We start from the raw sequence: 72,089 nt of genomic DNA, 5'->3' as shown, positions 1-72,089 counted from the left end.
GCGAGATTCACTTGACGATCCGGTTAAAGAAGAGGTACGAACGAACTCAGACAACGATGAATCGTCGCCCGGTAACCGCTGCTGACAAGGCGCTGGAGGTAGGCAATGTTACGACCGGATGATCGAAATCCCCACGGAGAGCCGCCCCATAAATAAACAAACGAAGAAATGCTTCAAGTGTTTGGGCTTTGGACATTTGGCAGGTGTTTGCAATGACCCGAAGAACCAGGATCTGCTAGAAATGCGAGGAAACCGGTCATCTTACGAGAGACTACACGCAGAGGCCAAAAGGTATGCTTTGCACCCCAGAGAACGGAAACGATCATCAAATGGGTGGCTTCCATTGTTCTGTCTACACGAAGACGACTGAAGCTCAACGCTAACAGAGATAACCCAGATAAACCTGAATCACTATGACACAGTACAGCAACGGCAGTCTACGACAGAAACTATCTGTGACGTCGCTTTGATTGCAGAGCCGTATCAAGTCCTCCCAATATCGGTAACTGGGTGGCGGATAGATCTATAATGGAAACAATACTAGTTATGGACAGATTCTCCCTTCAAGAATTAGTAGAACGATCATTCGAAGACATCGTGATCACCGAAATCAGCGGCGTCTTCGTGAGCAATTGTTACGCGCCTTCAAAGTGAACAGTAGAGCAGCTCAGCTTAATGAGTAATTAACCGGGCAACTGATTGGCCGAAAGCCGGTAGTCATTGGTGGTGACTTCAACACCTGGGCTGTGGAGTGGGGCAGTAGAGTAACCAACCCAAGATGGTGTAGCCTGCAGGAAACTCTAGCGAAGTTAGACGTATTATTGTGCAATTAAGGTTCCGTTAGCACATTTCGGATAGACAGGAGGGAGTCTATCCTCGAAGTTCCTTTCTGTATTCCTTCACTGACGACGAACATGGACTGGAGATTATGTGAGAAGTTTTACCATAGCGGTCACCATGTGATTCGCTATTGTATCGGCCAAAGAAACGCTACTGCAGCCAGGAGAACAATGAAAGGCGAACGAAAGTGGAAGACGAAAGCTTTCTACAAAGACCTCTTCGTTGAGGCACTTCGGCTGAACGGCGGAACCGAGAAAGTCCGAAAGTAATGGCATCAGTTTGGACATGCTTCGTTACCCCTTTGCTCTGGGTGTGTGAACCTACAAGAGACACCGGAATATGTGATCTTCGAATGCCCTAGGTTCGAAGAAGTTCGTAGGGATATGCCTTGTGTAACAGTGGACAATATCGTTGAAGAGATGTGCCACGACGAGCATGCCTGGGAGTTTCGTGGTTACGAGTACACTCTCCGAGCGGCAGAGGAAGTGGCGAAAGGCCCAACAAAGTAGCGTCATTAGCTAAAAAGTCGCCGTGAAACCACAAATCGGGATTCGAGAGAAATTCCGTCCCCGGGGAGCTCTCCGTCGGTGTAGACTAAGCCCACCGCCGGGAACAGTTGAGTAGTATGCGACGTAGCACCGGGTTCGGGTCGTTGGGGCACCAGTGAACCGTCAACTACGCTCCACCCGGAATCGCGAACCGGAACCACCGGACTGACCTCGACACTACCGGGTAGCTTGTGAGTAGGCTAGATCCACCGCCGGGGATTAGACCAAGTAAACTGCGTCGAATAGCTAGCAGAATCGCAAACCGGACGCCTTGCTTCACCGGAATCGCCGAACTGACCTCGACACCTGGCTGGTTGGATCGGTTTCGGGAGAACCTCTCGGCGGGGAATTCTCTGTCGGAGTAGGCTAAGTCTACCGTCGGGGACCAGACCGAGTAGTTCACGAACAAGTCCGAGCTGAATGGTACAAGGTGCGATGCTGAATGGCAGAAGGAATATCGGACGGGCTCAGTAAATTAGACAATCTGGAGTTTGCCGTCCAGATTATCCTCGTCGCACGAATTCTCTGAACACAGTTTGCTTTCCTACTGCTATACAGAAATTGTCACTTTGCATGGATGGTCGAAAACTGGTAATGTGTCGAGGAGTGGTGATGTAACCCTGTTGAAGGAACTAACTACTAAGTAGTTGGATTGGAGTGGGTGCTACGCACATAAAAAACCCCCTAAGGTAGTGCCGGGGAGGAATCAGGTTCCGATCGAGAATAGTTGTTTTAGCGGGTCCGGTGACTGACCAAACCCGTTCCCTGAGTTGTTGGTTTTTGAACATTTTTTTTCATGCACAGGCTGCTCATTTTTTGCTCTCTAAAAAATAGACTGGTAAAGTTGTATCATTGTCTCACTAGAGGCCCCGGAAGCGGTCATTCACCTTTGATAAAGAACACCTATTCCTACCGCCCCGTGGTACCAGTTGGGATACGAGCAACCTTAGTGAAGATCGGGTGGGATCGTATGCTGACAGAGATAGGGAACTCGCGTGGGTGCCGCTCCGCGCATCAAGTGGCAGCTTACCACTACAATCCAACAATGCAGTTACGAATAAAAAGAATTTTGACCATGCGGTCGCTTGCTAAGGGCACCCCAACTACTGCTGGTCTTGATATGGGACTTAAGCTTCCTACCTTCGTCCAATAGAGGCGCTGTAACCTCTATCGCTTCTCATTTGTATGGGGGAAGGAAAGAGATATCAGTCTTCTTAATGTATAGTCTTCAGTCAAACTCAGGCCCCTGCTAGGCAGCCATTTTGTCCTAGCCAGCATCTACCTTTGTTAAAATCAAAACAATGCTATTGCAAGGGGGACATGGCCCTAAAAGCGGATAAGCCCGTCATATGTTGACTACTGGCAAAGTCTGTATATCTCCATAGCGGATGACAGGAGTGACACCCCCCTGGTCAAACTGTTACCGATAGGTAATGTATTGCTGGCATCGCTGCTCCGCTCGCTCTGTTGTGACGGTTGTAACTGCTGTGAGATATTTTCATTCTGTTTTTCCACTTCGTTGTTGTTATCTGTTTCATTTTGCTGAATTGATGACTCGATATTGCCATTATCGTCAGCCTTGCGACGACGTAAATGGAAAGAATTTCAACTCTTAAAGCACTTCTACTGGCCATCACAGATGGGATTTCGAAACTTTCTCTAGAGATCCAGGGGGCTCTAGCCAAGTTCACTCAGCCACGGATATGAATGGAAACTGCTCTAACGAAACGACTACTCCAGCAAAGCAACCGCTACGCGATTCTATGGATGAGACATGCGGCAACGAACCCTCCAGGTCGTCCAGCATAACTAGTATCTCTGACGAAAAGGAAAGCAGACGTAAACTAGCCATCCAATAGAACACGAACGGACTAAGTTGCCAATGGAACGACTTACAGCTACTAATCACATAAAACGTGTATCAAACTATCGCGCTAGCGTGTATATAAGTCCCTTCAGGAAGGATATCAGACTTCGGGCAACTTCTCAAAGATTTCTTCAGTAAACTCGAGCGGCCATTCCTGATAATGGGGGATTTCAATTCTCATCACAACGCCTGGGGATCAGCTAACAGCGGGTCACGTGGAAATACCATTCTCGAAGCAGTTATAGACGCAAATGCCATAATTCTCAATGACGGATCTACAACATTCACACGTGGACTACATAGAACATGCATCGACATAACAATAGTTTCAGCCGAAATCACAAATAAACTTCGATGGAAGATGGAGAGCGACCATTTTGCAATCACCATCACAGAAAATGATGAACCACCTATAACAACCAGGAGACGGAGGTGGAAATACGGCGAAGTAGACTGGCAAGCATATACTGATTACGTTGAAAAGAACATATATCTAGAAAAAAAACCCTATCATTGAAATAATTACGTGACATTATGGTGGCGGCAGCAATGGCATGTATACCAAAAACTTCGATGAAACCAGGTAAAAAAGCCGTTCACTGGAGGTATAGCATGGTTGGCAACTCCGTCAAAAAGAGAAGAAGGGCCCTGAGAGAACTCAAATAAACCAGCGAACGACCCCCCACATAGAAGAACGGGCACAAAAGTTCCGTGATGCCCGTAACGAATGTCGCCAAATCATCCGTGAAGCTAAACGAACTAGCTGGGAGAAGTTCCTTGACGGGATAGATAGTAGAACATCAGTACCAGAAATGTGGACGAGGGTCGAAGCACTGGCTGTCAAAAGACGCCACAACGGTTTTACTCTACAACATAACAACGGAGTAAGAACCGGCGATCCTTTCGAAACAGCAAATATCCTCGGCGAATACTTCGCGCAATTATCGGACACGAGAGGCTACACGAATCACTTCAAACGGATCAAAGCAATCGATGAAAATTAACCTATTCAGTTCAATGACGAACCCCTAAACCAACTAGCGGACTACAACATGGACTTCTCAATCAGCCTAACCAGCTGTTTGGGAAAAATTGTCGAAAAAATGGTTAATCGAAGGCTCACCACAAATGGAAGAAAATGACTTACTTGATCAGAGGCAATTCGCCTCCAGAAAGCACGAGGAACCGACTCCTACCTAACGGCCCTGGGGGATATCAACGACCGTGCTCTAGAAGCAGGAAAACATATAGACCTAGCAGTAATGGACATTTCCAAGGCATTCAATAGAGTTTGGCGGTATAACATCATAAGGCAGTTGCAAATGTGGGGAATCCCATCCCATTGGGGATTGACTGGAAAAGTTTGTAAATTTGTTGAAGGCCTTCTAAACGAAAGATCGTTCCAAGTGGCAGGCGGAGGGTCACTTTTGTCAATCCATAAAGAAGAAAACGGAGTACCCCAAAGGTCAGTACTTGCAGTCATACTTTTCCTCATCGGTATCAACGATGAATTCCGACAGCTTCCAAAAGGAATATACATTCTGTTGGCCACAGTCTCGAACGCCCGCAGGACCAAAATAAAATTACAAACAGCAATTATGAGGGTAACGGTATGGGCCGACAAAATCGGCTTTAGTATGACTCCAGAGAAAAAGAATTACAACCCATATATGCAAACATCGACACCTACCATGGCGACAAAAATTACCATAGAGGGCGTGGATGTACCGTTCAAAAAGACGGCATAAATCATCGGTGTTGCCATCGACCGTGAACTCTCTTTCCGACCTCACTTTGAAAAAGTGAAAGCTGAGATGCAATCCAGAAGCCGTTTTATCAAAGTTATCACTAGCAGGCACACAAACGGAAACGAACACTCACTTCTACAAATAGGCAACAGCGTGGTGAGCAGTAAGCTTCTACAAACTACCCAGTATCTGTTCCATTTTTCAGCTTAAGCAGCTATCCACACGGCTATAACGCAACAAACGATAAACCCGAACAAACCGACAGTGATCTTCACTGACTCCGTCAGTGTGCTCTCTGCCTTGGAAAGAGTATCCTCAAAACACCTAAGGATCCAGGCGATAGAAAACGCTCAGCCGCAAATCAAGGTTTTATCACGTCTCAGAACCAGGCACACGATGCTGACTCACAAAGGGTTATATCAGGGAGGTAACCGGACCGACTGTCAAACCTGCAATGACCCGATCAGAAGGGCATAATTGATTTATAGCAACTGGAGTTATTTATTTCAAAAATATTTTAAAACAGAACCTGATATAAACCGGCTGGTTAGTTGTTAAAATAACAAAAAATGAAACAAAAAACTGGCAAATGACAGCAAAATTGTAACAAAATTTGATATGATTTTATCAAAGTTATAACTAAATGAGACATAATTTTTTTACAAAAGATTAGATAGAAACTACATTAGATATAATTATCTATGGCAGTGATCTGCTAAAAATGATCAATTCATAAATTGGTCGTTTCATAACAGATTATGTTATAATATTGATAGTATAGAAAACTGCCGGCAATTCACTTTCAATTGCGTTATCTGAATATAGCCCCAGCTGTTATAAACATCAACCTTAGCTATAATAATGTTATTGTTTTGTTATGCTCTTCTGATCGGGGACCCGCTCACAGTAGAACACATCATTACCAGATGCCCCGACTACAACGACTTAAGAAAGGTATACCAAATCGGTGGATCAATTCAAGATGCACTGAGCAACGACCCCGTGAATGTAGAGCAGCTAGTATGCTTCCTGAAGAACGCAGAAATGTACAAACAAATTTGATAAAAATAAGTAACAAAATCAAAATCATCAAAAAAAAAAATGAATTCACTACTTAAAAAACCAAACAATCAATCAATAATTTACTATTAACTAATCAACTTCAAAAATGACATTATTGGGCTGATCCATCTTGCAACCCATATTGAGAACTCTGATGAGGAAGCCCTCGCTCGCCAAAGGACAAATTCAGTTCTTCCACGAAGTATGAAATCTCAATTTCCAATTATATTTCCAGTAATTCCCTACCATAAAGAGGTTACAATGTTGAAAAATTTTTGTTCATAAAAGAGAAAAATTTTACAGCTAACATAAGACTACAAAAAAGATTCTATATACAAGAGAGGGGGCAAAAGATTTTTTTTATGAAAAATTTTAAAATAAGGAATTCAATAGTAATAGTTTTTTAGGAAATATTTACAGTTTTCTTAAAACTAACAATATAGTTTGGTACACAAAATGGGAACAAATATTTAAGAGAAATTTCACAGATATCTTAAAACTAGGGATACAATTCTATTTACAAGATAATAATTTTAACAAAGAGTAGAAATTACAACTATCTTAAAACTAGGAATACGGAATACGAATTTGATTTTTTATCAGAGACTTATGCTTGGACATTTCCAAAATCGGTGTAGAAGTAGTTGTATCAAGGACAGGGGAGAGAAGGCGTAGATGGTGACCGGTAGAGAAGAGCAAAACTTGCAACTTTCGGACAAACGGGAGATCAGCGAAACAAATTAGCGCCTCAGTCTAGTAGCTCGGATTGGCGGATGGTATTCTTCGGACCCGCGGAGAATCCTTCAAAAGTCATCGGACCTTGAGTCGCTCTCGCTTCAGTTTCCTTCCATGCAGGCGTAGTGGTAAGGGCGACGGCGGTTACATAGTGGCACTCTGGAGCTGATCGGTTCCACAAGGCAGGAGGAAACTCTAAAAACGAGAAATAAAAGAGAGGGGTAAATTGGGATATTTATCGTTTTTATGAAGGTATAAATAAGGGACATATAGGGGAAATCACGATTTGCCAGCATATCTCGGACTGGGACATTGGACGGTCTACCTCGGGCCCGAAGGGAATCCTTTAACTGAGGCCTGGCGTCACAATACCCGGCGCATACCCAGACAACGTGCTCGATGTCGTGATAGCCCTCGTCACAAGCGCACAGACTACTCTCCGCAAGCCCAATACGCCGCAAATGCGCATCTAAGGTGTAGTGGTTGGACATAAGTCGGGACATTACGCGAATAAAATCCCGACCCACATACATCCCCCTGAACCAAGGCTTCGTTGATACCTTTGGGATAATGGAATGTATCCATCGTCCAAGTTCACCATTGCTCCACGAGGTTTGCCAACTGTTGAGCATCCTCTGACGACAAATACTAAAAAATTCGTTGAAGCAGATTGGTCTTTCATAGATGTCACCTTCTAATGCGCCCACCTTTGCTAATGAGTCGGCCTTTTCATTTCCCGGGATAGAGCAATGAGAGGGGACCCAAACAAAGGTAATCTGATAAGATTTTTCAGATATCGTACACAAGGACTCCCGTATCTTCCCCAGGAAATGTGGGAATTACTTTTTGGGCTTCATCGAACGAAGAGCCTCGATAGAGCTGAGGCTGTCCGAAATGATGAAGTAGTGATCTGTGGGCAGAGTGTCGATGATCCCAAGGGTGTACTGAATTGCAGCTAACTCTGCGACGTAAATTGAAGCGGGATCATTGAGCTTGAATGAAGCGGTGATAGTATTGTCGAAGATACCGAAGCCAGTGGACCCAACGAGATTTGATCCGTCAGTGTAAAACATTTTGTCACAGTCGACTTCTCGGAATTTATTATAAAATATATTGGGGATCACTTGCGGGCGTATGTGGTCCGGGATTCCACGAATCTCTTCCTTCATGGATGTGTCGAAGAATACAGTAGAATCAGAAGTATCTAGGAAACGGACACGGAAGGATTAATGCTCTGTGCCATGTAGTCGAAGTACAAGGACATAAATCGGGTTTGAGAATTAAGCTCGACGAGCCTCTCGAAGTTTTCAATCACAAACGGGTTCAGAATTTCGCATCGGATGAGCAATCGATGTGAGAGTTCCCAAAATCGATTTTTTAGCGGAAGAACGCCCGCCAGCACTTCGAGACTCATCGTATGGGTCGAGTGCATGCAACCCAAGGCAATGCGCAAGCAACGATACTGGATTCTCTCTAGTTTGATGAAGTGTATGTTCGCAGCGGAGCGGAAACAGAAACACCCGTACCCCATCACCGACAATATCGTTGTTTGGTATAACCTGATCAGGTCTCCTGGGTGGGCACCCCACCATGTTCCAGTTATTGTTCGGAGAAAATTGATCCTTTGTTGGTATTTCTATTTCAGATACCTAATGTGACATTCCCAGGTACCTTTAGAGTCGAACCAGATCCCGAGATATTTAAATGTGAAGACCTGATTGATCGTTGCACCAATTAATCGAAGCTGGAGTTGCGCCGGCTCACGGTTCCTAGAAAAAACAACCAACTCAGTTTTCTCCGTGGAGAACTCGATACCCAGCTGAAGAGCCCAAGCAGACAAATTGTCCAAGGTATTTTGTAATGGTCCTCGCAAGTCGGCAGCTTTGGGCCCTGTAACAGAGACCACCCCGTCGTCCGCAAGTTGCCTTAGCGTGCATGAATTGGCCAGACAATCGTCAATGTCATTCACGTAAAAATTGTAGAGTAGGGGACTTAGACATGCGCCCTGGGGAAGACCCATGTAGCTAAATCGTGTTAAAGTGTATGTGCTTTTCAGACAACAGGTTTAGCAAAATGTTATTTAAAAATGGTGAAAGACCATGCTGGTCCAGCTTCTCTGACAAAATGTTGCTAGAAACTGAGTCAAAAGCCCCCATAATATCCAAGAAGACTGATGCCATCTGCTCTTTATTAGCATATGCCATTTGAATTTCTGTTGAGAGCAACGCAAGTCCCTTTGCCTGTGCGGAAGCCAAATTGTGTATCTGACAGCAAGCCATTTGCTTCAACCCAATTGTCGAGGCGAAACAAGATCATTTTCTCGAACAACTTCCAAATACAGGACAGCATTGCAATCGGTCGATACGAGTTGTGGTCGGAGGCTGGTTTTTCTGGTTTTTGGATGGCGATGACCTTCACTTGCCTCCAGTCATGAGGAACAATGTTACCCTCAAGAAACTTGTTAAAAAAATGCAACAAGCGCTTTTTTGCAGTATCAAGCAGATTCTTCAGCAAGTTGAATTTGATTCTGTCTAACCCTGGTGCGTTATTGTTGCATAACAAGAGAGCAAGTGAGAACTACACCATCGAAAATGGTGTTTTGTTCGCGGTATCGTGAGGAGACGCGGCGCGGTACGTTTGCTGTACCGGGACAGAGTCCTGACAGATCTTCTTGGCGAAAGCGAATATCCAACGGTTTGAATATTCCACGTTCTCGTTGGTACTGTTTCGGTTACGCATACGTCGAGCCGCACCCCAAAGAGTGCTCATCGCTTTTTCTCTCGTTAACCCGTCGACGAACCGGCGCCTATAACTGCGTTTTTTGACTTTCATTAGACTCTTCATTCGCCTTTCTAACGATGCGTACTGTTGATAGCTAGCGGGCAACCCGTCTTCCCGGAAGACCTTATATGCAGTGGACTTCTCCGCGTACAGCTCTGAGCACTCTTTGTCCCACCACGGTGTGGGAGATTGTCCATGGGTATTCGCGCTGGGTACTGGTTTAGTCTGCGCTTGATTCGCACTGTCGAGAATCAAGCCAGCCAAAAACCTGAACTCTTCCTCCGGAGGAAGCTCTTGACTGGATTCGATTTTAATGGATATCGTGGTCGCATAAGAGACATTGATAGTTTCTGATGGTCTTGAACCGTTAGCAATTGAAATAACGATAGGCAAATGATCGCTACCGTGGGGATCAGGGTAAGATGGTCTTGTTGAAATTGTCGCAAAGATCTTGGATTAATGTTGATCTGTTATCATCGTGAAGACAATACCGTTCCATGCGAGTTAAATACTCCTAGAACTAGCCGCGGTGCCGGTAAGAATTCCGTGATACTACAAAGCGTTCGGTGCCCTACCGAGGCTCTAGGAGCATCACATAATGCGAAAGCATCACATTTTAAACTATTTAGTAAAAATTTGAAGGAATCGATTTTCGGGAGGATACTTCTGCAATTCCACTGTATGACAATGATCGAATCGGTGACCTCGTTCGATGACTTAGCCATCAAAGGATACGATCGCTGCAAGGAGGGGCCATTTAGTAATCAACTGCTTCAAAAATGTTTGCACTATAGGGAGAAAACGTATCAGAATGCTTTTAAGAGGATCAGTAACATTGAAAGTTGTGAAAATTAAGTCCACTATGTCAGAAAATTTCATTAGTCCGTTACTGGACTGAGTGTCTGTTAGAAAAAAGGAGACACTTGGGGTTTTTGGTGTCCCTGGAAGTGGTGGGTACTCCTTGTTAGAATTAATATTTCCAAGTCCTGGAGCAAATTGCTTCGGCTTTAGTGCATCACTTCCGTTGGATTTATTGATTGTAGTTGGCGCACTCTGAGGGGACAACACCTTGGCACCCTTACGAGGCAATCTAGGGGAGGCTAGATTTCTCCTCTTCCTGGATTCCCCTGGGTTAACCAAATATGTTCCCTCTCGTGGGTCGTCAGATTCTTGCTCAACGTTAGCCAAACCATCATAGGGATTTTCGGACAGGACAGATGGCGAAGCATTCTTTATCATTTCTGCATAAGAACGCCTCGAGCGTTCCTTAAGGGAGCGCTTAATTTTATCCCCGCGCTGCTTGTACGCGGGGCATGATTTAAGATCATGCAGAAGGCCCCGCAGTAAATATACTTTTCAGTTTCTCTACCGCAAGCGTCATCCTCATGCTCTCGCATTTGCCGCACCTTTTCTTATTGCCACAATAGGTGGCTGTGTGGTCCAGCTGCTTGCAATTGCTGCAGTTCATTACCCGCGGTACAAACAGGTAGACGAACCTTATCCAGGAGGACATAGTTGGGGAGGGAAGACCCGGAGAAAGTCACCCGAAGCGAGTCTGACAATGAATAAGTTGTCGTATTATTCTCAGTTTTCGCTGAATACAATTGCTTGCATTCCAGAATCACATATTCACATTCATTCACATATTGAAGTGAGGGGTCCTTAAAGCAACCAACTCCGTACTTAAACACGTCTTCGCACTTTAAACCCGGTTCGGCGACGACCCCATCGATCTCCACTGCCATACAAGGTACATACGCCTTAAATTGCTTTGTAAAACGCTCGCTCCGAAGCAATCTGGTTTGCCTGGTCGAGGTCATTCACTAATATGCGTATCTTATTAGCTCTAACACGTGTTATCTGAGCTACGGCCGGGTAGTTAGCAGTCAGCTCCCGTGAGATCACTAAAATATTAAGCGATTTCTTGATAGGCCGGAAATAGAAATGTTTTAATTTTAATGGGAGAATCAGCGGAAGGAGTAATTTCGGGTTTATCCGGTAAATCCATGGGAATATCATTTCCATCCAATGTTACTTCGCCCTCGGCCATTTAGGCACGAAGATAGCACGTGGTGTAAACGAGAGATGAAACTTATATTCAGGGGAAAGGGATCGGGGGAAAGGGAAATGAAAAAAAAGATACATAGCTTATATAGCGGCTTGTCCGGTTATTCCACTATTCACTTCACCAACCTAGGCACCGGCGAACAAAGACTACCTCAAACAATGTTTGACCTATATTGATTTACTCTGTGCACAGCGATCTGCTTCAATCGAGAGCTTAGAGATTGTGTGGTAGACCGTTGTGTGATATTTTCTCCATACTGAAAGCCGAAATTTACCAATTAAGCCTGTCGACTGTTTTTAAGTATTTTTCAATAAATTTTTGGCTATTTCAGCCATGTACTGCAGCACAAACGATGTATGTTTACGTTATCCGGCGTTTCGACAATTTATAGTGTCTTCTTCACAGGAATCTTGAATGTAATTCAATTGTTCAACAATGAATCAACCGTGACACAAAGACGCTCCTAATACAAGACACATAAAAAAATTTCAAAAAGCAGTTAGACAAAGTAAAATAGTGCTAGTGCTGTAAGTCATCCACCGTTTGTACAATCTTTGTTAAATATCAGTCATACCACATATGTTTTAAAGAGTTTAAGGATTTCACCGTAAAAAATCAGTTTTTTTGTAATTTTTTTTAGAAAGATGGGTGAAGCTAATTGATCGAAACTTTTGTACATTATACTACATCATTTCAATAACATTCTGTAACTTTTTCATGCAAAAATATCTACAGGCAACATGGTGATAAAGCTTTTTGTGGAACGTCTCTGGAAAAACACGATTTGTGGTGTTCACTGCCATTCAAAAACTACTTGACCAGTTTATTTCAAACTTTGCATACACATTCTATGTAAAAATGCCCAACCACTACGTTGAGTTTTTGAGATAATTTTTTTAATAATAAAACGGCGAAATCGCTGTTTTTCAAGAAAAATTTTGCCATTTTATGAGTAAAAAGCCCCTTTAACTGAAAAATTATCCCAAAAACTCTACGTAGGAATTAGGCATTTTTACATAGAATGTGTATGCAAAGTTTGAAAAAAAATCAGTTAAGTAGTTTTTAAATGGCAGGTAACGCCGCAAATCATGTTTTTTCCAGAGACGTTCCACAAAAAACTTCGTCACCGAGTCGCTAGTTGATATTTTTGCATGAAAAAATTACAAAAGGTTATTGAAATGATGTAGTATAATGTACAAAAGTTTCGATTAATTCGCTTCACCCACCTTTCTAAAATAATTTGACAAAATAACTGATTTTTTTTATGCTGGAACCCTTACACCCCCCCCCCCTCTTAAATTAAAATAGGACGATACTTTCCGCTTACAAAACTGGACATTTACGCTGTTCACACAAACACATAGAAGACAAACAAACGTAGATTATTGTAAGTACCTCACACAGAAAACAGTATAGCCTCATCTAAAGGAAATTATTTACTTTCTTCTGCATAAAACCATTGAATTAAATTCAAGATTCCTGTGAAAAAACACTATAAATTGTCAAAACGTCGGATAACATAAACATACATCGTTTGTGTTGCAGTACATGACTGAAATAGTCGAAAATCCATTGAAAAAAAAGAAAGCCGAAATATAACCTCAAACTTTACCAACAGTCGAAAATCTTCGAAAATTTGTGTACTTATTTATTATGTCAAACAGTTCTGAACGATTAAATAAAATTAATCGCAACTTGAGGTCAAACACAACGATAAGTCAGCAACGTTCGACTTCATCAGTATAACACCAAAAGAGCCATTGTATTCCGATCGTCGGCCTTCAGGTAAACATTATTTTCCCACCGATTTCCATCGCGGCAGCTTCCAACGTCCGACATCTGCCAGGCAGCCCCCAAACCCGTACCCCAAAAAGGAATTGCGCTGATAAGATTTTGCGCTTGCTCTACAAAGAACCATTTAAGCCGGCAGCAGCTTCTGTGTATTTACTCACAATCGAAACAGTATGCTACAGTCGCTGATATCTTTTGCCGCACATTTCCATCCCGAGGTTCAGGCGACGGGGATTGCAGGAATTGCCCATTGAATTACAGTACTCGACCCGTCCGTTTAGAGCGGCACCACGTTTCTTATCAAACCGTTCGCGCATGTAAGTAAGAAGCATCCCCTTGCTTAATTCCTTCAAAGTAAAAAGCTTTTAAGCCAAAATGTTGCAACTACCGACCGCACTGCGTGTATGTGTGTGTGCACGAGAGAAAGAAATCGGAGGGGGCGAAAGGATCAAGGAGTACACGAGCTGCCGCTATTGTTAGCTCTCGGGTTCCACGGAACAGAAATGCCGCCACCGCCGTCGGTAACCGCGGCACACCGACCGGAACGAGTCGAATATTGATTTTATCGCGCGCGGATCTCTTTGAACGTTGCAACTGGGAGTGAGCCTGGGCGAGCATATGCCGCGGTTTGTTGCTATATTCGTTCCCTACTTACTTTGCGGTGGGAAAACAGTGCAAAGATTGAACGCATAAATGTAACTTTTTTTAGAATTTTAACTGATGCACTGTGAGAATCCGAGCAAATTTTCTAGATAAAATCATAAACATTTTTTACATTGGAAATAATTTGATAGTAGAACACAGGAATAGTTCCAACATCACAATTTGTTTTTTTAACAGTGCCAGCTTTCGTGATGTTGACTTTCCTTTGGGCTGGTTTCGCACATAGAACCGCAGCTCGACCGATCAATATCAGTTGATCACCCAAGCAGTAGCCTGTGGACACCATGCACGATCGAGTTTATCCTCACGCGCAAACTATCGAAGGATCGTATTCAAAATCACTTGTAAATCACCTGATGACCGGGCGGCACCGGTCGGCTACCGCGCGACGGTCCAATCCGACCAAGACGGCGGCGGCGGCGATGGTCATCTCGAATCGTGCATATAATTAGTACCCACTGTCAACGTCCGGGGAGTGTATAACTTTGTCCAGCCAGTTTTGAGATTGTAGGCGTCCGATAGTTGCATTGATGGGTGAATTCAGTACGCGTGGCAGGCCAACCCCACAGCCGGCCAATTAGATGTAGATCATTTTGTTTGGAATCGTACGATGGGTCATTGATTTGTCGGTTCTGTGGTAGTAATTAGCTAGCTTGACAGAAAGAATGATGAATTCGCAAAGATGACATCCACAACATTGTATAGTCATGGCTTCCAAGTTCCTCAGTATATCTCCGGATCTAATTCTCCGACTTCTGATCGCCAACTCCATTAGCTGAAAAGCCGCATAGCATAATCATCAGTAATCGACCACTAACTATGCACAGTTTTGTAGCCGGATGCAAGTGACGGTGGCACAGCGCGAGACTATATATATGTTGCAAATAATAATTCTTTTATGTGGTACTGAATCAACCGTTGCTGAGACCGGCAAAGCGCTCCGATTTGGTGCTTCGTTGCACTTTTAGACGAACACCGCACTACTGGCTCAGCATATCTACTACTGCGATCCCGCATCTCATTTGCCATAATCAAGTCATAAAGTTTTGTTTGTTCAGTTGCAGCAGCTTTTTATGCTTGATTTCGATTCGGACCGGCAAATTGATTCAATAAAGTAATCGTTTTATTGAGCAAACTTTTTGATTGCCCATAAGCCGTAATTACATGCATTCCTGCGGGGTTCTCGGCTGCTGCGACCAGGCCAGGGAACTGGGATCAACATTGTATGATCGGGCGCGCAAATCATGTTCCTTTTTTCGCCGCCGATTAAGCTGTAAAGTCGTTTTGCAAACTCCAGGACTGGGACTGGAACCCGACCAAGAGAGGTGCTCCGATGCAACAGGTGCAACAACGACGCCGGATAATATCCTGCTCAATAAGGTTCTCGCGGTGGGATGCGCATCCAGAAACGATCAGTCCCTTGCCTCGAGATCAATCGATACATTCTTGTGCTGATGGTGATTCTTGCTACCCGGGACTAGGGAGCAGACAGAGTACGTATAACAAAAGGAAAATTAATTTCAACTAATTTAGCTTACTTTCTGCTAGCATATGTCTATGAGTGCAAAGGTAGGAGAAGAATAAGTCTTGATATCGATACCTGCAATAACAAATTACAAATAATCATTCAACTTAATAATATTAGTTATTTTTATGCAGTAGATGAGCATTTTCTTCGAGACTATCTTGAAACCCCATATATAGAGCTAGCGATGATTTCAATGCTCGAATTCTAAGAAAGTGACTAACTTATACCTGCGCAGTTGAAGAAAGATCTATTGTGATTAATCAACCATAATTGTGTTAAGTGTTAATAAATGAACAAATTATGCAAAGTGATTCTTTTACCTACCTATTTCAGATTGTTTTACTTTACGCATATAAAGAAAGGCTATGCAATCACTTCTAAACTCGGCGGATTCGAGATCTGAATCGCTGAGTCTCACACACCAATCGACTCTGACCCACTCCACAGTAATGCCGCAATAGCAAAGCCCCCCATTTTATATTTAATTCATGTTCCACATTATTTTTCCACAAACAACATCAAGTTCTCCAGAGTACTTTGAACTATGAGTATTGAATGATGTTTTTTATTCCTTCGATAGAAGGCGCATAAATGCAATCATACAACTAGATTTTTAAATAGTAAGAAAAGGACAGAAGCAGAACACTCTAATCTTATTTTGCAGCATGTTTTGTCTACTTTAAGGAAATCTTAGTGCGATGCTGCGAAAATCTGCGCCAAAAGAGTTATTGTTCATGGTTGACTACACGGAAATAAATCCATTTATAAATTAATGAATGAAAGATCACGATTTCGTGAACTGAACGATTTACGAAAATCGTGACATAATACCTGAAATTGTAAATAACAAACCTCGTATTCATGAAACTATTTGTGTTTTCAAAAAACTAGTTCGTCCCGAACATATACATGACGTTACAATCGAATGCTTAGTTTTGTTATTGTCGTTGTCCCATTGACATGTTTAATTTTTGTTATGATTCTTGCACATAATTTGGGAATACAAAGCCAACAGTCAAACGATGTTCATGATTTCAGGAGCATATTCGCGATTTTTTGATTTCTCATCACGTTACCGAGTTATTTTATTCACGAGTTTACTATCGGATTTTTCTGTCAGACTGATGGGATTTATTTTCATGATTTCGGAATCTTAGTCGCGAGTTTCATAATTTCTAATGACGTTATCGTGATATTTTAGTCATAAGTAGAGTGATTCATGTTCATGATTTCAAGATCTTCGTCGCGATTTTTGATATTTTAATCACAAGCAATGTGATTTATTTTCATGATTTCAGGAACATTGTCATAATTTTCACAATTTCTATTCACGTTGTTGTGATATTTTAGTCATGAGTAGATATTTATGTATATTTATGTTCTTGATTTCAGGATCTTAGTCGCGATTTTTGACATTTTTGTCACGAGTTGAGTGATTTATGTTCATGGATCTATGCAGTTCAGCTGGCAAACGCTCAACGAGAGTTTTCGCTCGAAAATTATATACATGTGTCTTCCGCCCTTTTCAGGTTTTGACTGATTAATTCCCCTATAAGAGAGATATTTTCATTATTTATTTTAAGTGATTATATTGAGATGATTTCTTCTTGCTTTAAAAGTTATAACATGTTATTTATCGCTCAATATAATAATGATCCCTTTTAATACACCAGCCTAATTTTATTTCAATAAAACTGAAAAGGATGATATCAGGACAAATTTCGTACTTCATTTTCTACCAACACCGCTTTCATTAAGCACCAAATAATTTCAAATTATCTGATTGTGGCTTGATCACTTATCAATGTCAATCTTTCATTTTCCAGTACTTTCTGACAGCTAACACTAGTTAACAAATTTTTTAATTGCATGAAGTTAAGAAAAAAGGTCTTTTCTAAGTCAATTTTGGGTCGCTGAGCACGAAAGTCATATCCGTTTTCTTTTTCAAAGAACCGATTTTTTCAAAGAGATTTTTTTAAAAAAGGTGTTTTTGAGCACTTTTTGCAGTTATTGGTCAATATCTCAGGAACAAATCTTCCGATTAACACAAACGACTCACCATTCGAACGGTATATGATGTGCCCATTCCAAAAATATATAACATGTTAGAATAAAATATCAACAATTTAGGGTTAAGAGCAACCAAAGTCAAAAAAGTAGTGTTTGGTAAAATTACTAATTTTAAGTTGATTTTTCATAAAAAAATAAATCAGTAAAAAAAATCTATTAAAATCTTATGTGACAGGCAAACTTCTCACGTGAATTTTAAGCCTAAGATCACGAAAATCCGACAAAAACTGGTGATGTTATTAGGCACCGCGTGAAAATTGCTCTGTTTTTCACATATCTCTTTTGGTATTAAATAAGATTAAACTAGTTTACATGAAAAATGAAGTTACAGGAAAAAGTGTTTTCTAGATTAATTTTGGGTCGCTGAATACGAAAACCAAGTCCGTCTTTTTTTTCAAAGTAGCATTTTCAAGATTTCTTTGAAAAAGGTGTTTTGGGCACTATTTTAGTTATTTGTCAATATCTTGTTCAAATAGGATCCGATCGAAACAGTTCGAATTATTACATTTATTATGATTACAATCGACCAAAGTAAAAAAAAGTCTAATGTTCGACCTTTTTTAAAACAATACATATTTCTAGTAATTTTTTTATAATAAATCAAGGACAGAAGAAAATTCTTTTAGAATGTAATGAGATTAATAATCTTTTTGCATAAATTTTAATCCAATGGTCACAAAAGTCGGATGAAACATGTAGATATGAAGGTATGTAGGTATGAACCACTGAGTGAAAATTTTAACTTTTTTATTTTTCGCACAATCATACTTTCGACTGAAATAATTTTCTATACTTGATCGTTATTGTTTGTGTTGGGTACTGTCTTCTCGAGCTTGCATCCATCCATCCTGCAGCATTTGAATGGTTTTGAATATTTCATTGTACAACTAAGTGCTCTTTTTAAAATGGGGAAATATCGATGGAAATGGATGGATTGTTTTGTCTGTGGTGAGTACATATTTTAAGAATTAAAGGAATTTTAGCCTTCTGCTTCAACAGGCTTCACAGCAGATTCACACAGTTCAGAAGAATATTACGTGGCTAGTGCTACGATTCCACTGAGACTCCTTCCCTATAGGGACTCCAATGTTTGACGAGTGGCTTATGAGACCAGTGCTACACCCTCTAAACCGCCGCACCAGGGCAGGGTCCGCTAAAACCATAAAATTTTCATTTCGTTCAATGTTCCATAGCATCAACATTTTCCATCCGATGTTAGTGATATTAGGCTTAAAATTAACGTAAACATATTATTTGTCATCTTAGAATATAAAAGATTGAAAAAAAAATGTTTTTCGGTAAAAAAATCATTTAAAAATGAGTAACTTTTGAAAATGGTCAAAAATGTACTTTTTTAAAACTTTGGTCGCTTGCAGCACTAAAAATTTTACATATGATCGACACATATTATATATTTTTGGAAAGGGCATCTTTCAACCTGCATACTGATTAAATTAATTAAATGATTTTGACACGAAAGATTGACTAAAAACTACAAAAAGTGCTCAAAAACGAGTTTTTTGAGAATATTACAAAATCGCTTCTTTGAATAAAAAAATGAATATTGTTTTCGTGTTCATCGACCCAAAATAATTCTAAAAAATACTTTTTCTTGAAGCTTTATTTTTCTTGTAAACTAGTGTAATTTTCTAATATATGACCCTTTGATCGATCTAAAATATATCTCGGAAAACGAGAAGCGAAATAAATGACTTCATGTAAGTGGAAACAAAGTCATTATAAGATCCTCCACAAGAAACTTCTTTGAATACTGTCTACTTAAGAATTATTTTTGAGGATTTTTTTTTCTACTGCATTGACCTACACAAACTACACCATTTTTGGTAGTTTGTTAAAATAAGGATTTGACGGTTTCTTTCAAAATATGGCGAAACTTCTCCAAGTCGTTCATTTAGTTTGGGTAGTTTATGTAAAAAAAAGTGTCCTAAATTAATAGGTATGCTTAAGAAGGGGAATTGCTTAATGAAACAAAAGAGAGGTTTGTTTTCATGATTTTTTGACAGGAAAAGAAACGTTCTAACTTTTTGAAAATTCATGTATACTCGTAAAAAATTCCTTGGAAAATTTCACAATATGGCGAAGTAAAGGAAAATTTCCTTACTGGAAAAGTAGTTGCACAGTAGTTATGGTTGAAATCAATGAAACAACAAAATTTCACATAAGTATACCTACTGTTTGATTTTACAAAAGTAAACCTGCTGTTTGATTTTCTGTACTCGTTTTTTTCTGACGTCTTCTAGAAATAACATTTTTTCCATGAATTTTTGATACTAACGAGCCACAGAAATGGTTAAAATGTTTGATAGAATCTTAAAAATTTACATATATTGTTGTGATATATTCTTCGTTTTAGCTATCGCCATAAGTAAATAAAAAAACTCGATTTTTTCGATCTTGTATAGCAGGTCACCTCGTTAAGGGTATCGCCATGAAAATTTGTATAAACGTGCTAATGATATGTACTTAAAATATGCGCAATATTTTTTTCCATTTTTCGGGCCGGCACATATATAGTCCCTAAAAGGAAATTCAGTTTTCCATACAGAATGCATTGAATGAAGAACTTAAATATTTTATTCACAAAGCATTAGTTTTAAATGGATTGACGGCCTATTTTAAAGATAATTTTTTCGTTTCACTTTTGTTTTGATTTGTCTTTCGACATTTCTCGCAAAGATGTTGTCCCATGCTAATTTGATCAATATAATATCCGAAGATGTTGATTTGAGCGTTTCTCTAGTATGTGTTATCAAAAACATCGCGAAACATCATGTTGTAAATGTTCTTAATCGTTATAATATCCGAAGAGAGTGATAAGTTTTATAAGAAATGTATCATCACACTGTTAGGTGGATTAAACTCGTTTTACAGAACTAGTTTGCCCATCTCTAATCGGTAATGCCGTGTTCGTTCAGATGTTTTTCATTGCTTTTGTACCTATAGGTCACTAAACCCGCACTGAAGGTGCTGGCTGTTGATGCTAGGGTGCTTGATGCTGTATTTTCAGTTGAACAGTTGCCACAAATTTGGCAACCTTATGTGGTTCAGGTGATGGTAGTTGTGGTGTATTCTCCTGACTATCTTCCGCGCAAGCTTTTCTAGTATTTCCCGTCTAATTGCAGCACTTGCACATAGGAATCTGCCCATCATGCTTAGTGTGGCTTGTTCAATTATAGTTTCGTTGTGTTTGAACTGTATAGACAAGACAACAAGACGGAGTAGATCTTTCGACCCGCATTCTCACCACAAGAACATCACTAGTTATGCAAATTCCCAAATGGGAAAATTTTGGACGATGCCAAATTTTTTGTGCATAAGGGCACATACCTTACATAAAGTACGGTTCCTTGTTTTAGTGTTTCGGATTCTCCTCGTCAGTAACTAGCACCAACTGGGTGTCTAGTTAGACGATGTATCTAAGCTAGTACCCAAATTAGCACTAGTTAGACACTAAAATCCAAAAAGTCACACGTCTTGTGTGAACACTAAACAACTGGCTTATACCGAGTGATGTCTCGATAGTAAGCACAGAAGTTCTGTTTGCCGACGAAGACACCCAGTTGGTGCTAGTTACTGACGAGGAGAATCCGAAACACTAAAACAAGGAACCGTACTTTATGTAAGGTATGTGCCCTTATGCACAAAAAATTTGGCATCGTCCAAAATTTTCCCATTTGGGAATTTGCATAATTTCAGGCGTTTGGGTCTTCAAACCACAAGACGGTTTCGGTTCATATTCTTCGTCGGCAAACAGAACTTCTGTGCTTACTATCGAGACATCACTCGGTATAAGCCAGTTGTTTAGTGTTCACACAAGACGTGTGACTTTTTGGATTTTAGTGTCTAACTAGTGCTAATTTGGGTACTAGCTTAGATACATCGTCTAACTAGACACCCAGTTGGTGCTAGTTACTGACGAGGAGAATCCGAAACACTAAAACAAGGGATCACTAGTTATATTCGAGAAAAAGTTTCTCTTTCTTTTGCATTTGGCTTACGGGGGTACACATTGAAAGCTCATATAACCTTACCTCTATATTGTCATTTTCTATATACACAGGAATCTTAATTCCAATACTATTTCAGTCTCGTGTATTTTAAGTTGTTCTGCTAAACAAATATTTCTGCTTGGTTTAGTATTAGTAACCTTTGCATTCCATTGATTTTGGGCAGGTTCCTCGGTCAACGGAATGTAGATGCGCGAGAAATTAGAAAGTTTGAGCTCATCTCTGCAAGCATTTAAAATCCTTTTATTCCTTGTAAACAGTTTTGCTCGATCTATTTATTTCACAGATTAATACCAACAAGGAGCCGAGATATTCCTCATGTAGGCTGAGAAAACAAAAATAACTATGAACAATTACTTGAAAAACCTTCATAGTCAACACGGGACCTAACAATAATGTTAGATTATTCTGATTGCACTGAATGATTACAAAGTACAAGCAAACTCTCACTACTGCCCTCCATTCTCGTCAACCGTAGTTGAAGGTCACTCAGAAACCTGATCTCAATTCCTTTAATTATGGTTTGGTGAAAAAACCTGTACGACGAGGTACTGACTCGATGGATGTGTCTTCTTCGATGATGATGTCTATGGCAATTTGAATTTTATTAATCGGGACTCAAACTCTCCAAGGCTTCTGCTCACGGAAAGGTTTCTAGAAGATGCAAGTTTGTTTTCCTGGGTAAGTTCACGAAAAAAATGATTTGGCGAGGGATCTGTTCCTTCAGCAAGAAACCCGGCTCTTTTGTGGCTGATTAGACTGTGAATGTGGAAGTATTTCAAAGGGAGTGCTTAAATAAACGGATTTTACGCTTCATTAGTTTCCATGATTATCCAGTTATGTGTTGGTCAAATCTAGTCAGCGCCATAACAGCAAGGACGTGTAACCAGGCCCGTGCGCAGAAAATTCTCAAGGGCAGGTAGGATTTTGATTTTTTACGATTTTTATTAAAGAAAGAAATTTTTCAACTCTGAAGATTGTTTCCGAGCCGTGGAGGGTCGAGTCTTGCGTACCAATCGATTCAACTCAACAAATTGAGTCAATGTCTGTTATCGATAAAGAGATTTTGGAGATGGATTGTGCTCCTCCTATTTTTATTTTGTGTTAATCGTTTATGTTTTCTCCATTACTACTTTTTCTAATCCTTCTTGGTGCAACTCGTTCCTATTTATATGCTTGCTGGTACTGAGAATTCCTCGGTGGCGGTATTTCTCTCGATATCGATGTCCGTTTTCGTTAGCCATATAGCTCTCAACCACTCCGTTGGAGATATCATCGGCTGTGAAATTTCTCCTGACAACTATATCTCCAATATCTTCGACTTCATTTCTACTCATAACTATTGTTAATATCGCACCTTATCGAAACAGGAACCGATCCGGAGATGCCGACTAGTTTGACTTACATCCCTTTCCAGCCACCCTCTGCAATATTTCTTTTTTCAACGGCTTGTTTCTAGAGTGTCTGAACTCAACTGTTATTTTATGTTTCAAATGGCTCGCAGTAGTGTTTCCTGTTAAGACATTTTTAAAGGCAATTATTCGAAATCCTCGTGGGATGGGTCTGAGCCCCCAAAACCCTCCCCGTGCGCACGGGCTTCGTGCTACAACTGTCCAAAAACATCGGAGTCATTTCATCTCAAACTAGCTGAATCCGCAAAATTGTTACCTGGTCCTTCCAATATAAAAATCATGGGTGACAATTAAACTTGAGCTGAAGAAGAAAAAAGCAGTCACCACGTCGCACATATGGAGAATTGGTGGAGTCGGCTAGCCGAGACAGTGACTAAAAGAAGGGGTGCACTGGCTGTTTCAGTTATTCACATGAAACAAGTTCTAATTATCTATGTTCCAACCTTAGATAGTTTAAAAAGGTGCCATTTTTTCATTGTTTTACATTTTGAATTTCTTAACCCTCTAGTGCCCAAATTTTTATTTGGCTTGAAAAAACTTTTGTAGGTGGGTTTTGTGATGAGAAAAACGAAAATAATGTTGATAATTCATGTAAGCAATGGATTTTCATTAAAGCCTTAAAATAAGTAGGCCACCCAGAGGCGGTGTTGGGCACCTGGGTGAAAAAAAAACAATTTTTTTTCCTCTAGTTACTTCAACATAAACGAATTCAGATGGTTTATATTTTGGACTCCATCAGAACGCAAATTACCAAAGTTAAGGAGTACTTCTCTAGTGCTTTGGTTGTTTAATTATTGGCTTCTAATTTATAGTAGGAGAGACCAGTGTCTGCTGGCGATGGTTTCACTTATTTATCAAGTTTTATTTTTTAATTTAAGAAGATCGTGTAAAAAAGAACTTTCGAGATTCTTCAGGTGAAATTCCGAAGTAAACAAACAAAAAAGAACAAATTTTGTTTGTGGTTACGTATATTGTAGGGTGATGATTTCCATTTTCGCCATGTTTCTATTATCACACTATCCATTTGAAGCCGTTGGTTAGAGCAGTGTCTGCCATTTTTGTTCAACGCATTGAGTCAAATGTTGGCGCAACAATAGGGGCACTCGATTTGAGTTTTCGTTGCACTCAAACACGAGAATTACACTGTTCTCAGCGCATTTGTAATATTATATTGGTTCTATTCGACGCAGCAAAGCTGTTGATGTCAATTTTTAGGCATTCCATTGATTGTAGGCCGAGAAATTATTGAATTAGTGAGGCACCCTGCTTAGAATGGTGAAAATAGGCACTTTACCCTATATACGGCCTCGGAAAGTTCTTTTCGCGCGCTATCGAAAAATCTAGTCATTCGTGGAATAGCTTTGAACTAGCTCTAAATAACAAAAATGCTGAAATTTAAAAACTTAACCTAAAGTAATGAGCCTATTTTCGCCCTAAGCATGTGAAGCCGGTGGTTAGATCAGCGTTAGCCATCTTTGTTCAACGCATTAGAAAGCAAAGATACTGGTGCCAATGCATACGTATTGCATCAATTGTATTCCGAGTAATTAATGAAATGGTGAGGCACCCTCCCTAATACGACTAAAATGGGCTCTACACTCTAATATGCCCAAAAACTTAACGCTTAACGTGAACGAAACAGAATGTAATGCAACATAAGTACATGGGAGAATATATTACACAGTACTTGAAGTGCAGGACTATAAACAGCGCCATATGTCTAATATAAATGGAGAAAAAAGATTTCGCCAACTTACCCCAGACTCCCCTAAATATAATTAAATGATAAGGACATCCATATTCTAACAGCAGCATTCACCCAAAGATTTTAAAACATGCTTCTTTTCAGCTAAAATTGCACATAAAGCTAGTTTCGGTACGATAAGTAATCGCAAAAGACTGAAATTTTTTTTTCACCCAGGTACCCAACACCGCCTTTAGGCCGGCAAAGTGTTTTTCCAAAAAAGCTAAACTTCGGAATTATTCCACTAAACCAATTCACATCTATAGTAAAATGCTACTAACATGCTACTCAAAAATATTTTTTTTGGTTGCTAAAATTTCCAAAAATAGTTAAAATGTGTTTAATGAAGATTACCACTAAACACAAAATAGTTTTTTTGGACGCCGGGCGGTCTTCCTTAAGCCGGCAGGGGTTCCGCCAGACGATTTCGTGATACGGCTCAGATGCGGATCGTCAACACACCGCGTTGCGCGTGTGATGTTGTACTGTAGGCCTCTTGTTTTTTGGGTCATTCGACAGAGATGTTTTGTCTCGTCTTGGAGTCACGTCAAACCATCATTGGGGTACGGTAGGCGAAAGCGGACAGTTCTGAGAATGATAAGAAAAAAATAACAGGGGCAGTAATATCTGGATATTGATGGCTTTTAAGAACATGTATATTAGAGTGACAGAAAAAAATGACCCCCATCGGACCACCCTGAGTCGATTTCTAGTCCCACCAGGAGTAGTTGCTCCAAATTTGAAGCAAATCGAACAAGTCTAGCTACCGGACCAACGTGCTTGAAGTTTGTATGGGATTTATCGACAATTTACATGGAGAAAACCCTCTTACTCACATTTTCGCCGCTAGGTGGCACTGTATACATCAGATTATCACCAAAAGTGAAACTTAAGAAGATAATTCTATTCTCTACAACTTTGTTGAAGACTGCAAAGCGATCCGACTCCAATAGGAAAAGTTATTAAACTTTTAACGAAGTGATGTCTGAGTCAGTTTTGCATGGGGCCTAGCAGTGCATGGTAGTGTATCAGTACTAGGTTCTAACAAACTAAACATTTTTATGGAATAATGGTTAGATCTAGCTGAATAGTATGTTCGGAAGAATTATAGTACATAATATGAGTTATGTTTTGGTTAGAAAATTGTAGTTCCACATCTGACCGCATAGATGGCGCCAGCACTAACTTTTCAACAAAGAGAGATAGAAATTAGGTGTCTTCTATAAAGTTGTAGAACAAGAATATTGCAGTAATTCTTCCAAACATTTCGATATTCTATCTCTCTCCGTTGAAAAGTTAGTGATGGCGCCATCTATGCGTTCACAGATTGAACTAAAATTTTCTAACCAAAACATAGCTCGTATTATGTACTGCATTTCTTCCGAACATACTATTCAGCTAAATCTAACCATTAATCCACAAAAATGTTTAGTTTGTTAGAACCTAGTACTGATACACTATCATGCACTGCTAGGCCCCATGCAAAACTGACTCAGACATCACTTCGTTAAAAGTTTAATAACTTTTCCTATTGGAGTCGGATCGCTTTGCAGTCTTCAACAAAGTTGTAGAGAATAGAATTATCTTCTTAAGTTTCACTTTTGGTGATAATCTGATGTATACAGTGCCACCTAGCGGTGAAAATGTGAGTAAGAGGGTTTTCTCCATGTAAATTGTCGATAAATCCCATACAAACTTCAAGCACGTTGGTCCGGTAGCTAGACTTGTTCGATTTGCTTCAAATTTGGAGCAACTACTCCTGGTGGGACTAGGAATCGACTCAGGGTGGGCCGATTGTGTTTTCAAAAATTCATTATTTTTCTGGGCAGTCTAATGTATATGAGGGACATATAGAAGAGATCGCGGCTTGCCAGTTCATCTCGAACCGGGATATTGGGTGATCTTCTCGGGCCCAAAAGGGAATCCAATAGTTGAGATCTGGCAGAACAACACTCGGCGCATGCCCAGATAATATGTTCAATCCTCGTGATAACCGTTACCACAAGCGCAGATACCGCTATCCGCAAGCCCAATACGTCGGTGATGAGCATCCAGCGTGTAGTGATTGGACATGAACCGAGACATCACGCGAATGACCCAGAGTCTGGCAGATTCTTTAACAAGTTAAATTTGATTCTGTCTGGCCCTGGGGCTTTATTGTTACATGACAAGAGAGCAAGTGAGCACTCCACCATCGAAAACGGTGTTTCGTTCGCGTTATCGTCAGGGGACGCGGCGCGGTAGATCTTCTGTGTCGGGGCGGAATCCGGACAAACCTTCTAGGCAAAATTGAATATCCAACGGTTTGAATATTCCACGCTCTCGTTAGCACTGTTTCGGTTTCGTAAACGCCGGGCCGTATTCCAAAGAGTGCTCATCGATGTTTCTCTCGTTAGTCCGTCAACGAACCGGCGCCAGTAGATACGTTTTTTTGGCGTTCATCAAACTCTTCATGCACGTTTGTGCCATCGCGTACTGTCGGCAGCTAGCTGGCATTACGTCGTCCCCGAAGGTCTTATGCGCAGCGGCCTTCTTCGCGTACACGTCTGAGCACTATTTGTCCTACCATGGATTAGGAGGACGCCCGCGTGAGTTCGCGTCTTGTACGCGTTTAGTTTGAGCTTGAATCGCGGTATCGAGAATCAAACCAGCCAGGAACCTGTACTCTTTCTCCGGAGGAAGCTCATACGAAACATTGATTGTATTCGGTATTGAAGCCGGGATCTCGTCCGGCGGTTCTGTTCCCTGAGTAAGTGCCTTCATCTGGAGTTGTTGATGCAGGACTACCCGTCTGTGCGGGACCGGGTGCTGCGCTGGATAGCGCAACTTCAACCGGATGTAAGCAGAGCTTCGGGATGACGCGTCGAACGATGCGAACGAGTGATAGTTTGCCCGTAAAAGCAAGACCGTTTTTTATTCATGGAATATGATAATAAGAAAAGTCATGAATAGAACACCTGATCAGCAGGAGTGGAGGTTAAAATAATCGAAGTCATTTTGGACGGCTGAAAATGAACTTGATGTGACCCGTGGAGAATAGAAAAAATATTCAGCATTAAACTAATTACCTAAGTAGATGTTTTCAAGTGTTGTTTAAAGCATAAAATAATAAATAATAAATTTGATCGTTTAAATATAATCAATAGAAGTGATTTATCATGAACAGTAAAATCATAATAATTTAATTTTAAATTAATTTCTATAGCCTAAAATATGTTAATACCTTGAACATATGGAGCCTTCATGTCTTCAACAAAGTGGTTTGTAATAGCACTTCCCAAAATTTTGCTGAAGACATTAAGTCTAGAACTAAATTTGTTTGAAGGGTAAATTCGCTATAAATACTTCTTGGAGGACATAACGCCAAAATTATTTTATCAAATGACGTGCTGTTTAACTTTTGTAAAATTCATCGAAGATACTAAACCTGCGCAATTGGCGGAACGGAAAACGTCACATTTCATAAATTCCCCCACTTTTGGAAGGTGGTTTTCTCGTTACTAATTCTATAACGTTTTTGTCTCAACTCGACGCATTCCCGAAATAAAAACATTTTCAGCAAATGTTGGAAGTTGCGCAATTTTTCGGTGAGCAGTTCTAAGTTTCAGAGACATTAAAGCAATTATAGTTTCGCGTCCTAATACAAAAAGAGCCTAATCCATATAACAGTACACCCCTTCAAAACTGAACTCAATATGATAGGACATTATGATTATGATTATGATTGATTTCAGAACTCTGGAATGAGTTTCTATTTGGAATGTTTTTAGGCAAGTATTTGATATTGACCAATAGATTAGATACAGATCAGGATCGCATTCCCACAATTTTTCAAAGGTCCTCATGATGTTTCAAAGAATAGGTTATCAATGTACTGATCAGATAATTATCATTGTAATATTGAATTAAATCAGTCAGCATCATTAAATTTTTAACTTCAATCCAATTTTCTTTTTTGGATGAGGTGGGGGGGGGGGGGTGGTGGTTAAACCCCAAAGCATCCTCTTGGCTACACTACTACTTGGAGTTATTCATTTCGTTTTTAATTTTCCGAGATATGTTTCAGATCGATCCGATGGTTATAAGTCAGAAGGTTCGCGAAAAGGAAAATTTTTGCACCGATAAGTGATTAAGTTCCATCTAGACAACTTGAAATTGTTCGGTGGTTATTCTAGCGGTTGTAAATAGAAACATGAAATACGAAATTCGTTTTATCGAAATAATATTTTGCTCATTTGAATGGATTATTACTATATTGAACAAAAAATAAGTGACAAAGGGTAATCCACAAACAACAAGCCATAACTTTTACAGTATTCGAAATATGTATTTGATGTCTTCAGTAAAGTTATTCGCAAAAGTAAGATCTACAAATATGCTGAAGACATTATTTCAATACAATCTACTTCCAAAAAAAAATATGAAAGTATCTCACTCTTAGGGGGATTAATCAGTAAAATCACAATACCAAAAGAAAGGGCATATTGTATGCTTTAAATTCTCCGAAGATACTATTGGTCTAAAATTACCTTTTTGGCGCTAATAATACATTTAATGTTTTTAGTCTTATTTCCGACTATGGGAAATGATATAAATCTTTCGTCCGCATTTAATGTTAAATATCTCTTTCGATAACAGTCCTTTCAACAATCTACAGTTCGTTCGAGAAGTATTCGTATAAACTTTCTAAAAATATATAAATTGTTTAGTTACGTTGTCAATTTCGGTAGCAAATTTCAAAAAACTGCAAAAACGCATATCTTGGAAACAAAACATCAGAATCAAAATCCATTTAGAAACTTTCTGTCTGGGTGATAGGGTGCTAAAATTGGTTTGGATAAGATCGGTTCAGCCATTGCTGAGAAATACGAATGAGAGTTTGTCCGTTACATATACACACACACACACAGACATTGTCTCAAATCGTCGAGCTGAGTCGATTGGTATATAAGACTCGGCCCTCCGGGCCTCGGAAAAGATCTTGAAAGTTTGAGCGAGTTCTATACATTTCTTTTCTGAGAAATGTAAAAAGTTATAAATGCTAAAATATTAGTTAAACTCCAGAGAATTTTTATGGCTTTTGAAATGGTTGATTTTGTAAAGTCGTGTGGATTTATTTTTTTGTTTAAAGTTGAGCTATCAGGAAATGAGATGAATAGAGGGATTGAGAGGAATTAGGGATCGTCAACCCTACAAATTAACCAATTAAACGCGCGTAATGCCCTACGGCATCACCGGCCGTCGTGTGCTATTGAAGCATATTGGCTTGTTTAAACATATTCGAATTGGTTATTGTATTTTATGAACAAAGCATTGACTTAGCTGTTTAATGTATAAAACATTACAAATTGTTCAACTGTCATGTCGGAATCATAATAACGCTTTTTTCGTTTGACTCTCGCGGTGAATTGGTTAACTCAATCTAATAGGATACCAGCCACAAGTATGTCACTTAATTACTGAAATGTATAAACTGTTCGGGTTAATTAGATTAGTAGAACATCTAATGCTGAGGAATTAAATAACGTTTCGAAAAAATTTCATGCAACCGTCACAATGGTTGTCATAAAGTTACTTATCCGGTTCAGCTCAAATGAAATACCGTTTGCAAACGTGAACGCCACTGTAATTATCACCACAGCGAATAGGACCGAACATAAATCCAAAACAAAAAAAAAACCTCCGGCGATCTTTTGCCAACATTTCATAAACAGCAGCTACTCATTACAATGTTATCCAAATGAGCATTCCTCTGCTATAATCCCGAAATATATTTCACTCGTAACTGCTTATTTTTATATCATTATAACTGCCGTCTTTGAAATCCGCGACGACGACTGCCAGTAGAAACGGCTGTTGTCTCACCCGAGGGCAATGAACAAACTTTGGAAAAAAAAACATACACACACGCACAAAATCCCAGAAACATGAAAACATGGTTTAAACGCGAAACCCGAGCCAGAAAGGCTGCAAAAAAACTTCTCAATGAATGAGTACATATGGGTTAATCTTTGGATAAGCCCGAACTACACATTTACTGCGGTCAAGTTGTTCCGTGATCTTTCCGAAATACCCGAGAAAGACTGGTGCCGGGAGCAGTTTTTCGTTGTACGTTTTAAATTATAATACAATTATAATTAAAATACCATCTACACAGCACACTATAGGAACTCTGTGGGCAGTTGCCAGAATCGAGACCAGAAGCGGGACTCATCTGGCACCACTTTCGTCTGGGGCTAACCTTCGTGACTTGGTATGGCCTCGTTCGTACGACGGCGGGTCCTACCCTTGACGGATACGGTAGCACGTCAGGAAATTATCTCAATGAAATGTACCTTAGCGTCGAACAATTGCCAGGGCTGATCACGGAGAATGGATCTCTAATCGATCGGTTCCAAGGTTGGAGTTTTTTCATGGTTTGTGTAGCACATTCCGAACCGGAGCAAGCCACAGACTTCGACAAGATGCTCTTTCATTCATGTTCCTGATGGTGTACTTCATCCATCCATCCATCCGTTCGTTCGTTCGTTCGTCCGTCAGTCGGTCAGTCAGTAGCTGACGCGAATGAACGACTGGAAATGCAACATAATTTCTGGTGAAAAAAAAAACACAACCGCAATAAAAACCAGTCCAAAAGGCTGCAATTACCCTCATCTGCAACCGCAGAAAATCAGTAACGTGTGTCCATCAGTCAGTCGAAGGATGAAATTGTTTTTACACGAACTACCCATCTAAGCACCGTGGGCTTTGCTGAGTTCAACCATTGCATTGCTTGGCACTGTCCAGGACGAATGCCACATGACAGCGAACGTTTGGTGAGCGATGACTGATCTCTGCACCATAAGGACTTTGGAAAATCATAATTATCCAAATCGGAGAAAAGTGAGTATAAAATACGAGTAAAACTACCCGAACGAACGGAAATCGTTTTACGAAGCATTTATGAATAATTTAAACATTTCCTGTAGGCATCTAAATTCAGCGAAAAAGCCATAGCCCCGAGGAAGCTGCTGGTTGGATGAAGGTTCTTGAAAAATGACCAAACGCGATATGCAACCCCGAGACTCAGGCCTCTGATTGGAAGTAGGATGCAACGCAAAACTTATTAAAATGCAGAACAGTAGTGATTTCTCTCTGCACACCACCGCCCCTGTGTGTTCCCTGCCGCCGTTGCGATCTTCCTCTTGCTCGCTTGGTCTGTGCATAGAGGGGAGCCAGCCAAAGGGTCGTAATCTTGGCACATCGTATAAACGAGTCCCGGGTGCGCATAATGCTACCGCGTGCAGCAGTTTAATTCCACCTTTAGTCTTCGAAGGCTGGAATCGACGATCGCCAGGAGGCATCTTACTTTTAAACAAACTAATAACACAGTAAACGATCAAATGACGTTTGCAAATATTACCCAGCACAGCGCATTGGCTCAGCTAAACGACTAAAAAGCTATGGTGGTTGCGCATTCCTGGGATGATGCTTTCTGACCGATTCGCTGCATTTGGGAGAAGGCATTCGAGTATCAGTTCGTTAGAGCCGTAAAATTGGCCCTATTCCGGTCAAGAGCGGTAGCTAGGCACCAGAGCCAGGTACGAATCGTGCTACTTCCTGTGTACGCTCTGTAGCGGTATGCAGTTTGGTCTGGAAGCATCGGTACTCGTTGATGGCCATGAAAGCATGTATGAAAACATCGACAACTTTCATTGGTTCCGGAAAATCTTGGGAAAGTAACCATAAACTGAGGATAAATCAAATTCTGTTAAGCATGGAACCCACACGTCTAGAGCGTGAAATTTTTAAATTCAATTTGCAGTATTTGTACATAAATTGAGCTACATAATTATTCACTCACCTTTCCAGTTGAATTACCATGCAATCACAGGGTCGGCATGATCAGCGCTAGTGTTACTTTGCTATTAAATTCTGTAGTTGCAAAAGGGCTTATAGTATGATTTGTTGGAATTTGGATTTAACACGAGTTAAGAGTAGAATAGGAATGCGCCAGATTTCGACCTACATTTATAGGTTGTAGGCAGGCCCGACGAGAGGGGGGGTCAGGGGGGGCAACTACCCTGGGGCCCGGGTCTGTTTTGGGGGCCCGCATTTTTAACTGAATTAAATTTATTTTAATTTAATTGATGAAGTTTATTGTTTCTGTCGACACTGCAAATATATTACAATCAACTACTTCAACTTTAGCGGCATTAATTGGGTTCGCAATAATACATCATTTCTGTACCCAGACTCATCACACTCATCAACTAACACGTGTATCACTCAGCTACTCGACGGTTACAGCACCGCGGGGCTAGTTCAACTATGTGACGTCACTAATGACAACAACTTTGCTTTGGAAGCCAGGAGCTCTCCGATCACTTTGCCGTTTGTCGTGCTCCAGCTCCTCTCGTTAAACTATGCCAACACCACCCTGCTCTTCATTGTTTTCTCCGAAAATGTGTACCTTGTACATTCGAAGATACCACTGAGAAACTGACATATGCCTATCGCAAGACAGATTTTCGAGGAATGCACCTTTTCTTGTCTCGTATCAATTGGAATGAAATCTTGTCACAATCTGATGCAAACGCAGCGGCTGAAATTGTTTCGAACGTACTGATTTATGCTATCGACCAGTTTACTCCTAAAAAACTCAATCATGGCAGTGAATATCCTCCATGGTCGAATCGTACACTAAAAAAGTTTAAATTGGCCAAAAGGTCAGCTCTAAAAAAGTTTTCGAAATACCGAACCGATATGCAAAGAATCAGAATCTTTTTAAATCATTGTTACAAGAGACTTAATAAGTCTCTCTTCAATTCCTACCTTCATCGTATTCAGAGTCACCTTCGTAACAATCCAAATAAGTTTTGGAATTACGTTAATGAACAGAGGCGTGAGTCAGGTTTACCCACTTCTATGTCGCTGGGTGATTTAGAAGCGACTTCATTGCCGGACATCTGTGAGTTATTTCGCCAACAATTCAGCAGTGTTTTTACCAATGATACTCTTAATAATCAACAAGTCTCCGCAGCAGCCGACAACATTCCCCGTAGGACTAGTATTGGACCTCATTTCACGATATCTTCCGATATTGTACAAAAAGCTTGCACAAAACTCAAGTGTTCTAACACTCCTAGACCTGACGGAATCCCATCATCTATCATTAAAAAATGCTCGTCGTTGCTTTGCCTACCTCTGTCCGTCGTTTTTAATATATCGTTAAGTTCCGGAGTGTTTCCTACCATCTAGAAATCATCTTACGTTTTTCCGGTTTATAAAAAAGGATCCAATCGCACCTTTATGTGCACTATCGAAATTATTGGAGCTCATCGTTCTCGAGTTTTTGACACATTGTTGTTCTAGATACATCTCAGAAACTCAACACGGTTTCATTCCCAGGCGATCTACTTGCACTAATTTAGTAGCCTACACCTCATTTATGGCTCGCTCGCTACAGGATCGATTGCAGGCTGATGCAATATACACCGATCTGTCGGCCGCCTTCAATAAAATCAACCAATGGCTTCGATCTTACTTGTCAGGCCGTAAAATGTCTGTTAAAATCGGGAATCATTTATCCTCATCCTTCGACGTAACGTCCGGCGTACCTCAAGGCAGCCATATCGGTCCTTATATTTTCCTTCTATACATAAACGATCTGGATTCATTGATTAAGTGCTTCAAGGTGTCTTATGCCGATGATTATAAGTTATTCCATATAGTTAAAAGTTACTCTGATGCTTTGTTTTTGCAATCTCAGTTAGACATTTTCGCTAATTGGTGCATGACTAACAGGATGGTTTTGAATGCCTCGAAGTGTTCTGTGATTACGTTTGCACGAAAACGCTCCATCGTAACATTCGACTACACTATCTTGCAAAACAAATTAAAAAGAGAAACTACAGTGAAAGATTTAGTGGTTCTTGTGGATTCAAAGCTTACATTTAAGGATCACATTGCTTTTATCTCGTCTAAGGCTTCGCGTAATCTAGGAGTTATTTTTTGGGTTACTAAGCATTTCACTAACGTACAGTGCTTAAAAACGTTGTACTGCTCGCTCGTTCGTTCCACACTGGAATACGCCGCCGTTGTTTGGGCTCCTTTCTACAAGAACAGCATTCAACGCATCGAGAGTATTGAGCGTAAATTTGTGCGTTTTGCGCTGCGCCACCTGCCTTGGAGCGATCCCTACAATCTGCCCAGATACGAAGATCGTTGCAACCTCATTGGTCTTGAAACACTGTCTTTGCGCCGCAATGTGACCAAAGCGTCTTTTGTCTCTGATCTGTTATTGTCTCGCATTGACTGCCCTGATTTACTCCGTCTTCTCAACATTGATATTCGCCTCCGAAACCTTCGTTCCTACTCTTTTGTCCGTCTTCCAGTGTCTCGTACTAATTATGGCAAAAATGAACCCGTCAGCAGCATGTGTAGAGTGTTCAATCAATGTTACAATGTCTTTGACTTCAATTTGTCTCGCACTTCTTTAAAAAAATTGTTTTCGCGCACCCTTTCCCAAACCTGATAGTGTTAGCCAATTTTTTATGTTAATGTTAATACTTTACCTATGTAAGATAGAGTTTAAGAAGTGTTTATTTTAAGCAGTGTTTAGTGTTAGTCATTGTATCATTTGGTTTGTTTGTTAAATGTTGATACCTAAAAGATAGAGGTTTTGTGCCTACGGGAGAAGGAGCTTTTGAAAATCCACTCCCGCGGATTTTTCCCTCTCAATAATAATAACTACGTTCCAATCGTTCCAATGGTTTTCTGGAATACGTGAACGTAACCCAATTAGATTCATTCAACAGTGCAATAGAACCATTCTGGTTTCATTTATCGCAAGTGTTTGTCAAAGTGTACAGTATGAAGTTGTTTACAATTTATCATATTCTTAGCTAATGTTACTAATAAAAGTTGGATATTTCCGGAATGGGGTTGACGAGTAGATGACGAAAATCAATGAATGAAGCCACTTTGAAAACCAAGATGGCGAATTCCAGTTAAGACATCTCTATAACCTAAAATATTGACATTTTCGAAAAAGATAATCATAGAATTGATATAGGTATATTGATTTGTGATGCGGATGATATGATTATAGAAAACTTCTCTGAACCAGAAGACGCTATATTAGCCTTCAAAAGGGCATCGCTCATCTACTCGGCAAACCCGCTTAAAAATACCCTCATAGTTTATACAGATATTGTTTGAAATAGCTCCAAGGCACCATTTCTATCATCTACTCATTAAGCCCGTTTCAAAAATTCCCAAATTGTTAGGGTTATCGAGATTATTGTTCAATCGGAAGTCTCCATCCTGGATTTCAAAAAGGTGCCAAATATCCATTTTCATCATGTACTTGTCAAGCCCGTTCCGGAAATACCCATATTGTTAGGGTTATCGATAATGTTGCTCAACCAACGAATTTTGATAAGAATGTGAAGCGAATTTTTTATGATCTAAATCCCAAAAAACGAACTAATTCAATTTACGAACCCTTGGCTTGGTCCGTAAATAGAGGTTCCAGTGTACACATTTGATGCAGAAAAATGTGGGAATTGAACTAGATACTTATTCTACCTATTAGTATTCACCAAAAGTTGAAACTCTTTCTCTCACAACTCTCTGTCTCAGTCTTTCTAACAGCAGACTTCGCTGTTGGATCCCATTCATCGCATTCGGAATGTTTTCTCTCTGAATGTTGGCGCAAATGTAACAACTGATTCCAAAACCGATTTTACCATGTTCAGAAACCAATAAAGAAAATTCGTTCAGGTCATAGTGACAACTGCAATAGCTGCATCCAGTGCCTCAAAATCATCAACATGTACCAACAATAAGAAACAAGGCAGCATCGGTGGTGCGAAATTTTACATTCAGTTGCCTATTTCTGATTAATTTGCTGAATTAAATATTCAGTTTCAATGCTTCCCTCATTCATTCACTTCCAAACTGACTGAAATTTTATGCAGAATCGAATGGTTGAGTGCAGAGGAAATATAAATTCACTCACAAACCAAAGCATTCATTTGTTATTATGTGGACAGTTTGAAAGCAGAAGTTCTTTTACATTTTCGAGTATAACTGAACTGCATAATCTATATCTGGTGCACTTTTGCTTGATGATCTCAGAGCGAACGGACGAGGAAAACAAACAAACCTTCGATTCATCGCGGCGGGAATAAATAGAATTTTATTTCTCTTTCAAGCTCACGAAGGGATGACAATTTTTCTAAGCTCGGATTCTGAGCAGCATTAACGATGGTAGCATTAACGTGCGTCAAGGGAGTATGAACGATGGCGATATGGACTGTATGGCAATGTCGCAAAAAAGGTTTCCAATTGCAATGGCAAATCGGACGCAAGTCATTCTAATCGCCAGCCACAAACAAATATTCCTTTATTATTTTTATTTTTTTCATCTATTACTTATTTAAAATACTGACGACTCTGGTAAGCTAACGCATTGAATCGTATCAAATAAACAATTTTCATAAAAAATAGTTTAATTGAAACGGTTGCATTTGTATAGTTCCTCTAATCGATGTTGAAATAAGAAGTCATATATGGGACGGCCCGTCAGTACTTCGAACCCCGGGGCCCGGCGCGGCTCTCGACGGCCCTGGTTGTAGGTAAGTGTAAATGCCATTGTAAAACTTGCTTGAATTCATGGTCATAGTGAGTCATGGATATGCGATTCGTTTTATCAGTGCCGTATCAATTGACCGTAGTAGTCTATGCTTTTTGGACGCGAATAATTTCCCTGTCGTCAACTTTTTTTTTGAAAGTTTAGTTGTTTTTCATTAATTTTCGGTTTCTATAACCTGCTCCGTATAAAGGATTCATTTGCGTTGTAGTTCTCGGATCATTCAGTGTTTCATTTTAGTTTTATACGGAGGGAGATAATAGACGCTATTTCTGTGCCGTTGAAACGGATTAACCTGATAAGTACCGAATATACACTCCCTACACTCTATGAAGACTTTGACAGTTATCTTTCCCGCTAGCGCGGACGCTGATCCCCAGCGATGACGACTTCCTTTTGGGACCGCCAAATGGAAGTCGAATCAACTCCCAAGACTCAGGTAGGCTCAGCCGGATATCCCCGAATAGAACGGTACCTAGAGCTCTCCACCGGTCCATTGGTGGTCTTCATTCGGCGAAAAATTCTATAAATTGATTACAAATTCCTAAAGACCAGACGGAATACTTTCCGGCTGTGACCAGAACATCAACGGTGCGCTCGGACAAGATCAGCGTTATTGCCAGTCAATGCATGCAAATGATGTTGTATCTTCCGAGAGTTTACGAAGGAATGTCCATTTACCACTTCACTAAATAGAAATAATTGGCGCGGTCAACGCAAGCGCGTATCCCGAACGGAGTCTAAAGCACCCCCCCCCCCGATTTTTTTCAAAAATAAATTTAAGAAAATATATGTTTTTCGATGACTTGTAACAAATTTGTATCTTGATTGGTTTGAACAAATTAAAGAGAGAATGTTGAGGAAGATTGTTATTTCGAACCACCAAAGACACCGGTCACGATACCTACTCAGTATGCTGAGTGTGACAAAAACAGTTCCTTTCATATTATGTGGCTTGTTTGAAGGACAATAGAAACTGTTACTTTCATTTTTGCTGTGGTGATCTGTCCAGATGAGTAAGTCGCAGAAGCAGTAAGTGGCGCTCCAGCCAAACACGAAGGATATTAACTTCCAGCCTTTTCTCATGAAACGCATAAGATCTTCGTGTTGTGAAACACCGCGGTGAAAATGGAGGTTATGCTGACAGAAGTCGCCTTTATCGAGTTCTAGAATGTCAAGCATTCAGTATTGATCTTCAACAAAGTGGTTTGTAATAGCACTCCCCAAAACTTTGCTGAGAACATTAAGTCTCGAATTAGATTTGTTTGAAGAGGAAAATATCCATAAATACTTCTTGGAGGATAATATCCTCCAAGAAGTATTTATGGAGAATTTACTCTTCAAATAAATCTAGTTCGAGACGTTATATTATATGGTCAAAGTTATTTTATCAGATGATGTGCAGTTTAACGGCCGCAATAATTACACCGGAACCAACCCATTACCTACTACCGGACCCTGAACGTACAAAACATAATATGATAGTATCACTACACACATTATATTTTTGCATATCCACAGTCTCCAATATCATTACCTGAACCACAAACAATTGCCAAATTTGTGCCTGCTGTGTTCAGGTGATATTGACGGCGAAAGCTGCCTCAAGTATCTTAAAATTTCCAGCCAGCACCGTCATTGTTGGAAGTCCACACTCGTGACCCGTAAGCATATGAAACAAGGATGAAATCAGATGTTCGCTAACATGAACATGGCAGTAACCTCGATCATGACACGGAAGTTTACCAAATAGAAATGATCGACCACCAAGACGCTGTTGGTTAGGAAAAATAGTTCCCAGCCTATCAAACAGATATCCACGCGCAATCGCTAGTCGCTCGCACGAGACCTGTTGGACAACCATTAACATTGTATCATTTTTATTATTTACAGCATGTAAATATATAAAAGACCCACAGCTCCGTTTGGCTAACGCATTGAACCGAATCGAATGAACGAATTGTACAATGAAAATGTTTTTGAGGAAACTGAGCACAAAAACTCTTAAAAATTGAGCACTTTATCGCTAGTGATTGCCACAAGACTCAGATGCTGGATATTGCCGAGAATAAAGTTAGTAAAATTACGCAAATTGAATGTATGTGATAGGTGAGTGTACTGTACACTTAGTATAAACACCAGGTCTCTCACTCAAACTTGCTAGGCCAAAAACACTTCAATTGGCTGACAACAATATAGTCAAGAAGACTGTTTTTGTTAATCCGGAAAACCGTAATATTTCTAACAATCGAAAAATAAGCATGGAAAACACGAAAAAGTAAACAAGCCAAAAAGTGGTAGAACAGCGTTTTTACTCATATGTTCATATATCCATGAATTATATGCACCCGTATACTACTAACACCGCTGATATGCAGAAACGTAACAGTAGGCTTCATATTGCAACCAGCAGCAACATTTTAGTCGCCTTCGATTGTTTCCAAATCATGTCTATGTAAGTTTGAAAACGACGTGAAGTCGCCATATTTGTCTATATTTGAGACAAACATTGTCATATTTTGATTTCCCTTTTTTGTGACCTTTGGATGTGCAGGTGTCACACTACTAGCACTTTTCAAGGTGAACCAGTCTCCAAATAAAAAATTTGCTAATATTTTTGTAAATATTCTCGTTCCGATCCACGCCGCCGATCCAAAAACGACCCCTACGCCCCCAAGATCAAAAATACATCGGGGTACATCAGTGGAGGATCTGACATAGCCCTTTTCAAATAAGCAACAGCGGTTTGGTTTCTTCGGAAAGTTGTGCATTTTTTCACAATAAAATATGTTTCTGAACATTTCAATGAAATTCGAGAAATCAAACAGAAAAGGGTGAGGTTGGGCAAATCCGATAAATGCTCACTTTACATCGGATCAAGTCGTTATATATACCAAATTAAAGGCTAAGCTTCTGCGCTATCTTCTACGCCTAGAATTTTAATTATACCCTGGGAAAATTTTGAGATACAAGCATTTTACGAAAAAGATCATTTTTGTTGTTTTCAAAAATGGTGGGTAAACTCGACCGCCTATGATTTTGGCTGATTTAGTACAGATATTACCCAAATTTAATGATTTTTCAATGTTAAATCGATGAATGCTATGTTTTTGAATGGTAATAAAAAATGGAATTCAATGTCAATCTCCGAATGTTATAACCTTAATCAAAGAATCTAAATCCACTTACTTTTTTATGCAATCACTTTAACAATCAGAAATATCCTGTAGTCAATTGTGCACAAAAATCAAATCAAAAGTTGTAAAAACACACTTGTTGTCGTTTGAGCATCTCAATGTAGACTAATAAAATGCTGTCATGCCATCATTATGATTATTTTCTATGCTCTACAACAGTGATTCTCAACCGGGGAGTCTGCGAAGAAAAATATATTTTCCGAGTGCCTATTGAAGTTTCAGATCTTGCTTCCTAACAAACTGAAAATAACATTTTGATAGCATACAAAATCGATGTTTATCCATGGGGGTCTGCGGCAATCCAGGGTGATTTCTATGGGGTCCGTGGCACAAAAAAAAATTGAGAACCACTGCTCTACACGGCAACACTGATATTAGTTTGGGTAGCGCTTTCGATTTTCGATAACAGGGAAACCGGGTTCACCCACACGGTCGGATTCGCCCCACCTTGCCCTAAACATTTAAATTTAAGGAGTTCACATAGAAAACGTCCCATAAATCTATAACTAAACGAGAAAGAAAAAATATGTTTTCGGAAAACATTACAGCTTTATGGCTTACCTCCACAACTTTCTTGAAGACACTCATGCACTATCTCTAGTTAGATTTTCTATAGCCTACTATGATCAATATCCTTAAAAAGTATTATTTCCCAAAGGTGGCGTTTTTCATACACATATACATTATAGAACATGTTATTCCGCAAATATGGATAGTTTTAGCTCCATATAATTAGGTTCCTTAATTAAGGTTCCTCCTCCATATAATTAGGTTCCTCATGTTTCGAGCTACTGTGCGGTGGCGAGTGTCGGAATCTTCCATTTTTTAATTGGTTTCACTGCACGTGCGACTATTGCATTTTTTAATTGAATTCACTGCACGTGCGACTCTTGAAAGTTCTTATTACTAGGAACACTTTACCTACTCTATCAAGAAAGCCACACACTGAATGCAATCCTGCAGCTTGCGTAGAAACACTGGTAATTTGAAAATTACTAATTCGTCAAGTCTATCCGGACCAAGTACTAACCCATTCGAGACTTAGATTTAAAAAATTCTTCTGACCCACCTGGACCAAGTGCCTTACGTATCAACTTGGTGAAGAATCTGCCTGACCTAGCAAAAAGACGCTTGTTGAATTTATTCAACAAGTTTCTTGAGCAGAACATTGTCCCGCGTGACTGGAGACAAGTGAGAGTTATCGCCATTCCAAAACCGGGAAAACCAGCTTCCGATCATAGCTCGTATCGACCGATTGCAATGCTATCCTGCATCAGGAAATTGTTGGAAAAAATTATCCTACGACGTCTCGACAATTGGGTTGAGGCGAACGGCTTGCTCTCAGATACCCAGTTTGGTTTTCGGAGAGGAAAGGGAACGAATGATTGCCTGGCGCTACTTTCGTCAGAAATCCAACTCGCTTACGCAAAAAAAGAACAAATGGCGTCTGTGTTCTTAGACATAAAAGGAGCATTCGACTCAGTCTCCATTGATGTTCTCTCGGAGAAACTACATCAATGTGGTCTTTCACCGATATTAAATAATTATTTATACAATTTATTGTCAGAAAAGCACATGCATTTTTCATATGGCAATTTGGCGACACTCAGAATAAGTTACATGGGCCTCCCACAAGGCTCTTGTCTAAGCCCCCTTCTTTATAATTTTTACGTGAATGACATTGATAATTGTATTGTCAGCCCATGCACTCTAAGACAACTTGCAGATGATGGTGTGGTTTCTGCCACAGGACCAAAAGCTATAAATTTACAACAACCATTGCAAGATAGCTTGGATAATTTATCAATTTGGGCATTGAAGCTAGGCATCGATTTCTCTACGGAGAAAACAGAGTTGGTTGTTTTTTCAAGGAAGCATGATCCAGCTCAGCTTCAGCTTCAGTTGGTTGGTAGAACGATAGCCCAAGTCATGTCCTTTAAATATCTCGGAATTTGGTTCGATTCTAAAGGTACATGGGGAGGCCACATTAGGTATCTGATAAAGAAGTGCCAACAAAGGATAAATTTTCTCCGAACAATAACCGGATCTTGGTGGGGTTCTCACCCAAGAGACATGATAAGATTGTATCAAACAACAATACTTTCAGTAATGAAATATGGGTGCATCTGTTTCCGTTCAGCTGCGAACACTCACATTATTAAACTGGAACGGATACAGTATCGTTGTTTACGAATCGCCTTAGGTTGCATGCAGTCGACCCATACGATGAGTCTTAAAGTACTAGCGGGAGTTATTCCTTTAAAAGACCGATTCTGGGATCTCTCCTCTCGTTTACTTATTCGATGTGAGGTTATGAACCCACTGGTAATTGAAAATTTTGAAAGACTTGTCGAGCTTCAACCCCAAACCAGATTCATGACAGTGTATTTCAATCACATGTCACGAGAAATAACGCCTTGAAATAACGTTTCATTGCACGCGCGACTATTGAATTTTTTAATTGGATTCACTAAAACGTGCGACTGTTCGGCGCTACAATAATTCTTCGATTGAATCCACTTTTTTCATCAGCCTACTGTGATTAAAAGCATATTTTCACATTAAAATTTGTTTGTTATACCCGTTACCGTAACGTCAGTCGTGTACCGTTTCAACGTTTTAAGTAGACAGGAAGTTACGGTAAATGTCACAATTTACACTCAAGTATATTTTTTATATTTCTATAAACCCGCCCACTAGTATTCCTACAGCGGGAATGGGAAGGTATTCGAAAACTGTAATCGCGACCAAATTGCGTCGTATGGCTGACCAGGGCTCCTTCTCCAATATTCATTGACGTTTTCTGAAGAACAAACATTATGTTTTCAATAAAACATACTGAATTCGTTGAGAATATTTTTTTATTTTTTAACTTTTTTTTTCAAACACTGAAGCAGTTTCTTTAAGATGAAAATATGTGGAGGCCAGCAACGAACGCTTGTTGCTAGGCACCGACGCGCTTGTTTATATTGAGAAAAAATGGAATTCGAAGTGAAAATTAAAACGCACAAATGAGAGTTTTCGAACATTTTCCTTCGGTCATCTGCACATTGACAGAAAATTTGAAGTTTTGTTAGTAAACAATTAAAGTTTCGTGGCTGTTTTTGCAGTGGTATGTGATTAAAGTGCATTTGAAAAAGTGCACTAATAATGAGAAGAAAAATAAGTGTTTCGAAAAGAAACCCCAAGTGAAGAGGGGTGATATTTTCGCACAAAATAAGAGCTACAGATGGAATTCCGTCAAAAACTCGGGTTGATTATATAGGAAAATGTTCTAGCTTTCTCAAGTAGCAGTTTCGTGGTTCACCGGCAAGGTTAGTGTATTGAAAAACGTATTTTTATATTTGCTCATGTCAGATTCACGGTTAGGCAGGGGAGAGGGGTGTGTGCGGCGTAGAAGCTATGTTTTGGCTCGCATGTATAATGTCCTTAAATCGACGTCTTTCCAGTGGATTATTTTGTCCACTTGACGTACGGTGTCTTGGGATGCACAACAGAGTAGGGTTACGAATAATACGGGGAGGTGCATACAAATTAACGCCCGAGAGAAGATCGGGACTGTGGATATTACCTGATAGCAAGTCGAAAACAAAAACTCTTTGCAGAGTCTGCAGACCGAGTAGCATACATCTATCGGGATAAGAAGGCAATACAACTGGATCATTCCATGGAAGTTTTCTGATAGCGAATCGCACAAAACATCTTTGTATATGTTCTAGTCGGTCACTTTGAACAGCATGGTATGGTACCCACACTTGCACAGCATACTCCAGAACCCTTCTGATCAGGGCACAGTACATTTAGTGCAAAGAAATCATCGAAGTCCGCCGTGTTCCGCATTCCGAAAGGCTTAGCAGTTGTCGGAAAAGCTCAACTTCCTATCGAAGAGCACTCCCAAATCACGGATCGAGTCGATGCTTTGAATTGTTCTTCCTTCTAGGCTATACTCATAACGTTCTGGAGTCAGCAAGCGTCCGAAACTAATTGTTTTGCATTTATTAACATTGACTTCCATTTCGTTAAACGTGCACGATTCGTGAATAATACAGATATCTACTTGAAGCACTACGGCGGCAAGTGCCTAAGCGATAGTTCGGCCGATTTTGAGATCGTCAGCGGTTTAGCAATTGCCCACACTTGATCCGACTACAGATATCGTTAATAAATAAACTAAAAATAAGTGGGCCCAGATTACTGCCTTGCGGGACACCTGTGGTTGTTCTGAATGTACTTGAGCGCGTGTTAGTCAGCCAGGTAGGAAATCCTAAACGCTTTAATTTCAGAATTGCGATGTTGTGCGGTACTTTGTCGAAAGCTTTTGAAAAATCGATATAAATTGCGTCCACTTGATGACGCTTTTCGACAGCAGGAAACAATTTAGAAGTGTAAGCTATTAGGTTAGAAGTTATTGATCGTTTCGTGACAAACCAGTATTGATACTCCGAGATACTGTGGGATGCAGCTGCATACTGACGTTGTAGACCAGCTTTTCGAGAACTTTGGAGAGACAGTTTAATAAGGAGATAATGTTGGGGTCCTCTATGCGGTAACATGTGGAATTAAAATGTTCTAACCAAAACATGACTTAAATTATTCACTATAATTCTTCTGAGCATGCTATTGAGCTAAACCTAACCATTATTTCACAAAAATGTTCAGCTCATGCCAATTAAGTACTGATACACAACCATGCACTGCTAGGTCCCATGCAAAACAATCTCAGACATCATTTCGCTAAAAGTTTAATAACTTCTTTTAACAAAGCCGGATTGGCTAGCAGTCTTCGACAAAGTTGTAGACGATTAAATTATCTTTCTTATTTTCACTTACAGTTATAATACGATGCATACAGTGCCACCTAGCAACGAAAATGCAAGCTAGTGGTTTTTCTCCATGTAAATTGTCAAAAAATCCCATTCAAACTTCAGGCATGCTGGTCCGGTAGCAAGACTTGTCCGATTTGCTTCAAATTTGGTGCAAGTGCTCCTGGTGGGACTAGGCATCGACTCAAGGGTAGGCCGATAGGAGTTATTTTTTTTCTTATCACTCTAGTGCAGAATGATTTTGTTTCCCATGTATGATCTCCTCGAGAAGATCTTAATCATGCACCAAACAACTTTTCCTAAAACTGGAATCGGATTCTCCAAATCCCAAAGTTTGTGGAAAGGTGAGGAATACAAGATCATCAATTACTCAGGAGAAGCACAGCGAATTTCACGAGTTGAGATGAAATGGAGAACGAAATCGAAAAATACAACATTGTATACTTGTACTTTCTCATATGAAACAGTTACTGAAACCTGTATTGTTTCTCATTTATCTGGACAAATTTGATGACAGGTATCCAGACATGTGATCCACAATGACATAATGACCCCAGTTCCCAGCTCGACGACACAGCGTTCCCGACATCAAAGGACTGAAAATAAACAACCCAAAAAAGAGTATTTATCTTTTCCGAACACTCCCATTGTGCGAGACAAGATGAAAAATTGTAATGGAGACGCCCAAGCACCAGTTAATGATGCGCAGTAGGCGAGCAAAGCGTTAATGCAGAATCGCTACTGTGCTACGTACCGTGATCACAACGAAAAAAAACCGCAGACGGTTGACGCGTCCTCGATGATGACAGTGATGACGATAATGGCGATGTCGTTGCAGCAAATTGTCTACAACGATACCTACACGCTGCAGTTCCTCCATACAGCAAGCCTACGCCAGAAGGGCAGAACCAGACATTAATCTCCCGGTTCGCTGCACTGATCATTCTCAGATGACCAGACGGAGGAAATTATCGTTGTGATCGAGTTCTGGACTGGTAATGCCTATACGATGCGCTCGGGTTGGATTCTTCATATACGACGACGTTCATTTCAATTTTGGCTGGAACTTATCTGTCCTCTTCGGACAAAAGCATGAAATGCGCAACCTACATTTTAATCATAATCTTCTCACAAAATTAACTCAAATAAAAGATGATAGTTTGTATGTATGTAGGTATAGGTAAAACTACCGATTTTAGTTACAAGTTCCAGTTCAATTTTCGGAACATTTAAACTGGACCGCTGCATTGTTTCAGGATACTGAAATCCCGCATTTGCTACCTAGAAACAAAAAGCAAAAAAAACCTTTTCGAGAGCAGAAAAGTTACCTTTTATCGCCACACTGTTAAACCCTGCCGTCCGAAATAACTATACATACGCCACTGATTGGTCCTTCAGAATAGCGTGCGTAACTTGGTAGCTCAGGGTTAGTTCCCAATCATCCTACCGTCTGGCCAGCTTCAAGTATTTTTACGAGTCTGTGATAAAAGATAAAAAAGGAACCGATTCTAAGAAAACGATGTCATCCAGTGTTGCTGAACCGATCGTTATTTCAGTTATAAAACATTGACATACTACCGATCATTCGAAACAATCTTAACCATAGATTTAAGCATGATTGAACATATAACTTTATTGCTAGTTGAAGATACGGGTGTGTCGCTTTCAGTTAATGCCTAGATAAAATAAACTACTCAACCTGCGAACACTTGCCTCCGCACAGTAGCACACCACACTCGAATACGAAAAGCCATCAAAAAAACAACAGCAGCACCTTTTGGCAGCCAACCTAATAAATATTTAAATGAGCTTCCATCAAACGCAAAACGCCTTCGAGGTCTTGATTGATTTTCTAATTTTTCGATAATACCACCGGCTAACCTTTTTTTTTTTTGAGGGCCCAATCGAAGGATCGTGATCAGTATTTTTCGGCATTTGGACAGGTCAAGCGCTGGGTAAGGACAGCAGCCCGTTTGAGGGCTGGAAGGCTTTCGGACGAATAACTGTTTCTACACTTTTTTTTGTCGATGGCGGCACCGAATGAACCGATCATCCGACCGATCACCACTACTCAAACTCCGCCGCAGTGGCTTCGGCGATGGACACCCGCAGGGGGAACGGAATATATTTCTTCATCAAGAAAGTATCTGCCCGTAATCCACGGTGATGATCTTGCTACTGGAATGCGAGATGCGGACGTGCGGCAGCAGACGGCGCAACTCTTCGAAGGATGGAATTTTGGCCCGGGGGCTGACGAGAAAGCAGCAGTCCCAAAAGTACACGTAAAAGACCTTCGGTGCCCGCTCGTAGATGATGTCCAGGATGAGTGAGCTCTGTTAATGAGATGCAATGGTAATCGGGTGATCGTGGCTTAGCTGTACAAGCGAAAAGGCAGTTTGGTTGTGTTATCATTTACCGTTCGAACGCAGCGAAGGACAACTTCTCGAACCTTCATCGTGGGGAATTGAAGCAGCAGATCCTCTTCGAGATAGATGTCGTACAGGAACAGTTTTACAATCGTTTGAAAGTGGCTGAAATATCGTTGTAGCTGAAGGCGGAAGAAACAGGGGGGTTCATCTTTCACGAGTCAAATTTACGATTCGGGGATTATACGTACATAAATTTTCTCGGCAGGTTGAACGCTGAATCTGCCTTCTCTAATGGTGTAATTTGAGATTCGAATCACTTCGAGCGACGGTAAGTTCTCTCCCAGTGGGGCCAGATTCCATACGTAGGTGTGCATACTGATTAAATTCTGGAAGTTCCACGAGATCAGCTCGCTGTCCTTTTCGATGCGAAGCAGGAGTTCCAATTTCTGAAGTAAAAAAAATAATAAGAGCTAAAATTATTTTACCGATCGAGCCATTGGACTGACTGTTTTTGGTCTAAAAACAATTTGTCCGATAGTGATACTTAGACGAATGCCCATGCAATTTGACTGCATAAACCTAATAGGGAAATATAAAAATACGAACTAATTTGTAGCAAATGTGATTTGATTTGTTTTAAATTTAATAAATTACAATATTTACAATATTTATAATTATTAATCTAAACATTCTGTGGATTTATTCCTTCTTTTTAACATGAGCTATTCTTTCTATGCATTTCTTTTATTCATTTCGACAAAAAAATTGTACAATATTTCCCTTATCCTGCCTAGAGCTTGATCAGGTTTGATTTCAGTTTCGAGAAAAAGAGATAGAAAGAGAGAGAGAGAGAGAGAGAGAGAGAGAGAGAGAGAGAGAGAAAGGGAGTGTGAGAAAGAAGTGTCGATAAACAAGTTTCAGAAGAAATATTTATCCATCTTAATTTTTTTAAAGACAATCTAATTCTTGTTCTTCTTATTTAAGATATTCTTCGTATTCTCATTCAGCAAAAAAGTTTTTTTATTACGTGATCGTGTGCTTTTTTCATTATTTGGTACAGAAATGGGTATAAGTTTAAATTTCTTTTGTCTGCTGGATTGCCTGGCCCAAGAAAATAAATCGTAAGATAAGAACATACTTCTACAGAAGTTTATAAAAACCAAATTTTATTTATTTCCAGAATGTTACAATACGCAACATATTTTAAATTTTTTATTTTTGAAGGAAATTTTGGTTTTAAGATTTTTTATGTTGTTCAACGGAATAACAGACTTAACGAATTCGCATTTCGATCAGATATTCCGTTTGACAATATCTGAATATAGTGAAGACCCGTTTTTATCATCCCCTAATTTTGTCAGTTTATGGACCCGATTTCGTCAACCAGCCAGGGTTATGAGTCTATGTACACGGAATAATGTTGAAAATATCAACAGCTTCGGTTTATAAAAGAAAATAAATAAATATATTTTGTCATTTCCCGCATTTTGTCAACCAAAAATACACCAAAGGGGACTGTTAAAAACGGGTCTTCGGAGTAGTTCACAACTAATTTATATCACGCAAATAATCATACTCATTATAATACGCTGAAGTTCGCCTAAGAAGCATCAGTAGAGTCATTGCACTGGCTCCAAAGTTCTCCATATACTAAAATTTGCGCGAAAAAAAATTCCCCTAAACCTACTCTATATGAAGTACAACGGCTTTATTACTGCTCCGATAAACGTTTTTAGTTACACGGTTGCGTTTCGGCTTCGCCTCATCAGAAACCGACACTAACTTTTGTCGGAAAAAATATAGCATAACGTTTTTAGGTTAATCGTTATAATATGTCCAGTTTTGCATTTTGTTTTTTTATTATATCATGAACTCTTCATAGGTCATGGAACTGTTTATTAAATTACTTTTATTCCTACGAAGATTTATGGTTAGCTATACAGTGTGTAGAGTTGAAAAAGTTCTAAGATGACTAAGCTAGCACCGGATTGAGGCTAGCTGAAAAAAACGAAAACACTGTATGTGTTTCTGAGCAAACCCCTTTTCTTGAGGGGCATCATGTAGGACTGTGATGTCCCTCAAGAAAAGAAGCTCTGATTAAACTGATGAGAATTGAATAATTCGAAACTTAGTTTGGCTTAGTATGTCACTAAGTTAATGGCGGATTCTGATGAAACATAAACGAAGCGCAAATTTCATAGGGGGCCATCCATATACTACGTGGACAATTTGGGGGAGGGTAGGGGGTTCGAAAAAATCCACGCTTGTCCAGGGAGAGGGGGGTGGTAGTATAGAAATAGTCCACGTGGACTCATACATATATTTTTTTCTCAATGATGTCAGAAAAAAAATTGTGTCATCATAGGCTTAAGCGTTTGATGTTTAAAATCATTCCAAAACTGTGCAACACTTAAAGAGTCCCTAACAGCATAGCATGTGCATATCGTCACAAAATCAGGGGAAAACAGCACCGGGCAAAATGCTCCTGAAAAAACTTGATTCAATTTTCTATATAATTTTCAACTAATTTAGAATTTTAAATAATGTTGTTAATTTTACATGAACAAATTGAAGTTTACTTGAATGTTGTGTATTATAATGAATGCAAAAAAGTGTCTTTTAGGCATACAATTTTTAATGCTTGTAACTTTCACAAATTTCTCAAAAAACCTACAAAGATTGAACTATTTTTTAATTCGATTTTTCAGGTTACAGTAAGTATCAAAACAGTCCCACACAATACGAATACCTGAAATTGGAAACCATGTTAATGATATTACTTGACAAAAACCTCGGGAAAGTCCACGTGGACATTGTATGGAGGGGGGGGGGGGGGTGAGGGTAGGTATACATGAATTGTCCACGCTTGTCCATGTAGGGGAAGGAGGGGGTCAAAATCGAAGGTTTTTGGGCCACGTGGTATATGAATGGCCCCTAACTAATTTAGTTACCGTCACCGGGGGGCTACTTTACGCCAAAATTAAAGAATTCTAAAGCTTCTAAAACAATGTTTTTCAACCAGCGAATGATACTTTAATTTGAATTAGATGCTATAGAACAGTGTTTTTCTACAGGGGGTGAATTCACTCACAGGGGTACGGCAGATGGTGAATTATGCCGGGTAAATTTCAACTTGTTATCCTAATATTTCCATCGAATTATTGACTCTATAACATAGAGACAGGAATTCGATGCAAATATTAGGATAACAAGTTGAAATTTACCCGGCATAATTCACCATCTGCCGTACCCCTGTGAGTGAATTTACCCCCGGTTGAAAAACACTTTTCTAAAGCATCTAATACAAATTTAAGGCAATTTTTTCACAAAAGCAAAACATAGTATTATTCACTGTTTCAACACAATTATAAATTGAATATTAATTGAATTAATCGTAAAATTCAAATAATTCATTTAAATTATACACTACCGGTCAAAAGTTTAAGTTCACTTACTTTTTTAATTTTACATAATTGAGTGGGTTTCTCAGTAGACTTTGTCAAGCACGTGCGTCTTGACTATATTGCTACACGCTACTGGTCAGAGTGTAGGAGGGGGTTCGACGCGAAGATAACAAACAAACTTGTTATGCCAGGTTGTATTCTTTCGACACGTCGAATACATAATACGCGTAACATCTTAGTGTTGAGAGAGCTCACTCCAAAAATTATATTCCAAATTGTTTTTTATATTTTTCTATACAAAAAGGTAAGTAGAAAGATTTTTATATTTAAATTGACCTAATTCGAATCTTATCATCTCATTATTGAAAAGCGAAGAAAAACTATATATTTTATGTGTCTATCGTAAGGAAATGGGTCGAAAAATAATAATAAATAATATTAATTAAGAGCAAATAAATTAAGAAAACCATATCTTTTTGAATAATACATTAACATTGTAGGGTGACATTAAACTTTTGACGGGTAGTGTATATTGCACTTTATTAATTTTATCCACTTCATTCGTATTGTTCGTTTTATTTATTTTTATTATGATATAAATTTTATTCATTTAATTTATTTAGTTAATTTTATTCGTATTTAATTTAATTTATTTTATGGGGGGCGTGTTTGGGGTAAAGCTAATTCGGTAAAAAAGCACATTTTAAAAAAATGTTATGGTGATTCAGGGAGTGTTAGTATATTCGTTCAATGTTCATGTAATATTGCCTTATCTAAACAATATTTTCGCAAAGCTCCCCTCCGACAACTTATTTTGTGATGTAGATGAATTCAATTAAAGAATATAATTTAATTATTTTATTTAATTCTTAAATTCATTTAATTTATTTAATTTATTTAATGTATTTCATTCATTTCATTTAATTTATTCTTTTTCAGTTCATGCATTTTATTCAGTTTCTTCATTTGATTAATATTACTTATCTGTTCATATGTTTTCTTTTATTAATTTCCCCAAAAAAAATCGCAATTTTTTTCAAAATTTCATTCGTTTTATTGATTGTCTATAATTTATTCAGTTTATTCGAGGTTTTATACGTACAGAACTAAAAAAACTGTATTCATCACATCTGTTGTTGAGTGCCTTCTTCAGATGAGTTATGCAAACTATTGAATAATCCAACAGGGATATGTGTAAAAAATGTCTCAGCGCACTGATAGGTGGATTAAGTCGTTCTTTCGTTTATTTTTTACAGAAGAAAAACATAGCAAAGAAAAAAAGTAACCTCAAAAAAATTAATCGAGGGATGTAAACAAACCGAAGCTACTACACAGAATTATCGATTCTATTCGTGAAGAAAATATGAAATAATGTTGAGTGGCCAAAAATAAGAAAACTACAAGAGGCAGACCTATGGGGTTGCACGAACTATAGACGTAGGACTATTTTTTGTTGTTGGGTACATATTCCACTGCGACCAGTGTTTTGATCTATTGTGGTAGGCCCCTTTTTGTTGTATGCCACATCAGGGTGTTGTATCACTATTAATTTGAGTGATGCCCACCTGCTGACGTAGGACTATACTACTTAATGTAAAATTTTTATTTTTTTAGTATATTTAGAGTAATAATAAATCAAACATATTTCTTACGTATATTTTATGCACAACCAATCAACATCGAATGTTACATATTGAACCAAATCCTCTTGGTTATCAGGTCATTTCAATTGTAGTAGGTGTTTGAATCCGATTAAACTTATTTGAGAAGATCCGAAGAAAGAAGATAGAAAACCGTGACCGAACTAATATCTGCACCTAAATTTTTATAGCACAACATCAGCTTTTAAAAATTGTAAAAACTTTTTGATTATGTCTGGTAAAAAATCCGGACCAGCAAAAAAAATAAAATTTTAGACAATATAATCACATTTCATGTATAGACCAAGCTTTCTAGTTATATTTTGCTATTATTGTAACTTTCCTAAAGTACGCATATCATATATCAAAATTATAAATATACAAGAATCGAAAACAATTTTATATATGAACTTAGATGCGTTTTTGCAACGGTTTTTCGAGTGGCAGTGTATTCATTCATAAATAGGTTTTGTAGTATGTACCAGGTTTTGTAGTAGTATGTATGTAGCAGAGTCAAAATAGGATAGGCTGAGTGGAAATGAATCACGTGAAAAGAGAAATGAAGCAATGAATTGAACGAACGTAAATAATAAACTTTCGTTGTGTTTTCTATAGATCCGCGTAAATTTGTTGTTTTCGTCTATGCGCAACGAAAGCACAGATTGCTATCATGCAGGTTACGCATGCAAACGCTAGCAAACAGAGATGCCACATTGAAATCTGTTTTCGGTCAAAAATATCTTTTTACCAATCTGTGAAAAAAATCTGTGATATTTCCAAAAATCTGTGAAATTTTCATCAAAATGCCAAAAATCTGCCATCTGTGAAAAAAATCTGTGATCAAAAATTGTGAAAAAAAATCTGCAACAATGCAGAAAAATATATGAATATGGTAACCCTGCTAAGAAATTAGATATAATACCTACCTACGCTGATGATGATGGGTAGAGCGAAAGAGACACCTAGTACCACGACACTATGTTTACCGTGTTTGCAAATGGAGCTCGAATGTACAAACGATTTTGTGTACGAATAATTGTGCTCGAGATTTTACATAAAAGCGTGCTGGAAACGAGCACAAGACAAAAGAAAGCATAGTGTACTGAGTAGCGTACCTCCACAGCCAGTGTAATGGACTTCTAATTCTGCTACACTACCTGTGAAAATACAGCGCAATGATGTGCTCCGCCTGCCGTTCAACATGCAACTGAGCTTGTCCGGCCAAATCCGTTCTTTAAATAGTCGATGATGACGCCATTCATAGAAACGTGGCGCGCTAGGTACACAAATCTGTCGTGCTGGACTTGGGAAACGCTATCTTCTGTGTGTAAATTCGAGATATTTTGACTAGGTTCACATTATTTAATTTTTTAATGCTATGATATCAAAAATCGTTGGGTTTATCTATTGGAATCTATTCTTAGAAGTATTTCGGGGCGATATGTGCAAATAATTTGAAAATTTATCGTGAGATGGACCACTTTTTGATAGATACCATTTTTTTATAATTTGGAAAGTGCACCCCCATATCGAAAACAAAGACGTAGTCCTACGTCAAAACTGTACCGAAAACTTTACTTTGTATAATGGGTACTTCCCTGCAAGCATTTGACCACAGAACCCACATAATCTTCCCCAATGTCGCCTCCGCTCAAAGTGACTTGGTTCCAGATCAAGAACTCTACCCAGTTTCGGGCTCAAGTAAACACGGCATACTGGATCATCCATAAATGACGCAGCATTTTTTGAACGATTTTCAACACCCCTTTCCCCCATTGTAGCATATCGTTACAAACCTCTATATACCCCCCCCCCTGGTAATTACGTAGCTTGACAATAATTCTCCCCCCCCCCCCCTTGACCCCGCAAAATTAAAAAAAACATCGCTAGTTATTCCCCTTTAAAAAGTTACGTAGCATGACATGACCCCTTTCCCCCCCCCTCCTGTCGTCAAACATCATCACAAAATACAAAACTCCCCCATATAATGCTACGTTATTTATGGATGGTCCATAAGGGGGCACTGCAGGTTGGTCAGGGATGGTAGTTCTTTATCGGAGGTGAATGGCCATATAGTGTGACCTCATGCAGCTGTTCCAACCTGCGCTAAGCGCCAAAACACATTACAAAGTGACAACTGACAAGTGGCAACCCAAGCAACACTTGTAATGGCCGCGGTTTGTTGCATAACCATAAACTTTTCCTGGTGCGCTTTTTAAGTTGCTAAATCAGTTGAATAATGGTTTATGTACGCTTCTTTTCAACGAATTTTGTTGTAGAAACTGCTAGTCAACAAGCGGTGCTGCTTGGGAAGTGGCAAGTGACCAGTGGCAAGTGGCAATTGGCAAGTGGCAAGTGGCAAGTGGCAAGTGGCAAGTGGCAAGTGGCAAGTGGCAAGTGGCAAGTGGCAAGTGGCAAGTGGCAAGTGGCAAGTGGCAAGTGGCAAGTGGCAAGTGGCAAGTGGCAAGTGGCAAGTGGCAAGTGGCAAGTGGCAAGTGGCAAGTGGCAAGTGGCAAGTGGCAAGTGGCAAGTGGCAAGTGGCAAGTGGCAAGTGGCAAGTGGCAAGTGGCAAGTGGCAAGTGGCAAGTGGCAAGTGGCAAGTGGCAAGTGGCAAGTGGCAAGTGGCAAGTGGCAAGTGGCAAGTGGCAAGTGGCAAGTGGCAAGTGGCAAGTGGCAAGTGGCAAGTGGCAAGTGGCAAGTGGCAAGTGGCAAGTGGCAAGTGGCAAGTGGCAAGTGGCAAGTGGCAAGTGGCAAGTGGCAAGTGGCAAGTGGCAAGTGGCAAGTGGCAAGTGGCAAGTGGCAAGTGGCAAGTGGCAAGTGGCAAGTGGCAAGTGGCAAGTGGCAAGTGACAAGTGGCAAGTGCAAGTGGCAGGTGACACGGTAAAAGAAACGAAGGACAAGTAAAAAGTAAAAAGTACAAAGTACAAAGTGCAAAGTACAAAGTACAAAGTACAAAGTACAAAGCGTAAAGTCTAAAGTCAAAAGTAAAAAGTGAAAAGTAAAAAGTAAAAGATGTTATACGTCCTTTGATTTTAACTTGTCCCGTATTTCCCTTTAACGCTTTTACAGCGATATTTTCAAAACTTGACCCATAAACTAATAAATGTATAAGAATACATTGTTATTTTATTATTGTCAGACTGTTAATTTTAAGTTTGTTATATATATTGCTTTGAGGAATATTATGTATCACTAGGATTAAGTAATATCTGTTGGTACGAAAATACGAGCTAATGTGTGTTCAACTCAAATGGGCTTTTTCCAATAAATAAATAAGCTACTCCAATAAATAAATAAATTAATGAATAAACAAAAATAAAAAAGTAGTAAGTAGTAAAAATTAAATAGCAAATAGTAAAAAGTAAAGAGTAAAATGTCAGTATACATTAGAATGTAAAAAGTAATAATGAAAAGTGGAAACAAAACGTACAAAGTATAAATCGAATAGTAAAACATGAAAAGCAAAAGGTGGAAGATGATACGTGAAAAGAAAATTCTAAAAGTTGAAAAATGAGAATGAGAAGTAAATAGTGCAAATGAAAAACTGAGATATTAGCAGTAAGAGGAACGTTATGAGAAGTTATGGGTGAATAAAGTGGAGAGAGCGAATGTGTTGTAGGCGAGAAGTAAAACATATGCGAAAAGTGCAATTTTCGTAGTCATGAAAGTGTAAAATTCCAGGAATATTTTTGGGGCTTAAATCATCATTATATGTATATGTATTGGGGCATTGTTGTCGTTCAGATACACATACTGAATACACAATCCTTCAAAGTTTTTAAAAATAAAAAAATCGTACATGCCAGATCTAGCTCAATCCGAAGGCATTTTAAGTCTTTATAAGGCCCAGAGCTTGTAGCTATTAATGGATGTTATGTTAATAGAAACACGGTTCTTTCACTTAGTTTAGAATATATTTACATTTATTTCGTTATAAAATAATGTTTTGAAAATATACTTGGTACCGCCCGCACCGCCGTTAGAAAACGTCAGTCTTCGTAATGTTTGATGTACATATTTCCAACGAGATTGGTGGAAATATAAAGACAAATCGAGCTGGATCGGAAATTCAGAAAGAAATTAAGGTGAGTTACTGGTTATTACCTGGTTAACAGTTAATAACCCCTGGATTCTGAGGATAAGTTGAAAAATGAGACCGCAGATTACAGACGTTCATTTAATCATTTAATTTTTTTTCTTTGCAATTTTTACAAATTTGCATCATCAACTTATAGGGTCTAGAGTATTTCTTTCAAAATCGAGCTAATTTTATTATCCAAATGAAAATCGCCGTATTTTTTTCAAAAAACTCTTCAGCAATCTGACACTTTTCACTGTATCTCAATAAAAAGTAATAAGAAGTGTTGCCAGACTCCTAGTAAGTACATTTCATAAGATTGTAACACTTCTCACTTCATATTTCTGCGTTATGAACGAAACGAAAAGGTGGCAATATAGTTGCCACTGCCTTATAAAGGGTTAAACAAAGAGAAAAGCTCAATACTAAAAATCAATAACGGTGTACTCAGTAATATTTCAGTAATTTTTTTTTGGGTCTGAATTAGAATTAGCAGCAATTCACTGAATCAAGCGTCAAGACTATTTTAAGAAAACACTCATTTTCAAAATGGACAGCGCCAAAATTCTAATTTAAACGGTGCTACAGCTCTGTTGATATCTACGCTGTTATTTATCTCTAAACTAGTAAATAGTTATCTTATCCGAAGTCGGCTTTTTTCGTATAGACTTTACAGAATTGAATTTTACTCCAGCAAACCCTTGTGAATTATTGTAAAATCAAAAAATATATGAAAGATAATATTGAAAAGTCGGAAGAATTCAACACTAAATATAAACCAAAAGCCAAATGGTAATTATTTACTTTAGGTACTTCTTTCCCTATTAGCGGGATTTTTTCTTTCTTTTAGAAATATGTTATTTTAGTGTTGTAGATTCAGAAAAGGAGCGCAAGTCGAAAATTTCTTTAATTTATTTATAAAGTTAAAATGCAAGAGCCGCATAGCCGAGTCCAAGAATCCGAAGAAGCTTAAAGCAGCTGAGGATCTGCCTGTCGAGATGGACGCCTACTCGCTGTCGAAAAAGCAAGAAAATCTGTGATCCACTCATTCACCCGATATACCCAATCATCAAATTTAAATTCGACTGAGGGGCCGTTCATAAACCACGTAGACTCATAGGGGGGACGGGGGGGTCTGGCAAAAGTCTACGTTTGTCTACGAGGGGGGAGGGGGGGTCTTTGAAAAAGTCTACGTAGACTTTTATTTTTTGTTATTCTCGTATTACTAATTATAAATGGGATTTAAAGAGAGTTGTATTCAAAGTATCGGTCTATTCAGTATTTATGCAGAAACTTCAGAGCTAGTACACTATTGAGGTAACTACTCGTTAAGCGACCACTCAACCCAGAACCCACGTTTTTTTTTTTGGACAACCTCACACGTTTTTGTTTCTTGCGTATATTTTGATATAGTTTTGATCTGGGAATAATGCAAAATGACAGTTCCAAAGACGATCGCCAAAAATTCCTCTCGTCGGAAAATTTTGACTGTGAAATCATCTGAAGCTCCACTTTTTAGCAGACATGCATGGACCATTAAATGCATGAACCATAAAAGGTTAAAAAAGGTTCAAAGTTAAGCATTGTAACAACAAAACACCCGATTTTTAACAATAAGTAGATTAATTTTTTTATTTTTATTTAATAATTTCGGTGGTTAAAGCAGTAGTGTAGTTAAACTTCTACAACAAAGTGTTTACTCGAGTTAATCAGTTTCTCTTGCAATCATTTACACTGATTTAAAATCTTTAAACACCCGTTAAATTTTACGTCTTGACCCTATGCAACTCCGTGCAAACCGGCTCTACTATATTTATCTTCGAAAATATTCGGAGTTAAACTTTGATACTTTGCGATAATACTCTAAGGTGATACGGCTTTTAATTACATAAAAAATATAAATACTTTTGGGAAGATTTACATAGCTTCGTTCCCTTAATCAAATAAGGCAATTTAGATTATCTTATTATCTTAGAAATATTGAAATTTGTTCACGAAAAGTTAAATTTATGTGCATGTTTGGTTTATTATTTTATTAATTGTTTCTTATAATTTAACAATTTTGAATGCACCAGTAAGGCTCAAAAAGTTTTTAGTAATTCTGCATTGTTGGTGTAGGTCGCACTTCGGCCAAAATTTAAGCTAGTTATAGCAATATATCTTTTTTACATATATTTGAGTGACTAACCTTGAAAAGAAGTATTCCGCTACACAAATGTTGGAAAGCACCTTGAATCGGTATTAATTGATTTGATCAATCATAGACAAAAAACCAATGTGAAAAATCTTTCTTTAATATTTAAAAAGCTTGAAATAAATCTGAACGCTTATTTTTAATTGAACATTATAATGTGCTTCTTGCGTTGCGTTGCGTTGCGTTGTGACGATGATTTTGGCGGATTGCACACTGACTTCATCATGTTTGACTGCTGATTATCTAATAAGAGTTGCTTAGGTAATGGTAAGTAGGAATTCATACCAATCCGATCCATATTGAAACCTCAACAGCATGATAGCCATCATTGCCGGCAGCCCCCATCTCCATCGTTCACGGGGAAGGATAAAGGATAAGGTAGACAGGAAGTGTTGATGCTCCACCTACTTAACGGAAGGACGACGATTCATCAGACTCTTCCATAGGTGTCGCGGAGTTGGTAGTTTGGAAAGGTATCAGGTCTAGGATTCGCTCCAAGCAAGCGATGCGACCTGTAAAGCATATTTTATTAGGTAGTTGTTTAGTTAGTCTTCGAGTGCACGATCACTCGAAAAAGAGAAGATCTTTTTTAGTTTTTGGTTCATTTCAAACTCTGGGCAGCCGGCTACCGAGAGTATACTATGTTCCCTAAACAAAAGCAATTTGAACTCCACACAGCCGACCGTGGGAGTATTGCCTAGAAAAGCTAATCTTATCTGCGTATTGGGCCGGATCACTATTCATTGCACCAGTATTTGGACAGAATTCGCTACTTCTTCTCTACGATATATTTATTGGCTTGAAAACTACCGTGTGATAACACATTATACAGGCAAAAATAGCGCGAGATGTCATAAATTAAGAAAAGTATTACTTATTTTCCATATCGGATTGTTTATGGAATACAAGTATACAAGCGATAATAACGAACACTGAAGGGAAATATAAAGGACTGTTAACCTGATGCACGGGCTTGTTAGTAATAGCGGAGCTTGAAATTAGGTTCATAAAAACAGACGCGGCGAATTTTCAATAAGTATTGACCCGTGATCATAGATACTAGTCAGATTAGTCGTATTGGGGCTAATTTCCGATCAACTATTCATTTTTACGGCAATGTTTCCTAGACTAGATCTGTTCGCACCCTCTCATTCTGCTACTATCGGCAGAAGGCTGATAGCACCCAGTCGTCGCCGGTCTAAGGACCAAATGTCATCAATAGACTTAGACTCGCGTGGAGGCATGAGATAGGAAACTTGTGGGAATTTTGTTATTCCACCGTTTGACGACCTTGAACATTATAATGTGCTTCTTGCTAAATTCACAATTCCTGCGAATAAAAAAAAATAAAAGTCTACGTAGACTTTTGGCGGGGGGGGGGGTGGATTGGTAAAAGTCTGCTAAGGTCTACTAGGGGGGAGGGGGGTTAAAAATTTTCAAATTTCGGTCTACGTGGTTCATGAACGGTCCCTGAACGGGAGCGAAGTCGAACAGCAATCACGAAAACGATGTGGCATAGCCACATTAGGTAGTGACAATGTTTTATTTAGATACAATAGGACAACATTTAGTAAGAAAAATAAAATATTTTTCTGCCTAATGTGGCTATGCAACATCCTTGAACTATCCATAGCCACTATGTTTGAACATACCGGGCAATCGAGAGGATCACATGTTTATTCGCGTTTCTCACAATCGGCCAACTCGTCCAGTGGACTCGGTTATAGGGCAAATCTGCATCACACAAGCTTCGCTAAAATCTTACGTTCGGGAGCACAATAACACTGTTAGCGTTTAGTCGGTAGAACTTATTTTTTAAGTTTACATAGAAATATTAAAATTTTCACTTTTCCTCTCTTTTCCTGAATTTACTAATTACAAATTTGATATGTTATATATTTCTATATATTGCAAAAAGAAAAATGTCACGCTTACAGGGGAAGAAGTACCTAAAGTAAACAATCACGAGTCAAATAATAAAATATTACTGCCAACATATACAACAGTTAAAATAAGTCACATACCCTCAATCCACCGAGCCGTCCAATTGCGTTGCATGCTCCAACATCCAAATCCATCCCAAGAATCGAAAGCGTCTCCAGCTTTTGACAGTTCTGCAGCAGAGGCGCATATCCCAACCGAAAGTCATTGTGTCGGAAACCGATGGCAAGATTCTTCAGCCGATTTAACGTCCTTGCAAAGTTTTCACCAATATCACTTGAACCAGAGAATCGATCCGGGAAAAATGTATCCGATATCAGCTTCAATGTTCGCAGTTTCTCGAAAACCGGCAAATTACAGCACTCAAGTAGAAGTTCTAGCTTAACTGTTTCAATTAGCAGCTCTTCGAGCTGCGCACCGACAGCTTCGATCAATCGCACCTCCTCCCGACAACTGACCACTAACCCTAACCGGGTCAAACATTTCGGAAAGTGCCATGTTCGAATTTCGGGCATACAGCTGAACTCAGAACATCTAACGACTAAGTAGTTTAAATTTGGAAACCGCTGACCGTCACATGTTTCACCGAACAACTCACGCAGCAGGTCACTTTGAACAAATTCAAACACCAGCTCTTCGATGTGGGTTAAAACGGGCTGACACAGAACTGCTCGGCGAAGCGCACTCAGAAAATTTCTCCTTCGCACCGATTTAGGACTAGAATCGTCATCGCGAATACTGACACACGGAAACTTGATCCACGCCTCACTTCCAGCTTCGAACAATTCCACATTTTCGGGGTACACTTTCAGCTGACGCCTCAACAGATAGTGCTTCCGCGTCAGAATTCGATACCAGTCGCGACACACCAAATGCAATGATTTTCGCTCCAAACTGGTAAGCTTATCGAATATGCAGCACATCACCTGAAAATGACAAAGTTCGATTTGTTTGTAAATGAAATGTTTTGATTACAGCAGCCAAATCACCTCAACCGGGAGACACTCTATTTGCGACATTGTGGCGAGCGAGCACCGAAAAACTGAACTTCAAACCACCAAACAGATGCCAACTACGATCGCTGCCGGAACATCTGATCAAACATCTGCCGTGCCCCTAAAAGAAGCAGGGATCGACCGCAGACAACGCTCCGTGCTAGTAGCGAGTGCAACAAGGTCCTTTCTCGGTGCCGTAGGTGAACGTAATCTATGGGAAATAGAAGTGGAATAGCAACCAAAACGAAGACAGAAAAAATCACACATCCTCTGCGTGCTCACTCAATGATAGTCGTTTTTGCGCTTCTATGCTTTGTGGATATATGCGTTTATGGTTCAGTATGATTTGATTTACGTATACAGTGGGAAGCGTTCAAAATTAGCAATTAATTTGAGTTGCTTTGTTTTAGCTACTCGGTAATTTACTCAATTGAATAGTGTTATGTTCGTTTTATTCTTACCCTATCCAACTATTTACGTACCATAATGGCTGCCAACATCGCTCTGTTCGTAGTATGTCAAAAATCCTTATTTTGGAAATAGTCATCCGCCTAGTAAGAAGAAGTATTTCTACTTTTCTCCATTTCGTTGAATGTTGGTTCCATGAATACCCGACATTCCCAACAAAGGTTTGCTGTTAAGGTTGGACAGAGAAAGGGTAAAATTCGCAAACGAAAAAAGCAGTTTTTTCCACACCGTATGTCAGATCTTCCTAAAAATCAATCAGCAGTACTGTAACAACATTCTACATACGCTGATTGATTTTTATGGAGATCTGACATTCGGTGTAGATAAAAACTGCTTTTTTCGTTTGCAAATTTTGCGCATTCTCTGTCCAACCTTAAGCTGGCGTAAACAACTCATGTCAAAATTAGAGCTATTCACGTATTGCGAACAAAACGATGTAGGTTGCCATTATGCCTAACAGTCTGGATGGTGAGTTTAAAAGAAGATAACATTGACATTGAAAGCATGTGAAATTAATGCAATTAAGGTTTAACAGAGAATGAGCAAAAATCGAATACGAAAAAAGGAGTTTTTTCCACACCGTGTGTTAGATCTTCATAAAAAATCAATCAGCAGTACTGTAACAACATTCTACATAAGCTGATTGATCGTTATGAAGATCTAACACACGGCGTGGAAAAAACTACTTTTTTCGTTTTCGATTTTTGCCCATGCTCTGTCCAACCTTAAGAATCATGCTTCTATTCACAAGCAACACATAACGATTCGCATCAATTTATTTTGTTTCATTTTTATAGTCTTTAATATGTCAAAATGACGAAAAAGTTAAAACATTTGATAAATTGTTGCATAAATTTTACAATTTGCAAAATGCATTATTTATTGAATAATTCTTGAAATCGGACCAATACTAAGGTGACCATATCAGGCGAGTAAAAACCCAGGACAATCTAATAGTGAGCCGCCCCTCCGTTACGTTTCGCTCGAACTTGTTTGGGGATACTCTACCAGAATATCTTTCGTGAGAATTCGCAACCGGGTACTTCTTCGGATTTATACACACGCGATTCTTGCTACACCACAAGATGCGAAGATTTCAAGCATTTTTTTGAGCAAGTGAATGATATGAAATATTTTTAAATGGTATGCGAAGGACCGTCTTCAGCACTAAAAACTCGTCATTGAAGTAAAGTAGAAACATCAACCATTCCAAGTAGCCTCCCTGAGCTATTCCTGACGTAAAAGTAAATGTCTGGCAATCTACAATGATAACCATCACCTCTCGATCTGTGAGCTAGGATCAAAGCAAATGCAAAAACAACCATTATTTCCCAATTTCTCCATTTTAGCAATTGTCATATCGTAGTTCACTCTTTCCAAAGCGGTAAATAAGAAAATGTAAGTGAAATCAGTTTGAGCGCAACGTTCCATAATACTTTTTATGTATGAAGTTTGACATGGCAAGTTAGTCTCTGAAGTGGTTCCATAATCTCCAGCTCGAGACAACGCTCAATTAAGTTATTCCATTCTAGTTATTGTTGTCTCAGTTACTTTCTTTTGTGAACTGGGAACATGTCGTTGCAGATTTTCAGCAAGATCGATAAAGTCCTCATGCACGAGATGTTCGAAAGATTTCGTAATTCTAGTACTTTGGAGTTTCGTTTCTTGTGCTTTGCTTGAGAGGTAGTTTAGCTTGGAGCTAATGTTGCAGTTATGATTGCGGTCGGCAGTAAATGTGACCGGACAAAAGTCTATCAGAAACTTTACGAAAAAAGTTAGGCTTGGTGGATAAAAACCAGGACAATTCCAATATTTTCCTCGACATCGCAGGACGCCAGGACAGTCAGTTCAAAACCAGGACATGTCCTGGAAAACTAGGACGTATGGTCTCCCTATCCAATATTTTTATGAAAAGTCAGTTGTTTTAAAATCAATGTTGTTACGCAACATGCAAACGTGCCTCCGTTACCAATTTACCCTCAACAAGTCCAGCCACCCCTGGTGCACGTGGGACAGCAGGAAGCTGTCAAACGAGTAGTGGAAAGAAATTTAAACGCAACGAAGAAAGAGATTCTTGAAAAATAAAGAAATAGTTCGCAACAGATTTGTGCGGTTTATAAATAATTTTATTATAAGCTTAAAGTTAGAACACGGTGTTGTTAATCCATACAATTATAAGTACGGCTATAGAATCCTTATAACTAGTAGTACGGTTGAGTGAAATTAAAGCTAGAGATAAAATGTGCGATTAAAATAACATAGAAATGAATTTAACCAAGTATTTATCACAGAACTGTTGTCGTAGCAACGCCAATAATCGCATTGCACAGTGGTCCAGAATGCAAATTTTGCAGGAATTTTGAGATTTTACTAAAACTGAACAAATTAGCCTTATTAAGTCTTCGACAAAGTTTTCGTATTTTTTGAAACCCCCTCTTTTTGTTAAAACAACAGTTAGGGCGGTTCTAATTTTGCCAAGATCAAAAAAAATAACTTTTTAATCAATCTAGCTAGAGCCAAACGACCTTCAGCGAAGTTGTAGAAGGACAAATTTTGGAAATGTTTGCTGAAGACATGTAAGCTCTATCTGTCATACTTTTTATTTTACAACAAATTTAAAGTCGAAGCTTAGGGTGTTTCTTCGAAATACAGTTTTATTCCAATAACTTTTGCTGTATTCATTTGAAACTGAAGTAGTCTTTAAACAACTTTAAGATTGTTTCAAGGCAAATAATTTGTTTCATGGCACCATATATCTAACTATTTCCGTTGAAAAGTTATGAGCACTTTTTCGCCAAAAATGGGGGTTGTTTGGAATAACAATATCACTCATTTGGGGCAAATAAAAGATGATTCTTATTGAACTATAAATAAGGTCATGATTAGAGCTAGAATTGGGCAAAAATGGCGAATGCGATATTTTTTTTCAAATTTCATTAAATTGATTTAAAAAAATCTATTTTTGAAATATTAAGTGCTTATATCTTCTGAACAATAAACGCTAGAGTTTTGATGTATTAGAAGAAAATGTTCGTCTTCAAAAACTCTGAAAAACGTCTGAAGGATAGGTTGAAAAAAAATGAAAACTGCAAAAGTTATATTAAAAATTTGGTTTTTCATGAATTGACTCTTTGTAATATGTTTAAATTACTTTCACGGGGAACAATATAAAAAATGTAGTTTCGTTTTCATGATAAAATATTGCACTTTACAATACTTTTCTATTATTTTAAATAGTGGGTAGGGTGGCTCTAATTTTTTTAAAATCAGATAATTAACTTTTAATGGTTCGAAATAGAGTTTCGCTGTCTTCCATAAAATTGAAGAAAATGAAATTTTAAAGAACTTTGTCGAAGATACAGAAACTCTATGTCGTATACTTTTCATTTTACAAGAAATTTACCAAAAAAATTTAGGGTATTTCCTAAAAAATTGTTTTCTTTGTATAACTTTTGCAGTTTTGATTTTTTCATTAAGATCACTTTAGAAATACTTTCAGATATTTTGAAGGAGAACAATTTGTATTAATATATTTAACCTCTAGCTTCGCTAATTAGAAAGTTATATATATATATACTTTTTACTATAAATAAACTATTTTTTGAGTAAATATTGCAAGATATAAAAAAATATCGTATTTGCCATTTTTTAGTGATCTATACTACAAAGCATACTATTTCATATGAAAGCAACAGTATTTAATGTTCAGTACCCGAATCGAAGATAATTCTATTTGAAAAAGTTATATTATTGCCTTTCTCAATAGAAAGGTATTACAATTGCTCTGAAAACCGACTTTTTAACGAAGGCCCGGAGTTCGGCAATCTCTGTGTGTGTGTCTTTGTTTGTGTACGCGAACACAATCACACTCGCTTTTCTCAGAGATGGCTGAACCGATTTTCACAAACTTAGTCCCAAATGAAAGGTGCAATGTTCCCATAGGCTGCTATTGAATTTCTAATGGATCCGACTTCCGGTTCCGGAAATACAAAGTGATGGGTACGATCACGCAGAAAATGTCGATTTTAATAAATTCTGCAATGAATGTATAATGGTGAAAATTTTTCCAAAATGTGACCACAACTGCTTCGATTTGTAGTACTAGGTCATTAACAGCCATTCAAAGTTTTTTGGTCACATTGGCCACCATCATCGGTTCCGGAAGCCCCGGCGGAAGTATCCAAATTCAGAATAACAGTCACATCGGTTTCTCAGAGATGGCTAGACCGAATCAACCAAATTTAGTCTCAAATGAAAGATGTTGCGTCCCCGTAAATGGCTATTAAATTTTATCCCCAACCGACTTCCGGTTCCGCAGTTACTGGTTGTGGCGTGCGATCACATAGCAAATTGTGATTCAAACCGATACTCCGATGAAAGCAAAAAAGGTAAAAATTTCGCTAAAATGTCTCTCAAACAACTTAAATTTGCAGTTCTAGGTCACCGACGGCCAAACAAACTTTCGTTGACTACATTGACCACCATAGACGGTTCCGGAAGTGCCCGGGAAAAGCGGCCATCTTTCAAAACAAGCAAACTCATATCAGTTTCTCGGAAATGGTTGGGCCGATTTTCACAAACTTAGTCCCAAATGATAGCTTAATTATCCCCACAGATGTCTGTAAAATTTCGCACGGATCGCTTATATGGTTCCGGAAATATAGACTGAACCGTCCGGTCACATATGAAATTCCCATATAAGCCGGAACTCAAATTTTTTTTCAAGGGGGGGGGGGGGGCACCATGAAATTTCAGAAATCAAATTCGTATTTTTGATGCCAAACATCTTTAAAATGCATGAAACGTCGAAATTTTATGATATCACGAAAATTTTTTTTTTTAATGAGGATCGACTTTTTGGGACTTTGCCGATTTCGCACCTTTTTCAATTTAATATTAATGTGGCTGTTTTTTCTTTTACAAATTTTTAGAACTCGAATAATGATTTCTATTCTTGTATATAGTTGTCATGTCGTGTATAATAAAAATGTAATATATACATTTGGAAGCTTATAATGAATATAAACAACGCAAAAATTCTCGTGTTCATGATTGAGAAAGGCACAATTGCACCGCTAGGTGGATTAAAACAGCTTTTTTATATAAAAGTTCTTAAAACTTTAAAAAGAAAAAAGTTAAGTAGTTGGTATTTTAAAGCAAATTATGAGCCCTAAAACAAACTTCAAGTTGTCCAAAGGGTACTTTAGCGTAAAATAAAAACTTCAAACGTTTTAGAAATAAAACCGTTTTTTAAGGAACACCTTAATTTTACATTTGAATTTCTCGTGCAATGGAAAATATAAAAGCTAGAGCTTGCATGTCTTCAGCAAATTTGTCTAAAATGTGTTGCTCTACAACTTCATAGAAGACTGTAAAGCTCTATCTCAAACCGTTAAAAAGTTCTATTTTAAATATTGCTAAATTTAGAACCACCCTAGCATCAGTTTAAACTCAAAGAAGGGCCTTGCAAAGTACGACAACTTTGCCAAACATGTTGTAAGGTTAAGTCATTTAATTTTAGCAAAAAGTTAAAATTCCTGCTAAATTCGCATTCTGGACCACTGTGCATTGCTAACGACAAGGTAAACAAAACATTTATAAAAATTAAACCTAAATAACAGCTTAAAATATGTAGGATTACAGTACCGCACGAGACTGCTTCCCAGAAGTCACGGAAATAAGTATCAACACTAAATGAAAGTCAAAGAACATAAAAATTTATGAATTTAGTTGTACTTATTAAATATTTATCTATTCGCAGGGAAAATTTAATCAACTCATAATGAGTTGAGTTAGTCCAAATTTAGGGAAGTTCATTTAATGTAATCAATGACGTCGCCAATGTTTTTTATGGTATACAAAATTCAAATTTGAAAGTCAAAACACGAAACTTTAAAATAAATAAAAACCCTTTTTAATCCACCTAGTGGTGGAATGTGCCTTTCTCATTTCTCCAAACTATGACTCCATGGTTGGTTATGTTCAATATAATTGTGGAAATGTCTATTACATTCTTCGTATACTTTGCACTTGTATACAGTAGTATACAATACTATTGTATACAATACTTGAAAACTTATCGTATACAATAAGTTTTGCATAATTTTGATAGCGGTAATAGTGGTTCCAGTTAAAAATGAAAAATTGCTGTGTGGCCGCACTTTTTAACCCGTAGCTCCGGAACCGGAATCCCGATCGAACCGAAATCGATAGCAGTGGATGGGAAGGTTGTACCTTTCATTCCAGAGTAAGTTTGTGCAAATCGGTCCAGCCATGTCTCAGAAATAGGCAATATTATTTGCCAAATAGACACATACACACACAAACATTTTCCGATCTTGTCGAACTGAGTCGAATGGTATATAAGACTCGGCTCTCCGGGCCTCGGTTAAAAAGTCGATGTTTGGAGCAATTGCATAACCTTTCTATATGAGAAAGACAAATTGGTCAAGCTGAAATCATAAATATTGCCCTGTGTTACCGAGAGTGGAGCGAGTAAAATTATTATAATGCATAACACCATACATCACGTGGTTTCCAGACACACACACCCCCTAAAACGATACTAAATTTAAATCACACGTAAACAGAAACAAACAAAATAAGCCGAAAATCGATACGTATTCCTATCGATGTTCTCAAGAAAGAAATACTTCCAAATTGTATCATATTTTCTTACACATAGTTGGGTGTTACTAAATTAAATACCTCGATGTATTAAATCTGATCAGATGTTTTCAATAGGTATAAATTTGTCAATCATTGGAACTGGTGAAGAAGTCTAAGATATGCTGGGACAGAAACTACGGAATCGGAAGATAATCTTCGATCTGACATGTTTCAAGAGCCGACAGCTGGTTGTGCAATTATTTATGAATGATAATAATAACTACATATTTAGGATGCATCAGGATTCAGCTCCGTATTATAGCAGCACAACGAACATCCTTTGTAATCGAGATACTTTCGCGTATCCACTAATAACTCGAAACCAAAACTAAACAAAGTTCATTTGACTGTCGGTGAGGGCACTGTTGCCAGAATGAGACCAAACTGACCAACTAAAGTCAGATCAAGATTAAATTCAATAGCAGCCAATTTAAGTATTGCATCAATCATTTTAAATTTGGAAAACGGTGGAAATCGGTGAAGAATTTTATGAGGAATAGGCGTGAAATTAACTGTGAACATTGGCAAGTTCTGCGGGGGGTCAAGACCGTCCTAGGTGACCAACGTGATCAAAGCGACTTCTGGCCTGCAAATCTATGTAATTTAACTTCAATTTTAATAAGTTTTGAACCATCTAGGTATCATGGTGGTTCCAGTTTATATGGGGATTTATTTTAATGCCGTTTGTCTCATCCAGTTACTCCGGAACCGGATGTCGTATCAGAAATAAATTCAATACCTATGCCTTTCATTTGAGACTAAGTCTGAGGAAATCGGTTCGGTTATCTTCAAGTAACCGATATGCGATTGTTAGAAACGTACATTCACACATACACACTCATAAGCACACACATTTGCCCTTCGGGCATCTGTTAAATAGTTGATCTTAAGTGTGATTGCATAACCTTTCTATAGAAAGGTAAAAAAAATCGATATCGGAAATTCACGTGTGATCGGATTCTTTTAGTTAACTCCGGAACCAATATTTCGTTCAAATGAAATTCGGTAAAACATCTATAATTAAAATAAAAAAAATTCGGTAGCAATCAATGTGAATACTATACCCTTCATTTAAGACTAAGATTATGAGAATCGAGTCAGCAATATATGAGAAACAGGTGTAAATCTAATTTTGGAACTTGCCCATTTCCTCGATTTTCTGGGATTCTCAACAGTTCTTAATGTAGTCAAGGATACTTTGATTTGCAATTAGTGATCTGGACCAGTAATTTCAAGCAGTGTAGAACTCATTTCAATAAGTTTTGCATAATTTAAATTTAGATATAATGATTGTACCGGTTTGTATGGGAATTTCGCATGTGACATACTTCAACCCGTAATACGCCCAAGTAGCAATTGCAACTTGTTGAAAGTTTTAAATGTTGCACAACTGCTACACAATATTTTTTATTGTTGGATATATTTGAAAAGAATTTCCACGGGTTTTTAAACTGATTCTGCAACTATGTAACTATATAGCTGGCCAATAGTGTTGAGTATGCAAACATCAATAACAGTTGTGAAACTAATCAGAAACTTTGCAAACTTGCACAAACAGTCTAACAAGTTGCAAATGCCTCTTTGTTTGCCATTCCACCCTAAAACAGAACTGTCCAACTACCCAGTGCTCGACAAATGGCACAGTTATTGTTTTCATTATTTTTCTGCAATTAGAAACATGTTGCACAAAATATAAACAAAGTGCGCTTTTTCCATAACATAGTTGTTACCAAGAGAGTTACAAATACTATACAGTAACAAAGCGTGCTACTTGGTCGGGAACCAGAACTCCGATTCAAATTAAATTTAATAGCAGTCAATAGAGATGCTGTAGTTTCTATTTGAGGCCAAATTTGAGGAAAAAGAGTCAGACATTTCTAAGAAGCAGATGTGAATTCACTTCAGCAATTTAGCCACTTTCCCAAAGCTTCCGGTTTCGCCGAAGGTGTCCAAAGCAGAGTTAAAAATATTCAAATTCATTGAATGAAAATTGATCATATTCAGCCGCATTCATTTTCAATATTCAGTGACGCAGCTGAAAACGTCAAGCGAACAAACCGCGAACGATTATTACACGAAGCGACCGTGCAGCATCGGATCAAACGCATCAAAGTAGGCCCTGGCACAATGTAAGCGATGATGATTATTATTTCATATACTTTACCGGTATTTGAAAACATTTTCCTAGATAATTAGTGAAATGAATATATTGCACGATATTCAACTGAATGAATAACATGGATATTTGAATGAATATTTTTGCTATTAACCGCGAATCGCATCAGGTTCATTTTCAGCCGTCAAAAAGAGCTTAGATTATTTTTAACTCTGGTCCAAAGTGGTCAACGTGGGTTTGATTGGGAACCAGTGAGCTAAAACTATAAATCCAAGCAATTGAAAACACATTTAATGAGATTTTGCATCTTTTAGATAACATGCTGATATCAATGTATAAAGGAATTTCATGCGTAACTCCGGAACTGGAAGTTGGAACTAAATGAAATTCATAAGCAGACGCGATACCACGTAACTTGAAAGTGCTAATTTTTGCGTTAAAAATTTTATTGTATTTTTTTAATATTAGAATTAGAGTATTAAGTTTTAAACAAGAAAAAAAATGTTTGTCTTTTTTTTAATAACGACTATAAGTAAATCAAAGCTTTCCATGACTTAACCTTTTGTCGGTTTCGACAGCATAAAGTGCTTAGTCACTTTGCGCTTGTCCGGGCATGCCGCAAAGTCACGTGATTTGCATTCGATAAAAATGCCAAAACATCCTTCTGACTTCT

The 72,089-nt window shown here is 38.7% G+C and overlaps 1 protein-coding gene across 1 annotated transcript; it reads right to left on the bottom strand.

Moving 5' to 3' along the window:
- Positions 1-47,541: 47,541 nt before the first annotated feature.
- LOC131683036 (uncharacterized) lies at positions 47,542-62,278 on the bottom strand. Its single transcript, XM_058964857.1, has 5 exons — positions 62,158-62,278; positions 61,252-62,094; positions 48,160-48,357; positions 47,959-48,090; positions 47,542-47,875 (listed from the first exon to the last, which is right to left on the bottom strand). Exons 1-5 carry the CDS (start codon positions 62,185-62,187, stop codon positions 47,678-47,680), a joined length of 1,401 nt encoding a protein of 466 aa, XP_058820840.1. The 5' UTR covers positions 62,188-62,278; the 3' UTR covers positions 47,542-47,677.
- Positions 62,279-72,089: the final 9,811 nt, after the last annotated feature.

The sequence above is a fragment of the Topomyia yanbarensis genome, chromosome 2, assembly GCF_030247195.1.
Source record: "Topomyia yanbarensis strain Yona2022 chromosome 2, ASM3024719v1, whole genome shotgun sequence".
Taxonomy (NCBI): Eukaryota; Metazoa; Arthropoda; class Insecta; order Diptera; family Culicidae; genus Topomyia; species Topomyia yanbarensis.
The sequence above is the reverse complement of the archived record's forward strand: the minus strand, read 5'-3'. Positions and strand labels throughout refer to the sequence as shown.

Bases quoted from the DNA above. Each gene is read 5' to 3' on its own strand.
- LOC131683036 (XM_058964857.1), bottom strand. From the start codon at position 62,187: ATGTCGCAAATAGAGTGTCTCCCGGTTGAG. The intron at 48,358-61,251 runs GTATGTGACTTA...TTTTTACTTCAG, and splicing joins GACGGCTCGGTGGATTGAGG to AAATTGGAACTCCTGCTTCG. The intron at 47,876-47,958 runs GTAAATGATAAC...TCTCATTAACAG, and splicing joins TCCTTCGCTGCGTTCGAACG to AGCTCACTCATCCTGGACAT.